The sequence below is a fragment of the Hyperoodon ampullatus genome (assembly GCF_949752795.1).
Source record: "Hyperoodon ampullatus genome assembly, chromosome: 11".
Lineage (NCBI taxonomy): Eukaryota > Metazoa > Chordata > Mammalia > Artiodactyla > Ziphiidae > Hyperoodon > Hyperoodon ampullatus.
The window spans coordinates 40,449,132-40,518,816 of NC_136924.1; the positions used below are offsets into that span (position 1 = coordinate 40,449,132).

General features: G+C 57.3%; 1 protein-coding gene across 2 annotated transcripts; it reads left to right on the forward strand.

Moving 5' to 3' along the window:
- Positions 1-22,878: 22,878 nt before the first annotated feature.
- On the forward strand, positions 22,879-49,608 carry PRR5 (proline rich 5; the record flags this gene model as incomplete). 2 transcript variants are annotated; one of them, XM_079714321.1, is made up of 9 exons in its annotated part: positions 22,879-23,012; positions 31,557-31,637; positions 34,119-34,167; positions 35,283-35,340; positions 40,108-40,199; positions 40,621-40,761; positions 44,280-44,415; positions 45,987-46,506; positions 49,004-49,608. In XM_079714321.1, 8 exons carry the CDS (start codon positions 22,879-22,881, stop codon positions 46,460-46,462), a joined length of 1,167 nt encoding a protein of 388 aa, XP_079570447.1. In that variant the 3' UTR covers positions 46,463-46,506; positions 49,004-49,608. The 2 variants fall into 2 exon arrangements, with proteins under 2 accessions (XP_079570447.1, XP_079570446.1); XM_079714320.1 differs by lacking the exon at positions 49,004-49,608 and having other exon boundaries at positions 45,987-46,967.
- Between the last annotated feature and the right edge of the window lie 20,077 nt (positions 49,609-69,685).

A 69,685-nucleotide genomic window follows, 5' to 3' on the forward strand; every position in this document is an offset into this window, starting at 1 on the left:
CCAGAGTTAGGGTCGGGAGGTATGAATTAGGACCATGGGCTGTGATGAAGGCGTGGGAGAGTGGGACAAGGAGGTGACTTCCTGGTGACAGTATAACCTTTTTTTTTCTTTTAACCACATCCTTCTTTTATGTCTCAAAATCGAACCTCAGTCGGGGAGCACCTAGAGGCACAGGGACTTTGAAACTCTGTGTGAGCAGAGTTCTAGTGGCTCAGGAATCCAGATGTCTCAGGGGCGCAGCCCAGGTGCCGCTGCATAGAGGACTTGGCTCTGACCTCAGACCCTGGACTCTGGGTGGCCTGGAAGGGGAGCCAGCAGGGGCCAGGGAGGGGCCGCAAAGGCTGGAGACCCCAGAGTCAGGTCCACCTGCTGAGCTTCAGTGCTCTCATTTGTATAGAGTGGACTGGAAAACACACTTAGGTGATTAAGACCTGGGTTCTGGAGCCAGGCTATTTGGGTTCGAATCTCAGCCCCACCTCTCACCAGCTGTGTGATGTTGGCAAGTCACCAAACGTCTCTGTGCACCTCGGTTTCTTCATCTATGACGTGGTGATTATCGTAGCACCTACCACATAGGGTGCTTTTGAGGACAACGTGACTTCATGGAAGGTTTCCAGAAGGACAGTGCCCTGCGTTGGTGTGGTAGAGTGGTCGTGCAGTGACGTGTGGTCGTGCAGTGACAGTGGCTTGCGGTCAGGCTGGCCTGGCACCGGCCCTGGAGCTCTTATCAGTATTAGTGTTCATGTTGCTGTTGGAATCTCACTTGTGGGGTCACATGATGACTATGGATGAAGCCATGTACAGGGCCCCTCGGTGCACAAGGAAGCCCTCAGGTGATGCACCCATCTGTACCCTCTAGGGAGAGCAGAGAGGACAGAGGTGACATTTGCTACTGCATTACCACGTACTACACCCAGGAGCAAGTGGGGAGGGGCCAGGGCCAGCTCCTTTCTGAAAAGATTTTCAGGAAAATCTATGTAGTTCATTGCAGCGGGAAGTATTGGTCTCCTCGGTTCTGACTCCAAAGCCTGGGTTTACCCCTGGAAGGAAGCAGGGGACAGCCATTCCCTGAGCACCTACTGTGTGCCAGGCCCTGTGTGAAGTCTTCCCCAGGCACCGTCCCACTTACTTCTCCCAGCAGCCCAGAAGGTGATCATGGCCATGCCCAGTTAACAGATGGGCAAACTGAGGCTTGGAGAGGCCAAGGGCTGCCCAGAGACACAGGGCAGCAAGGAGCAGGGCTGGGGCTCAAACCCCAGGGTCTCTGGCATGAGGTGTGCACGCCCACTTTCCACGATGCTACACACCTTAAGGTGAGGGAATGTCACCAAGATGCCTCACTGTCAGGAGCTGCCACCGTGGGCTCCTCTGACCCCAGCAGAAGTCCTGCTCACTTTCTGGAAGGTTCTTAAGGTTTTGCTTTCTGTGCCATCAGCTGGGCTGGTTAAAGGCCTTCTTTGTGTTGCCAAAGCAGTTTCTCCAGCAAAGACAATCCACTTGGAGTCACTTACACCCCTTTGAGTCTGAGGGGGGTTACTCTCTGTGCTTCAGTTTTCAAATCTGTGAAATAGGAATTTTTATTTCTGTCCCACTCAGCTCCCACAAGTGGGTAGGTAAAGCTGTGAAATAATAACAGTACTGGCCAGGCACCTGGAAGGCATCTTACATATTTGCTCTCAGTTAACCCTCTGAGGCCTTACGAGGTCATTGTATGATCCCATTGTACAGATGAAGAGGGCAAGGCACAGAGAGGTCAGTATCTTGTCCAGTGTCACACAGCTGGTAAGACTTTGGGTCTCATTAAGATGGACTGAAAGACAGTCATTGAGGCCACATCTTGGTGGAGAGACATGATGCTCTTTGCTTGGTTATTCCCATGACAGGGAGCTCACTACCTCATGAGCCCCTGTGATTGCTACTCTAGGACTTGAGTCGGTGGTGGTGGTGATCCCTGGTACAGTTGACTTAACGTGGGAGAACATCCTGAGACTGGCTTTGGCTGTGCTGGGTTTGAGCTGCTGACAGGCCCAACCGTGGAGAGATGGGGAGGGTGGCCCCAAGTTCTTCGTTACTTACAATGGTGTCCATCTCATTCCTTCCACTGACTAAATCTGAGGCTGAGAGAGGAGAAAACTCTCAGCAAGGGAGGGCAGACACTAGGTGCTCAATAAATCCTTGTGGTGGACCAATCCTACTTCTTTTTTTTTTAATTTATTTATTTTTATTTTTGGCTACGTTGTATCTTCCTTGCTGCATGCGGGCTTTCTCTAGTTGCAGCAAGCGGGGGCGACTCTCTGTTGCAGTGCGCGGGCTTCTCCTTGCGGTGGCTTCTCTTGTTGCGGAGCACGGGCTCTAGGTGCACAGGCTTCAGTAGTTGTGGCTCGCAGGCTCTAGAGTGCACAGCAGGCTCTAGCTGTGGCGCCTGGCCTTAGTTGCTCCGCGGCATGTGAGATCTTCCCGGACCAGGGATAGAACCGTGTGCCCTGCATTGGCAGGCAGATTCTTAACCACTGTGCCACCAGGGAAGCCCCCCAATCCTATTTCTAAGGAAAATTTTAAAGTATAAAACCAACATAGCCATGTTGTACAAAGTCTGGAAAATAGGCTCCGATTTTACCTGTAACCTCAGCCTCTGAGCATTATTATTTTGTGTATCATTTCCAGTCTTTTTGGAATCAATACATCTTGATGTAGAACTATTTTCACAGGATGTCGTCACACCACACGCAGTTCCGTATCCTGTTCCTTTTCACTCACTGTAATACTACTAGCATCTCCCCTGTTCCCACAATAGTCCAGTAGCTCCTAAAGAGCGGGGACGATTTTTTACTGGCTGCACCGTATCCTGTGCACCTTCATCATTTGACTTGGACCATCCCCCTCTCAGTGGAGCCCCCACATGGGCAATGATGTGAAAGGCAGGTGTTGACCCCGAGGGCACACCCCAGAGGTCCAGCCGGAGCCCCACCAAGCTGTGTGACCTCAGGCAGGGTCCTGCCCCTCTTTGAGTCTCAGGTTCCTGCCGTGCTGTGAAATGAGGGTGGGAACCTCATATCACAGGGCTGCTGGGAGGAGTAGACAAGGGGATGTGATGCCAATTATCTGGCAGTAGTGGGGGCTTGAAATGTGGTAGCTGTTATTACTGTTGCTGTTATTATTATTATTACTACTATTTTTATTATTTAGGTCCTATCTCCACAGTTAAATTGTGGAGCCCTGCAAGCAGGAGCCGGGCTCTATACATTCCTGTGTCCCACCCCTAGACAGGCCCTATAATATTTATTGATTTGATTCCAAATGTTCAGCTCCCTCCAAAAAGAATGAGTCCATGTGGGCAAGGAGCTGGGAGATCCTTTGTTTATACAGTCTCATGACTGGGGACCACCAGCCCCATTTTAGAAACAGGCTCAGAGAGTGTGATGGGCCTGCCCAAGGTCACACAGTGGGAAGGAAAAAGCCAGGAATACTTCCTGGAGGAGGTGGCAGTGCTCTGGGCCAACAGGAAGGGGTGTCTGACCAGGCCAAGGTGCAGAGTGCTGGTGTTCTGAAGGCAGTGCAAAGGAGCCTGGGAGCTGTCCAGGGCAGAGTGGAGCCCAGCACCCAGCACAGTGCAAGGCAGATTGTGGCTGAGGCTCAGGGGCATTTGCTGGGCTGAGCTGACCTGAAGTGACAGCAGGGCAGGAATGAGCTAGCTGTCTGGGCTCCTGACCCCACCAGCACCCCACCCAGCCACTTCCTTCTGTCCAGGCAGGAAGGGGTGCTCTGTGGGATCAGAGGCTGCAGGCACCTTCCTGGGGCCTGCCTGCTCTGTGAGCAGTGATAAAATATTTATCAGAGATGCCAGCAGCCAGGCTTCCCTGCACAGCGTACAGCTGGGGGCAGCTCCCACCCCAGACCTGCAGCCTCGACTCAGAGTCCCGCTGAGTCACGCGCGAGCCCGGTGAGCCACCTGCCCATGCCCTCCTCAGCCCCTCTGCCCTTTGGCCACGTGGATGCCTCATAATATGCAAGCCATTCACACAGGGCCAGGACATCCAGCTTGGTTAGTGCGGAGGGTTTCAGAGCTCATTTGGCGGCCAAGGTCATAGGCAGAGGAGGCCAGAGGGACGGGATCTCCCCCGCACCCACCCCTGCGGGGTCCCAGCTCCTTAGTCCTCACTGCACCCACCCAGCAGGGTAGGTCCTCAGCACCTCCGTTTAGTGACGGAGACACCGAGGCTCAGAGCAGGGGCGTGACGGGTCCAGTCTCATGCTGTTAGTGGCTGAGCGGAGATTTGGTCCTCAGCTGTCTGACCCCTCCGCTGAGGTGCTGGACTCTGTTCTAGTCCCGGGTCAGGGGCTGGGGGTTCTGCCCACCCCGAAGTGACACAGCTGTGACTTCAGGTTTGTGCTTTTGATTTTCAGAGTGACAGCAACAACAAAAAACAGTAGCAGATGGCTCCTTCCTGCCGCCGGAGGTGTGGGTGGAAGGACAGGGCTATCGGATTCTTTTGTTCACTCATTCATAAAATACATTCTGGGTGCACTGGCCAGGGGCCAGCGTTCCAGGCCCTGGGGACCAATGGGGGACACTTAGGCTGTGGTTGGGGGCGCCCTCGGAGCCAGAGAGGGCTGGCTTCTGCGCCCGAGCCCACTTACTGCTTGCTTCCATGCTCTGTGACCTCTGGTGGGTTGGTCTCCGATTTGTGAATCGGGGGTAGAATCTGCTTTCTCAAGTGAGGATCACACCTGTGTCCTTGTTCTCTGTCACATCTTCACATTGGCCTGACGGACATCGATTGGCCTTTGGGACAGGTCTGGTTTCCAGAGAGATCCCGGCAGGCCTTGAGGTTGGTTCTCCCAGGAAATAACCTGGAACCACTGCCCGAGGGGCCTTGCAGTTCTGATGGTTGAAGGTGGAAGTTTTTGCCAAGCTTGGTTCTGAAGGGAACTGGCCTCTGTAGCCGCATTTGCTGCCCACAGCTGTGAGAGGGAGCCCTGTGGGTGGTCCAGGTCATCTCCCCCCGCACTGCCTGCAGGTCATCTCATATTCCTGCTTGCTGTCCGCCTTTCCCTCCTCTGGACCCTCCTCCTGCCGTTCCTCTGTCTGGAATTCTTTTCTTCCCTTCCTCACTGGGGGCTTTTGTTGGTTCTTCAAGCCCCTGCTGGAAGATACCCTCCTCTTCCAGGAAGCCCTCCTGGCTGCCCTGTGTCCACCCCAGGCAGGGTGGGTAGGCGCCCCTCCCGTGCCCTCCTACCCTGGAATCTTTGCTCATATCTTTGATCCAGCACTGGATCTGCTCCCCAGTCTCCTCCCCTCCAGCCTGGGGCTCCAAGGGCAGAATTCTGCTGGATTCATCTCTGGGTCCCAGGGCTCAGCTCGGCGTTGGCACAGAGTGGAACCCCAAGAATGAGGAATGAGAGAGAATGTCGGACATGAGGGCTGGGCTGGGGTTTTAGGAACGTGTGGAAAGGGGCAGCCACAAACCTGTAAGGTATGCTCCACGTGTGAACTCCCTGTGTTTCTGTGAGGGACCCCTGTTTTCCTGGTCTTCACAGACGATGAACATTCAGCTAGACAGCGGGAAATAAGGACTTCTGGGGCTGAGACTCTTGTGGGGCAGGGGTTGCTGAGCCCTGGGGGTCGGGAGGGCTGGGCCTCTCCTTTTGGAGCTGCATGACCCCAAGCGACTCAGCCCCTCTGTCAGGCCTCACGTCCATTCTGCAAACCCAGCATTTATTCGTGGAAGAGAAGGGGGCAGGCGGCAGGCTTGCGTTCATGGGGTGCTCACGGGGGTGTCCGACAAACACTCACGACCGGCACAGATAAAAGGCTGGAGGCAAATGCACCAAGATGGTAGCAAGAACTTTCTCCGGTGGTTTGTTTCCTCTTCCAACTTTTTTGTGTTTTTCCAATTTTTTCAAGTTCATTCAGTGACTTTGCATGGGTGTTGAGAGCCTTGTGCTGAAGCCTGTGAGGCAACTGAGCCATAAAGACAGAGCCCGTGCTGCTGGAACACTCAGTCTGACAGAGAGGTAGTCCTTCTCCATCAGACTGACCCTACATGGTCTGATGGAGGAGGCTGCTGAGACTCAGACCCATGGTGTGATGGAGCTGTCATGGTGGGAAGCCCAGAGGAGGCCCCTGGCCCAGCCTGAAGGCTTGTGAAGTTGGGACCTTGCTGGGGAGGGGGGGAGGGGTGGGGCGCATGGGGGGGTGGATTGCTAGGGAGGCCGGTGTGCTGGGACTGGGGAGTGGTCTTTGGCTGGAGACCTGGATGACGGTGAGGTGAGGATGGTGAGAGACCCTGCAAGGAGAGGGTCTAGACCAGATCCTGAGGGATGGGGGGAGGGGGTGCTCCTGTTAGAATCACAATGGCTGCATCCCCTGAGGGCCCACCCACCAGCCTTTGGGGGGTGGAGGGAGGCACTGTGCTCTAAGGAACCAGGCGACCCTTACCCCTATAGGGACCCTATGGGACTGGCACTGCTGTGTCCCCACTTTACAGAATGGCAAAACTGAGGCCAAGTACAGTGAGTGACCAAGCTGTGCTTCAGATCCAGGTGTGTTTGTCCCCAGAGCCCAACCGGGACCAGCTGGCCTCTCCTGCAGCCCTTGCTTGTCGCTGAGCCTTGGGTCCTCTGTTTTGTCATCCGTAGAGTGGGGATTAGAACCTGACGTCTTAGACCAAATGAGCACCCTTCTTATAACTAAGTGTCAGGTCCACCCCTTGAAAATTCTCTGAGTTCACGATTTCTGTCATCTATGGTTAGAACATCGCCCATGGTGGCAGGTTAGGGGGACGAGACACAAGCGCAGGAGGCACCTTGGGGACAGGGCTCTGAGGAGAACCCACAGAAATGGGAAATGAGTTTGATTTCACAAGACCAACCGGAAAGAACTTCAAGCAGCCAAAAGGAGGTCAACGTGGATGGCCCCAGGATTGGACCCGAGGGAGTGTGGGCCGCGGGCCCCGGGGATGGCAGAAACAGAGCAGGCCGGTCGGAGAAGGAGCCGATTCAGAAGGCTCTGGGCCGGGCCAGCTGAGGACTCAGAGGCAGGTGGGGAACACAGCTGCCCACCGAGCCACAGAGGGGGCGGCCCCTGTGCAGGTAAGGTGTCCTTTACTTTACCTGAAGGTGCAGAGAAGAACCAGCCAACGAAGGGAAAAGGCCTCCGTGCTAATGGTCAAGGTCACCGGCCATCACCTTGGTCTGTGGGCTGCAGGCCTTGGTGCTGGGCAAGGTGTAGCAGGGATGTCGCTGAGCTCAGATGGGTTTCCTCCCTGCATTTATGCTAATACAGTGGGCTCTGATGGGTACTGTAGGCAGTAGGTGGACGAGAGGGGAGGAGGGGGGAGGGAGAGGCCCGCCCAGGCCCCAGCCAGGCCCCGCCATTCTCTTCCCTTTGCTTCACCAGCAGAGGGTGAGGGGCCCCTGCTCCCTGTGGCTTTCAGCTGGGTGGGCAAAGTGGGCAGAGAAGGCGGTGTGCGGTGGCCCCCCAGGGGCCTGGACGTGTGCCCAGCGTCCCCCGCTGGAAAAATGAGGACAGCCCCCTCCCTCCCCCACATTCTAGCTTGCTCCCAGAGCAGTTATGAGGCCAGACAGACACTGAGGCTGCCACAGGGTAGAAGATTTGGCCAAGGTCAGGTTCAAATCCAGCGCTTAGCTCAGGGCCTGGTACATATTAGATTCGCATGAAATACTTCCTGGAGAAAAAGTGCACATGGCCTTTGGCAAATTGTGTGGCCCTCTCAGTCCCTGTGTCCTCAGGGAAGGGGGCTGCCGAGGCCCACCCCACCCAGGAATGCTGTGCAGACAGGCCTGGTGTGGGGGGAGTACTAAGCTGCTAGCCAGGTTAGGACCACAGGAGCCAGCTAAGGAAAGAGACAGGAGCATGACCTTAATAGTGAGGGATCTCACCCTCTGAGCCTCCTGGGGGAAAGTGCCACTGCAGCAGGTGGCCTGGGCAGTGCTGTCCTCCAAATGCTCGGGTATGTGTGGTCGGGTGGGGCTTGTGGAGAAGGCTTAGGTGGGTGACGTCACCCTGAGCAGGGTTTTTCAGGATGAATAGGAGTTGGCCAAGCAGCCCAGGCTTAGGGAAAGGTTATCCCAGACAGCGGGACAAGGGCAAGCACGTGGACGTGAACTGGGCCAGGCCTCCAAGGGCTGCACCTTCCACCAAGAAGTTGACTTCTGCTTTCATTTGTTTGGGAGGCTTCAGAAAGGCTCTTGGCTCCCTTTCCTCTCCCTTCAGACAACCCGTGAGCTGATGGCCTCCCTGTAAGGGGCTGGGAGCTTGTGACTGACTGCTTACCCTCTGTCTCATCCCTGCAGCAAAGCCCAGGAGACCCCGCTCCTGTCACCTGCCCCCGAGTCTGGGGAAATCCCGTGGGCCCAGCCAGTGCAGGAGGCACCATGCAGCTTTACAGTGGAGATGGCGGCCTCAGCTCCCAGGCAGACTTCTCACCTCGGTCCCCCCTGCATCTGCCACCCACACCAGGAACCACAAAGAAAGCCCAGGCCTCCATGACTCAAAAACAGAAACTGCTGAGACCTGAGCCGCTTGGGGGTCAGGCCAGGGGCTGGGCAGGGCCGCCCTCCCACGCCCAGCACCCCAGAGGGGGGCTCCAGGGAGAATAGGTGCCAGGTCGCTGTGTCCCCGTGCCAGCTCCTGGCCCTGTCCCTGTCAGGCCATTGATCTGCCCAGGCTCTGTCACTTGGGCGACTTATGGGCCCACGGGGAGTCCCTTCCCTGAGCCTGAAGGCACAGTTTCAATACACTCACACGAAAAAAGCAAAGTCACAAGAGTCATTACTTACAGATCCCAGAAATGGGGCTGGGGGAGCATAATGAGTGGGGGGAAGGGGGAAGGGCAGCCCCTGTCCCGGGTCACCAGCAAGAAGGACACGTAGAGAGCAGGGCAGCAGCCTCCGTGACTTAGAAGGCGTCTGGGGCGGAGGCCACTGGCTTTTCTCAGCCTCAACTCTAAGTGCCCTGGGAAAAGCAGAGCCCCTGGAAAAGCAAAGCGGGAACTCGGGGCGGAATCCTAAGCTCAGGCCCTTATCTAACTGTCCAATCTCTGGGCATGAGCCGGGTAGTCACACTGTAAAATCCCTGGGCAGCAACTCGGATTCATCACGGGGTCTTCCTGAAACCTTTCCCTCCAAAGCCCCTCACGCACCCCGAGGCGGCATCGTGGCACCCACTGTCCTCCCAGCCTTTGGGGCCCCCTGCCTGGTGGCCTCACACCCTTCACAGCCCCTGGAGCTCTGGCTCCCGCCTCCCGGGGCTGCATCTCCCGCCTCTGCTCTGTGTGTGCTCTGCCCTCCCTCTGTGATGCCCTTCCCTTCGGCCTGGAGAGAGACCTGGCCCATCTGAGCACCAGCCACGGCCTATCCCCAGACGCCCCCCACCCAGATGCCCCGGGCAGGTCTGGGGCCTGCAGCTGCGGGGGGGTGAGGAGTGCTGAGGAGAGAAGGGGAGGCCAGAGGGCCACCTCCTGACTTTGCCCTGACCGTCCCCTCCAGAGCGCAGAGTCTCTCCCGGGGACCGCTGAGAGCAGGGCCTGTCCTCTATCGATGCCGCGGTCCGTCCAATTCCTGCCGCCAGGTCTGCACCCCACCCCGGCCCTGCTGGGTGAGGTCATCCTTCCAGGCTCGTTTGAAATGTCACTGCCTCTGGAGGCACTTCGGAGCTCCCCAGGGCAGTTGGTGTCCTCGGGGTTCTCATAACCCTCCACCCATTGCCTCCTCTGTTCCTGGTCTCCTGCGACTCCAGGGAAGGGGAAACGTGGCCTCCTCTGGGGACGTGCAGTAGGTGCTCACGATCACTAATGACTTGATGGGGTGAGAGGGGGTCCCCCGGAGTGACAGCGTGTAGTGTGGGTCCTCCAGGTCAGAGCTGGGCTCGACCTCAGCACTTCCACTTACCTGCCGTGCAGCAGGGTAGGTCAGTTCCCTTAGAACCTCAGTTTCCTCCTGAGAAAAATGTGGGTGGAAATTCTGACCTGGCTGCCCCAGGAGGGAGGGAGTGGGGGGCCCAGCACCCAGTAGGACCTCAGTATTTGCTCTTTTCGCCACACATTAGGACAGTCCTGCTCTGTGTGTGACCCTGCCTGTCCCACCCCTGCTCCCGGCCTCCGTCTTTCTGTCTGTAAAATGGACAGCTGAGCTACATGAACTCCGGGGGCCTTTGGACCTGGCCTCCTGTGGGAGAGAGTGGGGTGCAGAGGGCCTGGGAAGCAGCGTCAGAGCCAGGCCACCCAGCACCCTTTCTTGGGAATCCCCTTCTCTTACTTCCCCCTGCGTTTACTGTATTGACCGGCCTTTCTTGTAGGAAAGGAGGGCCAGATGCGTTTTGTTAAATGCTCTTTCTTAGCTGCTTGTGTCAGTTACCAAACTTAAACCACATTCACGGCCAGGAAAGTGTAGGAACTGCAGACTCAGGTGTGTGAGGAGGGGAGAGTAACGGAGGGCTGGAGGGTCTGGACTCCAGGGTCCTGGGTCCCTTCCCTCCAGACACCTCTAGGAGTGGAATCCTCCCAGTCTCCGACTCCCCCCACCACCCCCCGTCCACCCCTGCCCCCAGCCCCTCCCGAGACAGCAGAGCCTGATGGCTGCTGCTACCCTGCTATGCAGGCTGCCAGGGGAAATGCCCTGTCTGAGGCTCCACTGCTCTGATCTCACCCTCCAGGTGCCACGGGAACATCACCACCCCTCCTGCAGCTTCGTTAGCCCTGTCTGCAGAAGCAGGAATGGCAATACCTGTGTGAGAGGGTATTGGGACTGTATGATTGTATGGTACACCCTTCAGGCCTGTGCTTGGCTATTAGAAAATGCTTATAATGTAATAACTCTGGTTGTGTTATTGCTATAATCATTATCAAGATGTTCCTGGATTTTAAAAAACAAAAAAACAAAACATGCTAGGAGATCTAGTACATGTGTGAGATATGGACTGATTTTTTTTACTCTGAGCTTCCTGGCAACAAAAGCAAAGAGGGAAAGAGGATCACTCACTAGATTCATAATGCCCTTAAGATGAAAACACAGCTTTTCCTGGGAATGAAGTCCAAGGGATGATCCTCCTAGGTGCCCTCATAAAGGGGTCCCTGTGTGATGTCGCAAGCAGCATCCTGGCTTGATCGAAGGACCTAGTATCTGGAGCAGGACCCTCAGGCTTTCCTTACTGCAGGGAAGATGGAGAGGGGCATCCTCAGGTGGACTGCAAGGGGGACCCAGTGAGGCCCATAACCTTGAGATGACTGAAGCTTCATGTGTTATCTTCAAAATCCATGAGGATTTCACCTCAGTCTGTAATTAAGGCATCTGTATTAACTCTAAAAATAATGTTTTCCCTCCTCCACTCAAAATCTTTGGGTACCACAGACGTTCCATACAGATGGGCCATGCTCATTCCTTGGCTTTGCCGTAAGGTGGGGTCCCAGCCCTTTTAGAGAAGCCCATGAAAGCCACACTCCTCTCCCCAGCAAAAGGCATTCAGGAGTTATGCAGACAATTTCAGGGTTTCACAGATCGTGAAAAACTCCAGGGCCTCCAGGGCCCTGGCTTGACAGGCTCTGATCTGGGGTGACAGGGGTAAGTGCCTATCTTCTGGATGAAGCTCGTGAGAATTTTTTCTCCCAGATGGGCTTCTGTTAGACATGGAGCAGCAGAAAGCTCCAATTTATCTTGAGGGTGTCTATTCTGTACAGAGCCAGATGTTTTCACTGTGGCCCAAGCAGGAGTAGACCTGGTGCCTCACACCCTCCTGGACACGCCAGGCACTTGAGTCAGTGAGGACTTTTACACCGACTGCAGAACACCAGGGAAGGACAGGGAAATCAACGCTGAGACTGCGTACGATGCTCCCTTGTCCTGGGTCCCATCCCCTTTTACACCTGGGTGGGTGCCCAGTAAGCTGGTCCCTGGCTTTTATAACATCTTGTTCTATTCATGCTTTCTTTTGTCTTTGATTATGTTAAGCAAATTCATTTTACAGTCTCTTTCCAATAGTTTCGTGGCTGAAGTTTTAGGAATTTCATCCTGACATTTGTAGCGTTTGCTCTCCTTCCCGCATAGCGGCTGTTTCTCTGTGTGTCGCATAATTTGAGATCATGAGTTTATTTCCATCCAGGCTTTATCTGTGGAAACCCCAGGAGGCCTGGCGTGTGCGCTTACCCCTCCAGAGAATCTCTGTGGTTGCTCTGCCTGGCAGCCTAGGGCTGTCACAGCCTGGGGCCACGTTTATGTTAATCAGTTTAGGCTCTCTCCACCCTAACCCAGCAGCCTGTGAAGGTAGGCTCTTGGCTACAGATTATCAGGAGACGTGCGTGCTTTTTTCTACCTCGAGTTCAGGTGGTCAGAGACAAGTTTTCTTGTCATCTCTGTCAATGGGGAGATCTTTCTCCCGGCTACCCATTTATTAGGGGTGCAGCCCCTCGAGACCCCTGGCTTTCTGTGAAGAGGTCAGTTGCGTCTCCCATCGTCCTGCTTGCTGGTGTCTTATCTCCCGACTGCTGGTTTTAACCACTCTGTCTCAATATCCCTCTCCCTACCCTACAAGGCACCTTCATTTAACGTCTGGGTTTTTAGTTCACAGTATTTTCCTGTGACTTAAATGTTATGCTAATTAGAGTACAGCTAGTAGAGTGTAATAGTTAAGAATACAGACTCTGGAGCTGGACTGCCTGGGCTTGAATCCCAGCTCCACCAGCATGAGATGTGTTCAGTTTCTTCATCTGTGGAATGGGCATAGCAGTAGTTGGGGTTGCTGCAAGCGCTAGAGGGCGTTGACGGAAAACAGTAAAACACCTGTTATTTTACCAGCAAAAATGGGTTTATTCGGGAAGGGCAAAGAATTGCAATTCAGGATGCACAACCTATGGTGAACCACAGGCGAGTCCAGGGTACCATTCTTTTATAAGAGAGAAGGGGAGTTGGGAGGGGCTGTTATAAACAAAGAGTCCATTGGAGGAAACTGGGAGTTTGAAGTGTAGTGGCTTTTCATTGGCTGAATTGTACCAGTCTCTCATTGGCTGGGCTGTTGCCAGGCGAGGAGAAATTCTTCCTTCCTCCTGCTGGCAAGTAAAGTAGTAACCTTCTTCCTGTTGGAGATGCAAAGCTATGTCTCTTCCTGTTGGGTCTGTGGTTGACCAGGAGTGATGGGGGTGTGAGAGCTCCCCCTTCTGGCCTCCCAAATCCATTTTAAATGAGGTTTCTGTTTATTAATTTTCACAAGGGCTTGATACATTAAGACACTTGAGAACATCGCTCCCTATTGAATTTTGCATATTGCAAGCATTATACTGGCCTTCAGTAAAATTAATATTAAATATGATATAAGTATACTGATAAGTATCCTAATATTATTCTGGCCCCTGGTGATCATCCTCACTTTGTTACAAGCTCAGTTATGCATTGAGATGTTTGTAATTTTTTATCCAGCATTTCTAGGCGGTATGTGGGAAAGAGCTTTCAGGTTGTGTAGTTCTCTAAATTGACCTTTCACTGGTTAATGCACAATAATGATCATACTCTCCAGGTATTACTACTTACCAAGCACTTTCAGAGGCTGTAGATAACTGTCTCTAATTCTCCTAGTAAGTTGCAGGCCACCTTTGGAGTCCGATGGAATCCAGCTCAGCCACATACCTGCCAGCTCTGTGACACATCTTGTGGTCTGTGCAAATCTTCCATCCTTTATCCGACTGACACCCCCAGGGCCAGATGTGACTTTGGAATTCCTACTGTTTTTGAATGATAATGCAGTCTGTTGCTGCCCTGTAGAAGGGATCAGGGAGGCATCCTGGGGAAAGTTTTGCACAGGATCTCCACTAAGTAGGGTAGACAGAGACTCTAAATAACCTCACTTCTGGTCAGGTCAGGTTTTGTGGCCGAATGAGCCCTGAAAAATCTGAGTTTTCAGAGCTCTTTGCATTTCTGAATCACAGATGGAGTCTTGCGGTCGGGGCAGGGGGTTGGATTTGACTCTCACTCCAACAAGGAGAAGTGGTGATTTATAGCCAAGGAGCAGGGCGGGGGTCAGTGGATGGGAAAGTAGGAAGGGGAAACATCTGGGGAAGGAGGATTCTTGCTGACCCACTTAGCTGAATCCTTGCTCAAGGCCAGCCAGGGTGGTGAGACAGCGGGGTGGGGGTGTGGGGGGGTCTGACAGTGGGAGGTGGAGGATTTTCACTAAACTGACTTAGGATTCTTGCTCACAGTGGAGCCTACAAGGACAGAGAGGGAAGCCCAAGGTCAGGCCTCGTCCAGCAGAGGGCTCCAAGGAGACTGATTACAGTTAGGTTAAGAAGAAAGTCTTTGTCCGTGTCCGCTGGGCGTTTGCCTCTCACCTCAGCTTGCAGAAGCCTCGGCCTCCGAGAGCATCTGATGGAGAAGGTAGGCCCGTCCCGAGATCCTAACGCAAGCAAGAGGGAGGACGGCCTGGGGGTTGTTGGCTGAGCTGGGTGGAGAGGAGAAAGTTCTGCATCACTGGGGTGGGGACCCAGCGCCCAGGGGAAGCCAGAGGACTGGGAGTGGAGAGCGGGAGGCCAGCTGGTGATAATGGCTAAGGCTGCTGAGCACCTACTGTGTGCCAGGCCCATCCTAAGCATTGGACGTCTCTGAATACATTTACAGCCTTGGGATCTCCCAGGGAGGAAGGTGTTATTCTGACTCTCATCTTACAGATGAGGAAACCGAGGCACAATTCAACAGAAGTACTCAGCCCCAGGTGGTCAGCTGTCAACTAGTGAAGCCACATTCCAGCCCAGGCCATCTGGGTCCAGAGCCCATGCCCCGAATCACAATTCTTTACTGCCTTTTACTACTAATATAATCACTGAAAAAGAAACTAGTTGGAAGGAAGGGAGGAAGGGCATCCAGGCAGAGGGCAGAGGCTGGGTAAAGGCCCGGAGGTGGGAAGCAGGCAGAAAGGCTGTAGAACAGTGGTTGCTTTGTCTCCTCGGGGGCCGGGGTGGCAGGACGGGGCCTGGAGGGGCTTAGTGGGAGACGCAGCCAAGATGGGAGGATGAGTGCCGCGCCCAGACTGCGGAGGTCTTGGACACCTTGCCGGAAACGTGGAGTTCATCCTGCAGGCTAGAGGCCTCGGCTGAAGCCTCTGAGCAGACGGACAGGTCACACCTGGGTGGCAGAGTGAGTGTGCCAGCAGCAGTGGAGTGCCCGTAGGCTGTGAGGCCAGGAGGCCGTGTCTGGGGCAGGGGAGGTGGTGAAGTCTGGAGCCTTCGAGGTCCAGAGGTGGGCAGGCTGCAGGGACGGGGAAAGGGCCTACGCTAGCTGGCCCTGCAGGGGCTGGGGGACAGCCAGGGGGTGCTTCCTGCCCAGGCTTCGGGTGGGGAGGGTCCCAGTCTCCTCCAGGAGCAGGCCTGGGTTCAGTCCACGGCCCACCATGGAAGAAGCCGGGGACTGGAATAGGGACCCCTGCATCTATGCTGGCCCTGCCCCTCTCAGCCTGTGACCTGGTAGGTGACACAGGATTTGTGGCCTCAACATCCGTCTGCAGTGGAGGAAGAGGCAATCCAGCTGGCAGGGTTACCGTGGGGACCGTGGGCCAGGCTGGCTGGGGCAAGCCCTCAGTAAGGGGTACCTCTCACTTCTAGGAGGAGATGGGCACCCCTCCCCAAACCTTACAGCGAATCTCCGCAACAGTTTCTCCTGCATTAAATGCATCCCTTCGAGGACTGTGAGCTTCGTCCTTGGAGAAGCGGGAGGATGGCGAGTGGAGCGCCGTCCTGGGGGGATGCCCCTCCTCTGGGAGCGAAGCCTTAGACTTGGCAGAGCCCAGCTGACCCCGCATCACCTCCCCTCTGGGCTCTTTGGGCTTTGTTTACAAGGTCAAGAACATAGCCCCCCACCCCCCACTGGAGCTAGTCATTCCTGTCTCACGGGGCTGTTTGGAAGAATACATGAAAAGGCACTTGCAAAGCTCCCACGTCCACCAACCTGGTCCACGATCTCAGGCTCCTCCTCCTGGGGCTTTTCATTATCAGTGTGAGTTCTGATGTCCTGAGCGGTACTTGTTCTTTCCAAGGATTCTTCTAAGAAAAGGCTGCTGGCCAGGAAAGTGCCTAGGGAGGATATAAAGCTGGACATCAAGCCCAGTCCACCCAGCTCTGCCCTGTGTGCCCTCAGTCCACCTATCTGCACAGTGGGGATGGTGGCAGGGCCGCCTTGCAGGGCAGCTGCATTTATCCAGGTCAGGAAAGGCAGATGGGGACCCGGCTCTGTTAGCGTTCAGGGGCCAGACCACGATGCCTTCGCCAGAAGTAACCTGTCACCGCCCGTCTCCTGGAGTTTGTGTGCTCCTGTTAGAGAAATCGGGAGTAGGGAGATGAGGGTGTCTCCAGTTTGCTGAGCTTTGGGGCCTGACCTTTCCACGTTTGGATGTGGGAGTTTTCTGGACATGTCAAAGCCAGAGTCTGGGGGAGTGCAGGCCCTGTCTGGGGAAAGGCAATATACTGGTGTCTTAGGGCTGCTTTCACCAATTGCCACAAACTGGGTGGCTTAAAACAGAAGTTGATTTTCTCACAGTTCTGGAGGCTGGAAGTCTGAAATCAAGGTGTCAGCAGGTCAAGGATCGCTCCTCGTCTCTTCCAGCCTCTGCTGGCAGCTGCCTCCACATCGCTGTCTTCCCTCTGTGCCTGGATCTCTGTGTCTTCAGGTGGCCTTCTCATAAGGACAACAGTCACTGGCTGCAGGGCCCATCCTACTCCGGTATGATCTTACCTCAGCTTGAGCACAGCTGCAGAGACCTACACCCAGATGAGTTCACAGGCACCAGGGGTTAGGACTCCAGCGTGTCTTCTGGGGGCAACAACAACAGGTGAGCAGTCTGGGTACCCCAGGACTCAGCCCAGCAGGCAGATTGCTTCTCCTGTCTTCAAGTTGATCGTGCAGAGCTGGACTGGGCAGGTGGGGTCCTTTTCCGAACAGGAGGCACCTGGGTGGTGATGGCCCCCCTGCGCCAGTGTTGCCTCTTCTTGTGACATCGCTGAAAGGAAGGAAGCAGTGGCTGCTGCTTTTTCGGGACCTGCTCCGCGCTGGGCCCCGGGCAGACATGTGCATCCTCATTAGTGTAGGAGGTCACTGAGCAGACGTCCAGACGCCAAAGCCAGCTGGTTTGAATCCCTGGCCAGGCCGCGTGACCTTGGACCCATCGCTTTTTCCAGGGGCGCCCCTGGCTCACCTGTAAACTGGGTTGATGAGAGCAGCTCCCTCCCGGTGGAACTGCTATGGAAATTGAAGGGTGGGTGCCGAGACACAGCCAGGTCACAGTAAGGACTCCACAAGCATCGGCTGTGACCTCTGCCCTCATTTGATCTTCACGCTCACACTGGGAGGGACTTTCTGCAGAGGAGTCCAAGGCTCAGGGGGCTCAGGAGCTTGCAGGGGAGGTGGCTGGGCAGGGAGCAGACCTGGTTCGGGGGGCCGTGGAGCCTGGAATCTCTGCTGTGCCGTGTGCTTCTGCTCTCCTCCCCTCACTGCACCGCAGGGCACCTATTTATAGACCAGAATCAGGGTTACACAACACCCACCCGGGAGGGGCCTCGAGGACTGATTGTTTGAGACCTCGTTTACAGATGGGAAACTGAGGCTTGGAAACAGTCTCCTGGGGATGCCCTGTGGGATCTAAGAACAGGGACCTCTGCTGATCCGAGCCCCCTGACCCACCCCAGGAGTGGGATCCAGAGTGAAAGGAAGGGGGAGTGTTCTGAGAGCAGAGGACGGAGACCACTAGTGTGGGGAAGGGGCTCCAGGAGGGGTCCTGGTGGCCGTGGGGTGGGAGTCGGGGCTCAGCTGGTAGAGAGAAGACTTGAGGGGACCATGAGCATGTCAGGAGTTGTTGGATGACAGCTAGGATGGGACGGCGAACTCACCCCATGACGGCAGAGACCCTGTCTTTCCTGTCCCCTGCTGTATTCCCGACACCAAGAACAGTGCCAGGCATGTAGTAGGTGCTCAGCGTTTATTAAAGCACTGGGAAGATGGGCTTCGTCCCCCAGCAGCACAGTGTCCCCGCTCCCGCGCTTTCTAGCTGACGGCTTGAGCAGGTAGCTTAACCCCACTCAGCTTCCCTGTCCCCATCTGTGAAATCGGGGTAATAACGGTTGGTACTGGCTCTGAAGCCACTGGAGGGGACTTTTCCTCTGGAGCACCGTGAGGGCAGGACCCACCCACCTTTGGTGTTGGTGCCCCCAACCCAGGCTTGGTACGGGGAGCATCTGTAAGTCACCCCATTCACAAAATGCCACACATGTTGCTTCTGGTGGGCCGACGCCCATCCAGCCTTGGATGAGGACCGGCCGTCCAGCCTCAGGACAGAACCGGCGCGTTGCAAAGCGTTCGGAGATGACCAGGCTGGAGTCACCGAGGGTGATGAGGGCTTAGCCCTGACTCAGGAATCTCTTTCTGCAGTGTGACCGTCACAGCCGGCAGTAAGCAAGCCCTTGGCGTGCACCCCACGACTACGTGAATGGTCTCGTCCCACCTCGGCCCATCGTGGGGCAGGTGTGTCCCCATCCCTGTCCATCCCAGAGAAGGGAGGATGGGCCGAGCATTCCCCCCATGGCTCCCTGTGCCCGGCACATTGGCAAGCCCGTGCCTGGGTGTCCAGGCCCTGGGGGGGGCGGGGTCCCCAACCAGCAGGAGGGACTTTCCCAGGCAGCCGTGGGGAGCACCAGCCTTCGCCACCAGGGGGCGCAAGTGCCCCTCAGAGTGGGCAGGCCTGGGGCCGGCAGGGAGCAGCCGGCTGAAGTCAGCGCCCGAGAGAGGGACAAGAGGGTGACAGAGCTGGCGGCTGTCTCTTCCCCGCTCGTGTGCTCACCCCGGTGGCCTAGAGGTCTGAAGGCCTGGGTTCCAGAGCTGCACGGACTTACTTCAGTCCTGTCCCCAGGCGTCAGGCTGTCCATTCGTGACGTGAGGGGCTGAGCCAGGCTCGGGGGTCTGCAGACCCCAGGGAATCACGCGAGATTCCCTGAGATGCTCCTGAGCAATCCCAGGTCCCGCTCCCAAAGACCCTGACTGGGGTTTTGAACCAGCCCCAGGGGACTTCCTGATGCAAAGTCCCAGCGCCTTGAGCCCACCCTAAAGGTCATTGCCAGTCCTAGCGCAGTGCCCATGAAGACAAAACCTCTGGCCAGCTCCTCAGCACAGTCATACCTCAGGGACCAAAGACACCTAGGTCACCATCTCCTGCCACATCGACGGGGAGCACGTGGCCTCTGAAAGGCTTTATGGGGTCTCATTTCCCCTGTCCCTCAACCCTCAACCCCATGCATCTTACAGATGAGCAGACCGAGGCCCTAGAGGTCATTTGACTTGGTGGCAGGGCCAGTGGACCCCCGTTCTGGCCCCCCGACCGAGGGCTCCCTCTCCCAACAGAAGGAAGAGCCCTGCGGGGGGCGGTCCCCCTTAGTGACAAGGGTCCTGTACCAGCTCCTGACACCCCACTGGTCGGGGAGGGGTTGGAATGAAGTTTGGATCCTGAAGGAGAGGACATGGTTAATGCCGTCGGGCCTGGCACGGTTCTTGGAGCAGGGTTACTCTGGCAGCTTTGGGGGTGCATGATGGGTACCTCCGTTTCCCATTCCCTTGAATGGAGGGCATTTCCCATCCCTGAGTGCCAGACACACATGGGCCCAGCCCAGCATCCCCCCTCCCCCCGTACGGTTGCTCAATCCCCAACCCCTTATCTGGCCTGGAAGGCTCTGTAAGTGAGTGGAGGGCCCGTGCCTGCCTGCCGGGCAGCAGCTCAGCCAGAGCTGTCATGTGGGGCCTCAAGCCCCGGAGGCCCGGTCATCTGATGCTTCCCAGGAAGCCAGAAATCAGGGTTTCTATGTCAATCTCTCCATTGTAAAACCTTGGCTGCATGCAGTTGGGGTTTTTTGTTTTCTTTCCCCACACTGCCGGCTGTGCAGAACATGTTTAAGGGCTGGACTTGGCCATCGGCCACCCAGTTGCCCCCTGCTTTGGGGGGTGGGAGGGTTTGTCTCCTCCTGGCCTCGGCCTCAGATTCTGGCCCTGGGGGCTGGCTGCTCCCCTGGCTGTCCAGCCCCCCTCCCCGCCCTGTGCCCCTCCCTGCCTGTCACCAGCCCAAACACAGGACAGCGGCACCTTTGCCTGGGTCTCCACTACACCCCCAGTACTGGGCTGTTGGGTGTAGACGGATCTTACAGAAGTCTGCGGCTGGCTTCAGGGGGCAGCTAAAGCTAATTCCTTAACACTGACTGTGCATGGCTTTTAAATTCCTCAGCCATCCCCACCTCCGGCATTTCTTGCTGGCCTCTTCTCCCAGCCCCTCCTCTTCTTGCCTCTCCTGCCCTCCCATCGTGGGCTGCCCTTACCACGCACCTCCATTTTTCCCTTGATTCCCCATCCAGAGCAGTCCAGCCTCCCTCCGCACTCAGCTGGCCGCTCTGGCCAGCCAGGCCCTGCCAGTGGCTGAGGGTTTCACACCTGAGGGTGCCAAGCAAACGAAGCCAGCCCCTCCCCCGAGAGTCTGCCTCCAGCTTGGGGAAACCATCCTTCATCCCGTCCACCCAGGGTCTCAGCCAATCCCGGGGGTTCTCTGCTGCATTTACACCAGCGGCAGTTACAGTGGTTCTGTCTCTGTCCAGTGTGGCACCTTTTACAAAGCACTGAATCCCTTCCTGCCTGGGAGACAGATGCTTATCCATCCATTTAACCAAATATTTACTCCGTGTCTACTGCATGCTGGGCTCAGGAATGCAGTGGTGAACCAGTTAGTACAGTCCCAGGCCTCCTGGCTTATGGCATCAGATGGAAAACTCAACAGATGACCAGAGGGCAGCCCCTGAGCCTAACCCAGGGTGAAAGCAGTCAGAAGGCGGAGCCAGGAGAGGCAGGGAAGGCCCTGCAAGCTCTGGCTCTGGACCCCAGGCTCTGGACTTGATCCTCGGGGCAGTGGGAACACGCAGGAGCTCTAAGCACAGGGGCGTATGTGTGTGCGAAAGATCACTGCAGCCACCACCCAGAGGATGGGCTTGTCCGATGACCTGTGTGGCCCCGGGGAGAGAGGTCGGGGAGTGTCTGTTGTCCTGGCCTGGGAAGGGGACAGTGGAAGTGGAAGGAGTAGACGGGGTCCACAGAAGTTTCTAAAAGGGTGAGAAACCACCAGGGGCTTCACTGAGAGTTCAGTCCTTCCTGGTCTGTCACAGCGGGTCACGCAGGTCTCGGCCTTGGGGATTATGGGTTCTGGGGGAGTCAAAGGTCTCTGTTCCCTCGATTTGGAGCTCAGGGTCAGGGGGTTTGCCGGGCGTGACTCTGCCCCCCTAGGATGAGGGTAATGTCTGGCACGCAGTAGGTGCTCGGAAAATGCTGGTTGATTTTCACTGGACGTCTCCTCACCAGGGTCTCATACACCTTATATGAGGTTCTCCGGGTTCCTGGAGCCACGAAAGAGGCTCATTGGCTGCTCGGCCTGGCCTTGGCAACCCACCCTGCCCGGGGCATTCAGCAGAAAGGCCCCCTCCACCACCTCCTCCACACCAAGGAGCAGATCCCTGTCTCTGAGTGGGGACGATAACGTCGACCTATGCTGTGTCAGACTGAATTAGCAAGCCCCGCAAGGCCCGGGGGCAGGTGCTTTGATTCTGCCCTTGCGGGGGAGCATCTCATGCACACATCCTGGCATAGAGGACCCCGGGAACCCAGTGGCCTCTGGGCCTCAGTTTCCTCTTCTCTACAGCATGGGTTGGGGCCTCTGAGCACACTTCCCATGCTGAGGTTCTAGGATGGGCCCCTCCTCTCCCCCTCTGATTCACGCGGGAAGAATTTATAGGAATACATGAGGCGGGTGCTCTGGTGACACAGGCATTGCTTCAGGAAAGAAATGAAGGAAGTAGAGGAGGGCGGCAACACTGTCTTGCTCTGTCTGACGGAGGGGGCAGGGGGCAGGAGAGCCCCGTGGGGATCTCGGAAGCTGGAGGGAGGGGTGTCCTGCCGTGTGCTCAGGAGGCCTGTGTTAGGCCCAGCCTTGCCATTTGCCGATTGCATGACGTTGGGCAAGTTCTTTCACCCTCTGAGCTTCAGTTTCCTCAACTGGAAAGTGGGCTGAAGACCTCGACCCAGTCTTCATGATAACCACGGAGGAGTCTGTGTCCACGTGGCGGGGTCCTGAGGGATCTGTGTGGGCACAGCCTTTGTGGGGAGGGATGGCAAGAAGGGGGAAGATAAACACTGCACTAGGGGTCTGGGAGGGGGCACGAAGCTGAGCACCGTGTGGGTGCACCGTGTGGGTGTGGCCGCAGGAGCCGGCGCTGGGTGGGTGCTTGGGGTTGGATTGTGCGGCCGTCCGTGTTGGTTTCCTGTGGGCACTGGTGGCCCTTGGAAGGACAGAGGGGGCCAGAGTGCGACCCCAGGAGGGCGGACTCGGGTTGCCTGGGGGAGGAGGGGCGAGTGGGATGCGGCGGCTGAGGCCGCGGAGGCCCAGGCCCCGCCCCCAGCTCGTGGCCACGCCCAGCTTGGTCCCGCCTCGGCGCACGCCCTCTTCCTTGAGGCCCCGCCTAGGCTCCGCCCCTCTCCTGCTCCGCCCCCGGGGCCTACCATGCTCCGCCTCCGGCCCTGAACCCCGCCCCCGGGCCCCTTTAGCGCCGAGTCCGCGCTACCGGCAGCGCTCTGGGAGCATCACGCTGCGGCCGCTCCGAGCAATGATTAACCTGGCGGGGCGGCCGGCGCAGGGCCCGGGGCGGAGGCGTGGGGCCGGGGCGGGACCCTGGAGGGCCGCTCGGCTTCCTGCTTTTGCCCAAGTCTCCTCGTAGAGGGCGCCGCAACGGCCGGGGCCCGCGGCGCGGCGCGGCGTGGCGCAGGGCGAGGTGCCGGGCGCGCGTGGGCGCGGAGCCTGTCGCCGGGGTCACCATGAGGACTCTCCGCAGGTTGAAGTTCATGAGTTCGCCCAGCCTCAGTGACCTGGGCAAGAGAGAGCCGGCCGCCGCCGCGGACGAGCGGGGCACGCAGCAGCGCCGGGCCTGCGCCAACGCCACCTGGAACAGGTAAGGCCGCGCCCTCCCGGCCGGCCCGCGGGCCGCTGGCCCCGGGTCCCAGAGCCAGGGGAGGGGGAGCCCTGGAGCAGGTCCGCGGGCGAGGGCCGGCCCCCAGCGAGGAACTGTGCTGGGGGCAGCGCGGCACTTTACAGTTTGTAGAGAACTTGTTCCGCCGGAGTTGTGCGGACGGGAAGGGAAGTTTAGTGCAACGTGTTTCTAGAACGGAGGGACGAGACCGTGGACCCGGGGCTGGTCCCAACGCGCCTAGCTGGTGGGTGGTGGGGTGGGCCTGGATCCCGCGAGCCCGCCTCCCCCGCCCTCCCCCCGGGGTCTTCCCACGTCTTCGCTCCAGTGCTCATGGCAACCTGGGAGGTAAATAGAGCAGGAAGTATTTATCCCATTTCGCAGATGAGCCTCGCGGGCGCAGTCTGTGGGTTGCCGCTGCGCTTCCTGTTCTGCGTTTAGGTCCCTTTGGTCGGCGGTGGGCGGGTGGCTTTCCCTTGAGCGGCCCCCTGCCCTCGCAGCTGTCAGCAGGGGTGCAGCAGCTGCCCGGCATTCTTTAGACGACCCTCCCCCCGCGGGCCCTTCCCAGACAAGCAGGGGCGTGGGAAGTCCCACCACCCCCTCCCACTTTGTTTGAAGAGCAAGGCTGGGGATCTCCGGAAAAGAGACGATTTATTTAGTGGGATTCCCCACCGTGTTTGCTCACGAGCCCTTTTTCAAAATAGCTATTTCCACCGAAAGGAAAATGGGAGGGCAGGAGAAGAGAGTAGGGCAGGCTATCCAGGGGGCTGTGGATGCTGCCCCCATCACCACACACACCTGGCAGTGAAACCCTGCCAGATGCTCCACCGTCTGTGGTCTTGGCCACCAGAAAACCAACTGTCAATGTGGACACTCATTTATTCTGTTCATCAGTCGTTTCATGAGCGTCATGGTGGGCACAGGGCTGCCAGCTTGAGACCCTCCTCTGTGCACTAGGCAGGACGCCGTCGTCCAGTCACGTGCTTTTCTTCCGTCCCCTACCAAGTTGCGAATTGCTTGAGTGCTGGGACGAGCCTGCCTCAGTTTCCCTATCGGTCAGCGGGCATGCACATTCCTTGTTACGGGACTGGTGTGGGAACAGAAGGAAAGACTCTCGTTGGCTAATCTCATCAGCCCAGTGACTGCATGCTGCCTTAAGAGGCGTTTCCTCCTCTCGCAGAATTGCGGAGAGAAGCGGTCTCCCTCCTCGTTTCTCTGCCGTGGCTTAGTGCAAGGAGCCAGACAGACTCAGTTCAAATCCCAGCTCTGCCTCTTCCCTACTTCGTGGCCTTGAGCAAGCTGTTTAGCCTCTCTGGTCCTTAATTTCCTTTTCCGTAAAATGGGCCATTGTAGGGATTAAATGTGCAGATCTGTATTAAAGTCCTCAGCACGTGCCTGGCGCGTGGTAGGGCCTCCGTAACTTATATTTCAAGCTCAAACTCCTGCTGGGGACAAACTCATGTCAGGGAGGGCCTGTAGGGACAGGGTTTGGGGGGGCCCCTCAGGCGTCTGCTGGTTCCTGAGCTTTCACCAACAGCAGCTTTCTCCTGCTGTGGTTGGCCCTGCTGGGGGGTCTCCAGGCAGAGGTGGGGGCACCCTCGGGTAGGCTCGGAGTCTTCTGGAGCTCAGGGAGGTGCCTGTAGGGAGAGGCCACCTGGGTCCCCCCCACTGCTTCTCACTTAAAGGAACTTTCAAACTTCAGTGCCATCTGTACCTTGGCCGGGCAGACTGCAGGGGAGCAGCCCGGCCCACAGCTGGCATCTCTAAGGCTCCGAGCCGCCCAGCCCTTGGACCCACGTCAGCTCCGCTTGCCATGCTGCACTCCTGTGTGCCGGGCCCCTTCATGGCCCTTGGTGTACCTCCTAGCCCAGGGAGGGAGTTATGACTACCACGCCCCATATAGAGGTGGCAGAGGGGGATGCAGAGAGGACCAGGAAGCCTGCCCGTGTGGACGCCGCAGAGCGGAGCCACTGCTCTCCCTGGGCAGAGGGGGCCCTGAGCCAGGGGGGGGCAGTGCCTTCCCCGCCAGCGTTCCGCAGGTACCATGGGGAGGTCGGGGCCTCTTCTGGTTGCTGCCTGCCTGCCCAGCTCCGATCCTTGCAGTGCTCCCTGCCAGGGGCCCCCAGGCCACAGCCTTGGAGGGCGGGACAGTACAGGTCCTGCCTTGCTAGGTTGTAGACTCCTTATTTTGAGTCCAAGATGACCCCTCTTTTTCCATGTGACCACGTTAGTTTCCCAGGGCAACCGTAACAAATTGCCACAAACTTGGTGGCTTAAAACAACAGACATTCATTCTCTCACAGTTCTGGAGGCCAGAAGTCCAAAATCAAGGTGTCGCCAGGGCCTCGCTCCCTCTGGAGGTTCCAGGGAAGGCTCCTTCCTGCCTCTTCCAGCTCCCAGTGGCTCCTTGGCCTGTGGCTGCATCACCCCGTTCTCTGCTTCTCTCTTCATCTGGCCACCTTCTGTGTCCAAATCTCCCTCTCCTTTCTCTTAGAAAGTCATTGGGCCACCTAATGTAGGGCCCACCCTAAATCCAGGATGATTTCGTCTCAAGATTCTTAACTAATTACATCTGCAAAGACCCTGTTTCCACATAAGCTCTGGGGTAGCAGGTGGACATGAATTTCTAGGGGACACTATTCATCCCACTACAGTGGACCCTGGGTCCAGCCCCTAAATTCCTTGTGCCTCTGTTTCCTCATCTGGACATGGGGCAAAATACATAGCTTGCTCCTGTGATAGTGGAATCCATGCACTCACCTAGCCACTCATTCATTCGTTCATTCATTCACTCTCCGGCACTGGTCCGAGCAGGTGGTGTTCATCGCTGGGAAGAGGATAAACCAGGGGAACGCAGGTGCTGACCACACACACATGGGGCCTGGGCTCCCTTCTGCGCGTTCGCAGGGCAGGTTTGAGTGCTGGGTGTCAGGCTGCCGGCCGGCTGGGCCACGCTTACAAACCGGAAACTAGAACAGAACCGTCAGAAGCTGTTTCCTAAGCCCCTGCTGCTGCTTTACGGGGCGGGTTTGTCCCCCATGCCCGGCCCAGTGCTGGCACTGCAGAGGGGAGGGCGCAGGGCTGGCTTAGAAGGCTCACCTGTCACTCCCACCTGGAGCCCCTGATCCCCTCCCTCCCGAAGGGCCCGGGCGTGGCATGTTGTCTCCCTGTCTGTCCCAGTTTTGGCCCCAGTTAGCTCCTCGCTGGGTGTGCACCCCACGCGTGTGCAAGGCCTCCAGCTGCACGAAGGTCATGTTCTTGAGCTCAGGGGCCAGCTGAGGGGCGGGCAGGAGTCCCCTGTACCTGCGTTTGGGCCAGAGGGCGTAGACCATTAGGGAGCCCTACTCCTTGCCAGGCCTGGATCTGCCTGAAGGCCTGAGGCTTGGCGAGCCTGGCGCCCACCCGCCTTCTGGCTGTGAGAGCAGAGGCCCCGCGCAGGTGGAGCGCGCGCCCTCTTGTTCCCATGGGACCACCTCCGAGGCCGGGCTGGTGGTCCTTAGCATCCAGATAGAGAAACTGAGGCCAGAGAAGGAGAGGGACTTGACCGAGAGCCCCTGCTCACGTTCAGTCTGAACCCTGGCCTGACTTGAAGCCGCTGCCCAGGGACACGTGTGAGTTGGTGTCTGCTGGGGCCGGGCGAGGCGGGGGTTGGTGGTGAGAGCCCGAGGTGCAGCCCTCCCTCCTCGTCTGCTCGTCGCTGGTCCTGGACGGGGCCACTGTTGGCCTGAGCCCACAGGGCGTCCTGCACCTAGATCTCCTACGGGGCCGTGATTGCTCTATCCCCGGGACGGCGGTGCCCACCGACCCCAACCTGTGCCGGGCCCTGTCCCAACCCCAGGCGTGGAGGAGCTGCTTTCATCCCTGCAGTGGCCTGCAAGGTGGGACTTGGTACCCCCATCTTGCAGATGAGGATACTGAGGTCCAGAGGTGCGGGGACTGCCCAGGTCTAAGTCCAGAGCTTCTGCCACCACCTCATGGGGTCTCAGGGGCCGGAGGAGGTTGGCTGAAGCCCTCAGGGTGACCGGTTCGTTGGGAGTTGGGGGGGGGTGGAGGCCAGCGGGGGGCCGGTGCTTGGCTTCCCGGCCAACCCTCACGAACAACTTGCTCTGAGTTGGGCCTGGGTCCTGAGCCTCCTGCCGCTCTGAGGCGGTCTAGGTGTGGTCAGCAGAGTCATGGCCCTCAAAGATGTCTGGGAATCTGTGAATACATTCCCTTACACGCAAGAGGGACTTTTCTGATGTTATTAAGTAAATGACCTTCAGATGGGGAGATGGTCCAGGTGGGCCCAGTGTCACCACAAGGGTGCTAATGGGAGGGAGGCCCAGGGGTCAGAGTTCAAGAAGGAGACGTGAGGATGGGAACAGAGAGGTTGAGGACACCGCACTGCTGGCTGTAAGGATGGAGGGAGGAGTCCTGACCAAGCTGGAAAAGGCCAGGAAATGGACTCTGCCCTGGAGCCTCGAAGGAGCCGCACCTTGATTCTAGCCCTGTGACACTGACAGAGCTTCTGGCTTCAGAGCTGTAAAAACCCAACTTTTGGCTGCTTTGCAGCCGCTGTGTGTGGGCTTTGGTTACAGCAGCCAGAGGACACTCATATGCTGGGCTTCCCTCCCTCCGCGCCCTGCGCCCTGGGCCCTCACTTCTCCCACCTAGCAGTCGGGGCTCAGGGCCATCCGCTCTCCACCTCCCGGCCCCCAGCCCAACGTGCAGAAGCTGGCCTCCAGCTGGACGGGTGGGACTGTGCAGCCAGGCAGCCACGGGGGCGGCGTGGGCACCCCGCTGTCCCCCTGCAGCCTGTCGGGACAGGGGGGTCAGCGCAGTCGGGCATCTGCCTCCCTGGGCAGGTGGGGCTCTGGAGAAAAGCTCTGAGTTCTTGCCTGGAGCCCAGGGAGGAGCAGGGGTGGGAACTGGGGGGCATGTAAGCCAGGGCCAGGGCACTGAAAGCAGGGTGAGCGTGATGCCGGTTTGCCGAGGAGCAGGAGAACGGCCCGCAGGCCTGAGAGTGGTGCCCTCAGGTACCCGCATCTGCCAGAGGGTCACCTTGAGGCCCAGCAGGGGGTGGGATTGGTGCCTGCCTCCCCTGTGCCTTCACCTGGGCGTGAAGAGGAGGCCCGTGGATGCTTCCCCCGGGGCGACCGGAGCAGAGCGATGCAGGGCTTCATCTCTCAGGGCTGGCCGTGGCCCCCTGGGATAATGAGGAGGATGTTGGAGGCCCTGGGCCGGAGTTGCACTTCTGTCTGGGGGGATAAGTCACATGAGGGCCTCTCCTCTCCCCACCCCTCCTCCTCTCTCTCCCACGGCTCACAGCAGGGCTTTGTTATTGACCCAACTTGGACTTTGGAAAGAAGGTGGAACCTCGGCTGCAGAGAAACGGGAAGGAGCGGGGCCTTGCCTGTCCACCAACCCCAGGTTGAGCAGCTGTGGGGGGCGGGAGGACTGTGGGCCCCGGGCTCCCTTCTGGCCCTGCCAGGCATCAAGCTGTATGACTCTGGGCCATCCGCTGGCTTCTCTGAGCCTCAGTGTTTCCTTCTGCAGCCTGGGCTGTCACAGTCCCTACCTCATGGTGTGGTTAGAAGGAGATGGAGAAAGCCCGGGACAGATGGTTGAGCCATGGTGGATGCTTCCGGGGGCACATATCCTGCCCCCCTGCCCCCCCGCAGTCACTGCTGATGATGCCATGGCACACGTAACCCCACAGGGGCTGTGATTACAAGTCCCATTGTACAGAGGGGGAAACTGAGGCACTCATGGTCTGGTCTCCAGAGGCCGGCAGCAGGGAAGCCCAGAGCTGGGATTCAACCCCAGGCCCGTACCTGAATAAGCCTCGGGGCTGGAGGTGGGAAGGGCAGGGTCAGGGTCCACCAGGGTGGAGGCTGGCCTGGGTGGGGGTGTGGATAGGAGAACTCAAGGGTGACCCTAGGGCTGGGGGGAGTGGGGCCTAAGTGGTAAACCAAATAGACCTCCCCTCCCCCCAAAGAAGCCGGGATCAAATGCTCTCTGCACACAGGTGTGAAGGGGGAGGGACCTGACCTCTCGGTGAGCCCCAGGGAGACGGAACAGCAAGGATGAAGGCCCTGACGCAGGGGGAGGCCAGTGCTGCTCAGACCCAGGGGACTTGTCCAAAGAGCCCGTCTTCCCATCCAAAACTGTGGGTTAAGGTGCCTCTGGGCTGGGGACCAGAGTGGGCTGCGCTCCCTCCAGAAGGTTTTACTGGAGGAGGAGGGAGGAGGGACTTGGAAAGGCTGGTGAGAAGAGCAGGGCCAGGCCTGGGAGGCTGATGAGGGTCCCCCACGCTGTCCCCTCAGCCTGATGGAGGCCTGGTCCCCAGGGAGGACTTGGCAAGGCCCCTCTGAGCCTCAGGAGGGGCCGGGCCCACGGGACCATGCTCAGGATGCCCCATTTGCCAGCTCCCAGGCTCCTGCAGGTTTGGGAGGGTCTGACCTCTGCCCCCAGCAGCACCCAGGCTGGGCGTGAGTCCCCATCTGTTAGGATTTCAGGGTGGCAGCCATTAGACTTCCCGTCAGACTGTTTTCCTTTTTTTAGTCTGTAAATGGGGAACAGCCTCACTGTGACTGTTCCCCTGAGCCCACCAGGCACTTCTGACAGGCTGAGCAGAGACCTGGCCGTGACCACAAACCAAGGCTCGGCGCTGGCCGGGCTTTCATCCTGACAGCAACCTGGGGGCGGGCACATTCGCGGCCTCCATTTCACAGGCAGGAAACAGAAGTTAGAGGGCGTGTGTGCCTGGACATGCGAATAAGCAACATTTCAACACCAGGTGCCTGGGTAGTCAGGCGTCGTCGTCGGGTCAGGTGACAAGGCCTCTGGCCTGGCCGGGTCGGGACCAGCTGTGGACCCCTGGGGCACGTCCCTGCACTGCTCAGAGCTGCCTTCACCCACCTGGGATGCGGGGCCCTCACCCTGCCCTGCCCCTTCCAGGGTGCAGAGCTGGAAGGCCTGCCCACACCTGGCTCCTGGGGAGAGGGGGCAGCTGTTGGGTGAGCTCTGTGGCCTCCCAGAGCTTGGTCCCTCTGAGCCTCAGTTTCCTCATCTGCAAAGTGGGCGGCCAGTCCATATTGCTGGGAAGGGTGGAACTGGTGAGAGCAGACAGAGGCAGCAGGAGCTTGGTGGCCCCCGCCTATTCCATGATGTGAACGGCAGCATGTGTCCAGCTGTCCCTGTACACCAAGAATCACACAGCTCTTCTGCAGTGGTGAGTTTAGAGCAGCAACCCAGTCCTGAGTGGAGGGTGGTGGAGCCACCCAGACCTGGTTCTCACCCTTGGGAGCTTATGGCTGGTGGTGAGGGCTAACATGAAAGTAAATCGGCAGAGTGCCAGGACCTGAGTCTGCACGGGGAAGGGAGGCAGTCAGGAGGGCTTCTGGAGGCAGCGGCCTCTGAGCCAGAGCTCCAGTATGAATAGCTACTTGCCTAGTAGATAGCATAAGGCCCCCCACCCAGGTAGGAAGGGCAGTGGGTACAAAGACCCTGAGGTGTGGCTCCCCTGGCAGCTCCAGTACTCTGTGAGCATTGGGTGCCCAAGAATGCGGGGATGGACCATTCCAGACGAGCCTTGAATGCCACATTCAGGCCTTGGGCTGTACCTGCAAGACCCAGGGCAGGGGCCAGTGAGTGCAGTGAGGAGGTACCTGTGCGATCAGAGGTCAGGCGAGCGTGGAGGAGAGAGAAGGGTGCAGCAGAGATCTAGGGGGTAGAGATTGGTGGGGCTTCAGGATCTGTTGGCTCTGGAGGGCCAGGGAGAGTCAGGATGAATTTCACCAGATAACTACCAGGCTGCCCCTTTGAGCCAGGTGAGAGCACACAGTCATAAACGGCACAGGGCCCTGTGCGCGGAGGTTTATAGATAGCCGTGGGAACCAATCAATCAAACGAATCACGGATAAACGTAGGTGCACACTGACAAGTGTTGTAAACGCTGTGACCTCCTGTGACCTGAAGGAAGGATCCACGTAGACGGGAGTGGGGGGTGAGGGTGGGGACCAAGCAGAAGAGAGGACATGTGCAAAGGCCCTGTGGTGAGGGCAGCTTCCCCAGCGGGGCCAGGTGCAGATAACACAGGTACCCAGTTCAGTGAGGCAGGCGCTGGCTCACGGGCACCTGGAAGCACAGGGTGAAAAAGCCAGTTGGACTTGGTTATGTTTGGGTGTGCGAGAGACCATCAGAGGCTGACCCCTAGTTTCCGGCCTGGGGGCAGAGGGTTCAAGAACATGGGAAGGGAGGCAGAGTGTGTGGAAGGTAACCCAGGACAGCCTGGAGAGGTGACCGGTGACAGGCCTGGCGCTCCAGGGAGGCTGGGGCTGGGAGCCCAGCATCTGGCGCTCAAGGTGGGAATTGAGGCTCTGGGGCAGATGGGGTCCGATGGGGCGGCCGGTCCCTGTACTCCAGGCCTGCCTTCGAAGCGAAAGGACTGGCGCCCTGCTGACCGGGAGGGGCTCCGTGGGAGAGGGAAGGAGGGGAGGGGTCTTGGGGCCTCTGGACAGCAGCGCTCTTCTTCCCTCCCCCACGCAGCATTCACAACGGGGTGATTGCCGTCTTCCAGCGCAAGGGGCTGCCCGACCAGGAGCTTTTCAGCCTTAACGAGGGCGTCCGGTGAGTGGTCATTTGTCCCATCCAGGCCTGGGTCTATAAGTGGTGGGAGGGCTGTGCCAGGTGGAAGGCCCGCTCCCCCCACCTCGTGGGTCCACCAGCCTCAGGTTCCGCCTTTAGAGCCCAGGTGGGTGGTGACCACCACGTGGACCTTGACCCCAGGCCCTGTCCTGTGGCCTTCACCCCTACCCTCCTGAAGACTCCTTTTCAGGGGAAACAGAGAAGGACTGGGACAGTGGCTCAAGATAACACCCACATGCCCCGCTGGTGTTAAGCATCACAAAGCGTATTTGTTCTGTTAAAAGAGGAAGGACTGGAACTTCCCTGGTGGCGCAGTGGTTAAGAATCCGCCTGCCAATGCAGGAGACACGGGTTCGAGCCCTCGTCCAGGAAGATCCCACTTGCCACAGAGCAACTAAGGCTGTGCGCCACAACTACTGAGCCTGCGCTCTAGAGCCCGCGAGCCACACCTACTGAGCCTGCGCGCCTAGAGCCCGTGCTCCTCAACAAGAGAAGCCACCGCAATGAGTAGCCAGCACACCACAACGAAGAGTAGCCCCCGCTCGCCGCAACTAGAGAAAGCCTGCGCGCAGCAACGAAGACCCAATGCAGCCAAAAATAAATAAATAAAGTTAAAAAAACAACAACAACAGAGGAAGGACCCACCTGCCTAATGATGGGCCTGTTGTTCCCAGAAAAGCAGTCACAGCCCCGCCGAGTACCCCTCATTTCCTGTGAATAGCTGAGAATTGAGCGCTTGTGAAGGGGCCCAGGATGGACCAGCTTTGAGGGAATCTGCGAAGCCAAGGCATTAGTCCTGCATTTTAGTGGAGGAGGCTGAAGCTCAGAGAGGTCGAGAGACTTGCCCGGGGTCACAGCTGCTGCAAGGGGGCATTTCCTACCTCTGCGCCCTTTCCCTCACGCCCTGGCCTGTGCCACCCTGTCCCTACAGCAAAAGAATATCTGGGAAAAATAGGCAGCAAACCTCCTCATCAGCTTGGGGCAGGAGTAAAAGGGTAATTGGGGCAGGGTCCCCCCACTCCAACCCTAAATGGCTAAAATGGCCCTTACAGACATAAACTGAGGCCCAGGGAGGGAAAGGGGCTGCCTGAGGTCACAGCAGGGGCTTGTTGCTTCTCCCAGGCCTGATGTGTGTGACCGTTCCAGGGGGGTCCTGCTTTTTTTGGGCTCATGTGGCCACTCAGGGGTGGGGCCCCAGGAGCCCCATTTTCCTAATACGCCTCTGCATCCCTTGGCTTTGCCCAGCCACGAGCAGGGCAGGGGATGCTGCAGAGTCACAGGACTGATGTCTGGCCGTCATTCTTGTTTTCTGCCATTTTATATACGTGTGTGTGTGTGTGTGTGTGTGTGTTGTTTCGTGTATTCACAAAGTTGTGCAGCTGTCTTTAATTCCAGGGCTTTTTCATCACCCCAAAAGGACACCCCATATTTATAGACAGGTAGTCCCCATTCCTCTCTCCCCCCAGCCCCAGGCCACCACCAAATAGATATAGATATAGACATAGATTTTTTTTTAAGATGGTTTATCCTTTTACAACATACACTTCAGTGGTATTTAGTACGTTCACAAGCTTGTAGAACTACCACTATTTAATTCCAGAACACTTTCATCACCCACCCCCCAAAAAAGCCTATACCCCTTAACGGTCACTCCCTGTGACCCATCCTCCCCCAGCAGCCTCTGGCCGATACCAGTCAACTTTGTCTCCAGGGATTTGCCTGTTCTGGACATTTCATATAAATGGAGTCGTACTACGCGCGTGTGGCCTTTTACATCTGGCTTCTTTCACTCAGCGTAATGGTCCTCCGTACTCGGGGGTCATCCCGGCTGGGGCAGGTTTCAGCGCTTCATTTGTTTTTATGGCCAGATAATATCCCATTGTGTGAAAAACACCACTGTGTTTCTCCAGTCATCTGTTGACGGACATTTGGGTTGTTTCTACCTTTTGGCTGTTATGAACAGTGCCGCTGGGAGAATCTGTGCAGGAGACCTTGTGTGGATCTGCGGGTTTCACTGCTCTCAGGTCTGCGCCTAGGGGCGGAATTACTGGGTCATATGGCTCTACCTTTAATTTGAGGAACCGCCCAGCTGTTGTGCACAGAGACTGCACCATTTTACATTCCCACTAGCAGTGTATGAGGGTTCAATTTCCCCACCTTCTCACCAACACTTGTTACTGCCCGGCTTTTGTTTTTTCTGCCTGGGGTTTTGATTCTAACAGCACTAGTGGAGGTGAAGTGCCATCTCGGGGTTTGGGTTTGTGTTCCCCTGGTTACTCATGATGGTGCATCTTCCCACGTGCTTATTGGCCATTTGTGTATCTTTGGAGAAATATCTAGTCACGTCCTCACATCACTGGGCTAAGGGGGTGGGCCTCCCGCTGCAGGTGGCCCCCCAGCCCTCGCTGGCACCGTGGGGTCTCTGACTCCTGCCCTCCCTCTGCTCTGCCCTCCCGCCCACAGGCAGCTGCTGAAGACAGAGCTGGGGTCCTTCTTCACGGAGTACCTACAGGTGGGTGCTCTTTGCTCTCCTGCGGGGTTGCTTCCTGAGCTGGCCAGAAAGGGCGGGGGTAGGGGCCACTGGCTCCCGGTGGGTACGTGGAGCTCTGGGTTCAAGGTCTCCGCCTGGCCATGACTCAGTTTCCCCCGTCTAGCCAGTGTGGGTTGTTGGGTAGGTTATACGATGAGACGCAGGTGAGGACTCACCGCTCTGCCTGGCACGTGGCGCGGCTCGAGGTCAGTTTTGTGATGAGTTGTCCACCTCCTCCTGGAGCATCAGTGTGGGTCCCCAGAGCCCACGGATGGGTCATCGACAAACGCCAGGGCGCTGAGCCGCGTGATGATGCTGTCAGTGTGGCACCAGTGTTGCCGAGGCTGAGCTGTCCCAGGCGCTGCAGCCACAGGATTGCAAAGTGGATGGACACGTGGAACCCTGGGGCTCGGGGAGGAGAGAGGACCCCTGAGGTCGCACAGGCAGGAAGGCCGAGGTGCTGCAGGCAGGGGCATCCTCACGCAGGCTCGGAGTGCCCACTCTGCTGGGAGAGGGTGAGGTGAGGACCAGCCTGCGGCTCCTCCCATCCTGTGGGTTTAGGGTTGTTTTTTTTTTTTTAATTTAACAGCTTTATTGAGGTGTAATTCACCTACCATACTGCACACCCACTGGAAGTGTGCAATTCAGTGGTATTTAGTATATTCACAGAGTTGGGCAACCGTCCCTGCTAATTCCAGGGCTTTTTCATCACCCCTGAAAGGAAACCGCATGTTTATAGATAGGTAAGCCCCATTCCCCTGTCCCCCAGCCCTAGGTCACCACAGGTCTGTTTTCTGTCTCTCTGGATTTACCTGTGTGGACATTTCACGTCAGTGGGGTCTGAAGCAGGAGGCCCAGGCCTGGCCTGTCTCTTGGGGGCGATGAGGGTGGGGTCCCTGCACCACCTCCCATCTGGGACAACCTGGTTGGGTCAGTTGCCCGCGTGCGCCCGGGGAGCTGAGGTTCCAGCTCTGCAACAACTGGACTGGGATGTGGGTGAGTCCTTCCCCCTCTGGGCCTCGGCTGACTGTTGGTGGAGCCGTGGGGGCCCTGGGCACCCCTGGGGTGGTGACAGCATCTCCACGTGTGCCTTGCAGAACCAGCTGCTGACAAAAGGCATGGTGATACTGCGAGACAAGATCCGCTTCTACGAAGGTGAGTCTGGTGGCCCACGGCCGGGACTGGGTGCCAGGCCACGCTGCTTGCAGGTGTGGCCGCTGAGAACCATGGCCTTACCTGGGCTCCACCTGGGGCTCTGGGTGGGTGGTGTGGCCCTTCTGGTCGAGAGAGTCCAGAGGGGCAGAAGCAATGCCTAGAGGGCAGCAGGGCTGAGATCTGACCCCGGGAGGGGACCCTGCTGGGAAGAGCATCTGCCTCCCATCTTGCTGGGGCCCAGGAGGGCTGAGGGATGTCTGGGAGAAGGCCCCTGCTTCACCTCACTGCCCATGAGGCCTTCTGGCCCCCGTGAACCCTGTCCCAGCAGCCTGGGAGAACCCCCATCAGGATCTTTGAGGACCAGAGGGGAACTGGTCTAGACCCGGGGGAAGAGGTAGAGCTGGAAGCTGCCGCCTGGAAGACCAGCTGATGTGGGCTCCCTGCCAGGGTTTGGGGCCCAGGCTTGGTGCGGGGCCTTCTGGGCAAGTTTTCTCTTTTAATGCGCATACCCACCCTGTGAGGCCTTTGGGTCACTGTACCCATTTCACTGCTGGGGGACAACGCAGCGATGGCCCTCAACTTGTCCATAGCCACAGTGCACGTAAGGGGTGGAGGTGGGATTCGAACACAGGGCATCCCGACTCCAGAGCACACCCCCTTTGCCCTTCTAGGGGCAGGTCCACAAGTCACAGCTGGCCTCGCTGCCCAGCTCGGGCCTCAGCAAGGAGAGGGAGGGTCCTGGCTGGCCGCTGTCTCCTTCTGCCAGGCCCAGAGCCCTGGCAGGATGTGCCCAGTCCCGGAACCCTTGGGCTCCCTGTGTCCATGGGCTGGCGGTGACAAGTACTGCGTATACACCTCCCGGCAGGAGTGAGTTGATGTAGAGAGAAATCAAATTATGGGGGAACGCAGCTCAAACCGACACATCTTGCTACGGGCCCGCTGTGTGTCAGGCCCTGTGCAGGTCACAACCCTCCCTCTGTGTGCCAGGCACCGGCCCCCGCACGTCCTCACCCTGTGCTGGGCTTGTCCCGACAGTTTCCATTGCCTGACTCCTAGATCACCCCACAACCCTGTGAAGAAGGTTCCATTGTTGTAGCCACTGAACACTTGGGGATGCCGAGGCACAGAGGGGCTGAGTAACTCGCCTGAGCCACACAGCCCTACCTGGCAGCCTGGCTCCCGAGCCTGCACTCCTCTCCCTGCTGCTCCAGATTCCTCCTCGAGTTCTCAGTGACCCCGGAAAGCACGTGTCTTAGCCCATTTCACAGAGGCAGAGACCGAGGCCTGGGGTGCTCAGCATAACTCAAGAGCCATGTGTCCTGTGTTCCTCCTGCACCGCCTCTGCGTGTGTCGGGGGGAAGCAGCCAAGGCAGGAGCCTGAGAAGGGCTGTGAGAACCACAGACGTGGGGGCAGGAGGCACAGGCCGTTGGGGGTCTGAGTGGGCTTCCTGGAGGGGGCAGCACCAAGCCAGCAGGAGGATTTGCTGGCGGAGGTTCCCTCGCACGCCCCCCTCTTGACTCAGCACATTCCGGCAGTGCCTGCCCTCCCACCAGCTCCGGCCCAGGGGAGCTGGGACCTTAGGAGAAGAGGCGCTTTGTGTGGCTTGGTGGAGTCCTGCCCGCAGTGGCCGTGTCCGCCAGGCCACCCAGGAGGGAGCACCGACCCCATCCAACCGCCCTTGGCCTCAGGGACAGGCACAGAGCCCCAGGCTGGGGGCCAGAGGGCCCGGCCTCCAGTTCCCATCCAGCCACAGACTGTCATTTCCCTCTGTCCCCACCTTAGCACAGGGGGTTAGACAGGTTCCACCCATGTGCTCACTACAGGTCAGGCCCCAGGTAGCCTTTGGGGACTTAGAGCTGGACCTAGGCCCTGCCTGGCAGGGGCTCACAGCCCAGCTGGGGACACAGACATGGACCAGACAGTGAGAGTCCACTGTGATGAATGTCAAAGTGAAGGGAAGCCCTGGGGAAGGAAGGGCTAGTTCCACCTTGGCAGTCAAGGAGGGCTGCGTGGAAGCGGCGGCCTTTGAGTCAGGCGTAGAAACATCTCTTCGAGAGGACATCTGCCCCCCTTCAGCCAATGCAGTGGGGACAGTGGCTGACATCACACCCAGCGGGGCTGCCTTGGGAGCTTCCCTTTTCTGCCTCCTACCGGGTCCCAGGGAGAGCTCTTCCTTAAGACTACTCCCTGCGTCCAGCCACGTCCTCAGCCCGTGCCTCTGCTGGAGGTGGTGGGTAGCCCCACGAGGGGCAGCCCAGGACATTGCCACCTGCCCCCCTCCAGTCTCCAGCAAGGCCTTGAACCCGAGCGCAGTGATTCCTGGAAGTGGGAGGCCTGGAGGGGCCTTGAGGTGGAGGCCTCCCTCCCTGGGGCCACATTCAAGGTGGTGGTTCAGTGGGCTCAGCTGCAGCAGGGGTAGCTTCTCAGCAGCCAGATGCTCTGGGACTCTGAGGGGGAACCCGGGGTTTCTGCAGGCTCCGGGCCCTGGGCTCTGCCTGTCCTGCAGGAATCCCAGCCTGTTAAGGTCAGGCCACCAAACTGCACTGCGACGGCCCTCACATGCTCGCCTCCGAGCCTGGCCACCCTCCTCCAAGCCCATGCTGTGGCCTTTCCAACTGCCCTGTGTTCACCACTGAGATCTGAGCTGAGATCAGCCTGGTGCATTCCCGTCACCAGGGCCTGCACAGTTGGACTGAAGAAAGGAAGACAGGCTGACCCACACCCCATCCTGGGAGAACCAGCTCAAGGGCACGCCCGCTGGGTGGTGTGGGTCCTCCTGAGCGTCAGTGCGGCCTCAGACCATGCGGGCCTGCTAGTCAGCGCCAGGCTAACAGCTGAGCACTTGCTACAGGGGCAGCTTTTGGCCTTTTGAGTGTGGACATGTTGATCACGCCCATTTTACAGAGGACCACACTGAGGCTCGGGCTGAGGGACTCCCTGGGGCCCCAGGGTGGGGCTTTGACTCCATGTGCTTGACTCACCCCTGCCGACCTTGGTGTCCCCAGACCACAGTTCCCAGGCAGCAGAGAGCCCAGCCACGGGACGGAGCCGAGCTTCCTGGCCCCTTGGTCAGCATGTGGCTCTGGCGGGGCGTGGACTGTACGACATCCCCTTTCCGCCCCACGGGCTGGAGAGCAGCCTGTGCTCCGCAGACGCCGCCTGGCCCACGCCCAGAGCCGCCCCACGGCCGCCCGGGGAACTGAGCTGCCTTTCTTCTCGCCAGTGATGGCGGGGACCTCAAGGGACCTTTGTATGCAGGCAGAGCTCCTCAGGTGGCGGACACCCACTGTCCTGGGTTCCATAGAGCCCGGTGTGGGGTGTGGACCCCCGGTCGGACGAGGAGCTGGCCGCCAGGCAGGGTGCTCCAGTGCCAGCAGACGGATGCATGGAAAGGTGGACCCGCCTTCTCCACGGTCGCCCCCACCAGGCTCCCCTCCCAGAGCCCGGCACCTACACAGACCCGGGGGCTTTATGGGGGGAGGGGCGTGGGGGGCTTAGAGCCCAGGAAAAGGGAGCACAAGAGGCAAAGGCCCTTGACCGGCCTCCTGGTTCCCATGGAAACCTTGAGGAGTTGGGCACGGGCGGTGCGCTCCGGGAGGCTGGCCAGCCCGTGGCCCTGGCCCCTCCACTCCTTGAGATGCCCACCACCACGGCCGTGTTTCTCCAGCCAACTGCTAGTCTGGCTTCCAGGTGGGGTCCCGCCAAGCAGCAGAGGCCTCGGCGACATGTCCCGGAGGCCTGCTTATCCTGACCCAGCAGCCTTTCATCCCAGCTCTCCGCTCCTTCCAGGCAGAGGGGCTGAGGGTTCAGCACTTGGCGTTTCCTGGGGGAGCCCAGAGCTGGCTGGGGGGGCACCTCAGCTGTCCCCACCCCCAGGGTCTGTCCACCTTGTGACTGGGGCTGCTGCTTCCCCAGAGCCGGCAGAAAGGCCTACAGAGCTTGTCCAGATGACTGCTTTCCACACGTGTACTTCCATGGTTCATGTGCCAAGGGTGTCAGTCCACCAAGCAAAACGGTCCTCCTGAATTAGCTTGGATATCACCTCCTCCAGGAAGCTCTCCCTGCGTGACCCCCTCGTACCTGGGACAATTGCTGCTGTTGGATGCGGTTTCCCTGGCTCCCCAGATCCCACTCCAGGCAGCCTGGGTGGTGGGAACCCAGACCCTTGAGGGAGAGACCCGCACCTCTCTGAGGCTCAGGCACTTCATCTGCCCGGTGGGGGTCACTCCTCCCTCGCCAGGGTGGCTGTGCACTGTCCTGCTGCCCTGTCACGTGGTGGGACTGGGGTAGTTTTGGGCTCAGCTGGGTCCCTAGTGCCAGGCCTGGCACAGCGTAGCTGCTGCGTGAATGTCTGTCAGGTGGACAGAGGGACAGACCAGTGGGTGGGCGGAAGGACGGGGAGGGCGGATGAGACAAGGGTGTGAGTGGAGCGCCTGTCTGGCTGTGCCTATAGGGCTGGTGTGCAGAGGAAACGGACCCACCGGCACCTCTCTGCCCCAGGCCCTGCTTCATCCCCTTTCCTCCTGTCAGCTCTGAGGGGTTCGCCCTGCTACAGCCCCATTTTATTAGTGGGGCAGCTGAGGCTCGGTGGGGGTGAAGCTGGGCATCCGGGCCCATCGCCCTGGCAGGTGGGGGGCGCCCTCCAGGGCCCGGCCCTCAGATCCCACGTCCTCCTGCTGCCAGGAGAGGTGACTCGCGACCTGGGAAGGCGGGAAGCATCTGCCAGCGCCCGTTGGGGGTCATGGTGACAGTCCCTGTGCCCACAGGACAGAAGCTGCTGGACTCGCTGGCAGAGACCTGGGACTTCTTCTTCAGCGATGTGCTGCCCACGCTGCAGGCCGTCTTCTACCCGGTGCAGGTGAGCGGCTCCTGGGCCACAGGGACAGCCCATCCCAGCCTGGGGGTGGGCACACCTCTGCCCTTGTTGCCACGTGTGGGCCATCTGCGCCTGCGCTCGCCCCCAGACCTCCCAGAACCTGCTCCCCACCCCCGAGATGGGCATAAGGACAGCTCCATGCTCAGAGCCTTGGGAAGCCCTTAGCAGCACCCAGTAGGCCGTGCCCGGCACGCAGTAGGGGCTCTGTGCGTGACAGTCACCCTTCCCCTGCCTGAGGGAGCCGCGTGGGGCCCTCTCTCCGCACAACGAGGGTCATCTGGGGAGGAGGACGGGGTGGAAGGGGGCCTGGGGGTCAGTGGTCCGCCCCTGTATCTGGCCCCGGAACTGGTGGGGGCAGGGGAGCAAGGGTCTCCCGTGATAGCGGCGGCCCCCACGTCCGCAGGGCAAGGAGCCGTCGGTGCGCCAGCTGGCTCTGCTGCACTTCCGGAACATCCTCACCCTCAGTGTGAAGCTGGAGGACGCGCTGGGCCGGGCCCACGCCCGCGTGCCCCCCGCCGTCGTGCAGATGCTGCTGGTGCTGCAGGTGGGCGGGGCCGGGGCCCGTGGGGGCTGCGCTCAGCCCGGTGACGGGCACAGGCAGCGCGTCTCAGGCCAGGCTCCCCGGAGACAAGAGCCTGCGATGTGGATGTGGGGCCACGTGACTTCTCAACGGTGGGCGAGGGCGGGGGGAGGGACTCCCAGGAGAAACCTGGGAGCGAGAAGGAAGCAGCGGGGGCTGAGAAGGAGCTGGACGAAGGTGTGGGTTCGTTCACAAGAAGGCCAGCCCGGGAGCCCACAGGGAGCCCAAGAGTGTGGACGGAGTGTCCCTCCAGGGCAGCGGGGCCAGGCCTTTACTCCCCCATCGGTCAGTCACTGGGGTTGGGGGCCACCGCCTCCCACTCCCCACAGCAGTTCCAGACATTTCTGAAGGACCTTTCTGCAAACTGCTGCACCCTAAGCCCTGTGGCGGGCACAGCACCCTACAGTTTGCCAGCCTATCTCACTGTCACAGCACCAGGATGAGCACCATCAACCACCCCATTTTACAGGTGGGGAAATAGAGTCCTCGCTTGCCTGGAGCTATGATGGCCAGGAGCCTGGCCTTCCCTGAGGCTGACAGGCTCCAAACCCTGTTCATTGTCCTGAACCCACCCATGCACGCGCAAGTCCTTCTAAATTTATGTCTGTGAGGTTGGTCCTGGGGCCCAGGGCAGCTGGTTGAAGATTCCAGAGCAAAGAAGGGGCGGATGAATGTGGACGTTAGAAAGGTCGAGGGGCTACACTCGGTGGGAGCCGGTGGTCATCCTGGCGGCCACACAAGGCAGCGACGGGCGGGACATTGCATCCCTCCGCCTATTTCCTCCTCTGTGTGATGGAGTAAGACCACCTACCTGGCAGGGCAGGTCCAAGGATAATGAGGAGAAATCGACACAAAGTCCTCCATGGTGCAGGGGGCATCCTCTTGGGGGCAGGAAGTGATGAGGCTGGGATTTCAAGCCAAGGAATAAGGTCTCATCTTGATCCCTGGGTGGCGGCCAGGCCCGGGTGGTGCTGCCCCCTGGTGGTCGCTGTGCCTCATGCAGCTTCTGGACTTGGCCCCATTTTCCCCCAGTGTCCTTCAACCCCTCCTGGATGCGACCCCTACCCCCAACCTCAACCCTTTGTTCTCGCCTTGGCCTCCACTTTGAATGGCCTTGTCCCAGCCCTGCGGTGAACTTTTCCCCACTGTTTTCAAGTCCCAGATGGATCTGAGGTCACACCTTACTGGTCAGCATATCTTTTGAGGGCCTACTATGTGCCCCATGCTTCACCTGCCAAATCAATGTTCCTTCTCACGGGGGTCCCAGAAGCTGAGCAGCAGGCCTGCATCTGAACGTACACAAATAATGCAGCCCCAGGGCCCCCATTTCCTCACTGTGCAATGGGGAGCAGAGACCAGACATCAGAAACAAATTCTGGGAATGAAGGGACATAAAGTTTGTGAAACGCCCAGCACAACTCAGCAGTAACGTCGTCCTCGGCACTGTTGCTGGGGGCGGGGACGGCTCCTTCAGGTTCATCTGGATGACTGCCAGGGGCACCCCCTCCTTGTCCAGACACAGCTGGATCCATGGAGTCTGTAGTGATGTCCCCTCTTTCGTTTCTCATATTAGTCATTTGGGTCTTCTCTCTCTCGTTCTTAGTTGGTCTGGCTAGAGGCTTGTGGATTTTATTCATCTTTTCAAAGCTTTTGGTTTTGTTGATTTTCTCCATCCATTTTTCTGTTTTCAATTCCGTTGATTTCTGCTGATTCTTATTTTTTTCCTTCTGCTTCATTTGGACTTAATTTGCTCTTTGTCTCGTTTCCTAAGGTGGAAGCTTACATGACTGACTGTAAACTTTTTATATTCTAATGTATCCATTCAGTGCTGTAAATTTCCCTCTAAGCACTGCTTCAATGCATCCTGATAATTTGGACGTTGCGTTTTCATTTTCATTTAATTCAAAATATTTAAAAATTCTTCTTTGACCCCTGTGTCATTTAGAAGTGAGTTGTTTAATTTCCATGTGTTTGGGGGTTTTCAGTTATTGTGTTATGGATTCCTGGTTTAGTTTCTTCGTGGTCTGAGAGCAGACATTGTACGATTTCTGTTCTTTTAAATGTGTTGAGGTGTGTTTTATGGCCCAGAATGTGGTCTGTCTTGGAGAATGTCCGACGTGAGCTTGAGAGGAATATGGATTCTGCCATTGGACAAGTTGTTGATAGATGTCAAGTATATCCAGTTGATGGATGGTGTTGTTGAGTTCATCTGTGTCCTTCCTGATTTTCTGCCTGCTGGATCTATTTCTGAGAGGGGGTTTGAAGTCTCCAGCTAGGAGAATGGATTTCTCTGTCTCTCCTCGCAGCCCCATCACTTTTTGCCTCCGTAGTTTCCTGCTCTGTGTTAGGTGCGTACACATTAGGGATTGTTATGTCACCTCGGAGGAGTGACCTCTTTATCATTAGGTAATGACCTTCCTTATCCCTGATAAATTTCTTTGGTCTGAAGTCTGTCCTGTCTGAAATTGACAGGGCTACTCCTGCTGTGGTCTGTGTTAACGTGATCTGTGATCCATGATCCGTGTTATCACATATAATCCTGCACTCCCTTACTTCTCGTCTGTGTGTGTCTTTAATAGTTTAAATGGGTTTCTTGTAGGCAGCACAGTGTGGGGTTCTCGCTGTCTTGAATCGTCATTTAACATTAACCTGGGTGTATCTTGTTTCTTAACTGCTGGCAGCCCCTTGAGGATGATTCATTCGTTCAGAGACATCATTCATTCAGCAAGCACTCACTAAAAACCTGCTGTGTGCCCCGCCCTCTGCCGGGGGTGCTGGGAACCCAGAGCTTGCCTCCTGGTCAGCTCACAACTGAGTGGACGAGACCACGGCTGTCCCGTGGGCAGCCTCATTTCCAGGCTTTGGCTCCAGTGAAATGGGAGGGGTGGAAAACCCTTCAAAGCTCTGAATGAGGGGAGGTGTTGGGAGGAGCTGGACGGTGCCTGGCAGGGGAAGCAGTGTGGGAGGGGGAGGGGCGGCTCTATCAAATGGATGGGCCTTGACCGCTCAGCTTGCATACAGACCTGGACCTGGGCCTGGCCCAGGGGGCAGCCTTTCCTGCCTACAGTGCTCCTTGGGGCGAGGGAGTGAGGGTGCGGGTCCAGGTGAATGAGCTTGGCCCCCCAGGACTGCCCAGAGCTTCTGGGAAGCCAGCTCACAGAAGGGGACACACAACTGTCCCGAGGGGGAGGTGCAGGGTGCCCAGCCTAATTTGGCCACAGACCCCTTTCCCGCAGGCGTCTTGGTCTCCCAGCCACACCGGCTCCTGTGTGCAGCAGGCAGCCACGAGGGCGTTAAAGCAGGAGGGTGGCTCAGAGGCCCCAACCCGAGAGACAGCTGGGAAGGGAGAGTGTGGGGCCAGGACCCCGGGGGAGGGGGAGGGGGAGGACGCTCTTCGTGGTGGCCTTTGAGCTAAGCACGGCTGGGCTAGGGAGGCAGGGAACAGGCCGACCGGCGGACCCCCGCACCCCTCCCTCTTGCAGGGGGTGCACGAGTCCCGGGGAGTGACCAAAGACTACCTGCGCCTGGAGACGCTGATCCAGAAGGTGGTGTCGCCCTACCTGGGCACCTACGGCCTCTACTCCAGCGAGGGTGCCTTCACACACTCCTGCATCCTGGGTAGGGGTCGCCTGGGCGTGGGTGGGAGCAGGGTGACCCCTGGCCCCATCCACCTCTGCCCGGGCTGGGGCCCAGGCCTCCCAGGGGAGTCATGCAGAACCAGATGTGCAGCCACGGCAAACCTGTCCTGAGCATCCACCGGCAGTGATGTGTGCGGGGCACTGGGCAAAGGGTGGGTCACGTGGGGTCCCTCCTTGAAGGGCTGACGTCACAGTGGTGCTGCAGTGACTCCCCTGAGAGCCCGGCAGAGGCCCCCGCATCCCCCATGGAGGTCACATCCGAGCTCAGTCCTGAAAGTCAGGAGTTGACGAGGGAGAGGACCCAGCACGTGCAAAGGCCCAGAGCCCAAGAATTCCTGGCTTACTTGGGGACTCACGGGGAGTGTGGAGGGGTTGTGAGGTGGGCATGGCTGGGCGTCCTGGGGCTGCCTGGCCCCGTCGGTTCGTTCAGCACTGTAAACTGAACACCTACTCTGCGCCAGCCCCTGTTCTTGGTCCTGAGGGTTCAGCAGAGACCAAGCCTCACCCTCATGAGCTCTTCTTGTCCACCAGAGGAGGCAGACCAATGAGTAAACCATCCCCAGATGAGTGCCCAAGGGGACCAGTGCCCAGGTGACATGAGGGCCATGGGCGGGGAGCTCAGGGAAGGCCAGACTGGGAGCTGAAGGGCAGGGAGGATCCAGGCCTGGGAAGAAATGCATGAAGAGAACCAAGGGGACAGCGGTACGAGAGCTCATCAGGAGTGTCCCCTCGTCCAGAGGGCCCACCCACCTGCAGGTATAAAACCTGCCCAGCTAGCATGTCCCAGCTCAGGCAGGGCTCCAGCAACTGGAGGAACTTTGAGGTCTGTGTGGCCCTGGACACCGAGACCCCTGCCAGGCAAAGAGGGAGCCTGTCTGCTGTGGTCCAGGACGGCCCCTGGTTCATCCCGCTCAGCCCTGCCACCTGGTGGTCAACTCTCTGGAACTGCAGGGTCCTGAGTGGGAGCCTGAGACCTGCCCCTATATCCGTCCTCTCCCACCCCCGGGGTCACCCCCCACACTCGGAATAAACCCCAGCCCTGACCTCACGTGCTGCCCCATCCGGGCACTTGCCACTGCCCGACCTGTGGCCCACCCAGAGGGGTTTCTAGTCCCCCACACACACAGTAGGACTCCAGCTCTGAGGACAGGGGCTGTGTCTGCCTAAGAAAGTGCTGGCATGCAACAAGTGCTTGGGTTTGTTGACTTTCCGCAGGTGAGGAAACTGAGGCACGTGCACAGGTCACTGGCAAGGTGCATGTTTGAACCCAGGCGGTTGACTTGAGGCCCCCCGCCCCCATTCCAGGCTGAGAGGCCGGACCGAGGAGAGAAGGAGGTCACATAGGGGTGGACCTAGTATCAGCTGGGGTGGAAACCCTGACTCCCCTCCAGGCTGCCCCAGCAGGATCTACACCGGTCGGGCTTTTCCCTGTAGTGGTCCCTTCATGCAGAGCTGGGCGCAAAGTAGGTGCTTGCAGTGGGTGTTCCCTAGCATCTGGCCAGCCCCACCCTGGCCCCATGCCTGATGTCCTGTCTGTCTGTCTGTCTGCAGAGAAGCACTTCCTGCGCCGCTCCCGATCGGGGGACATCCTGGCCAAGAACCCGGTGGTGCGGTCCAAGAGCTACAACACGCCGCTGCTGAACCCCGTGGCGGAGCACGAGGCCGAGGGCGCGGTGGCCGGCGGCACGGGCATCCGCAGGCACTCGGTCTCCGAGATGACGTCCTGCCCTGAGCCCCAGGGCTTTGCTGACACACCCGGCCAGGACCCTGCTGGGACCTTCAGACCCTCCCCGGCACCCCCGTCGGGGCCCTGCCCCAGCAGACTGTACCCCCTGGCGCAGCCCCCTGAGCCTGGCCCAGGCCCGGCCTGCAGCTCCCCAGCCTCATCCAGCCCCGAGAACCTGGTGGACCAGATCCTGGAGTCGGTTGACTCGGATTCGGAAGGGATCTTCATTGACTTTGGCCGGGGCGGTGGCTGTGGCACGTCTGAGTCTGAGGGGGCAGGGAGCCGGCAGAGCGTCGTGTGACCCAGGCCTTGTGTTTTTACTGACCCCGCGTGTACGCCTGTGCGGTGCGTGAGTGCGAGAGTTTTCTACTCTGTCCCGTCCAGTCCCGTCGGCCTCAGCCACTGTGGCATTCCTGAGTCTTTGTCGAAAAGACCGTCGCCGCCTGAGACCCCGAGACCCCGACACCTTTGTTCTGGGGCGTCAGGGGCTCAGCAGGTGCAGGGCAGCCTCCTGTGCGTGGAGCAGGCCTGGCTGTTCCCTGCGCCCCAGCCTGCTCAGCCCTCCAGTGTCCACACCATGGAGACTGTGAACCCCTCAGCTCGGCCAGGCCCCCAGAGAGACCCCCAGGGTCAGTGGCAGAACTGCCTCCCCGCCCCCCGCTCGCCTCGGGCCACAGCGTGACCTCCTGTGTGCACCTCTGTCCCAGACCCTCCACGCAGCCTGTCCTCGCTCGGCCTGGGGTGGCCGTGGGCGGGAAGCGGGTGGAATAAAACTTGTCTGCCCGGCTCTCGAGCTGTGTCTGCAATGCCAGGCCCCGAGGACGTTCTTCCAGGGTCCTCACCCTCGGGCTGCACCCGGCCTCACCGGGGTCTCCCCTTCCCACTCCCAGAGGGCACAGGTTCCCAGGGCCGGCTCTGGGCCTCTGGAGGGGGCCTTCCAGGCTGGGTGGGAGACCCCTGACCCCATTCCCAGGGCTCCCCTCTTGTGGAGTTAACCTTTGGTTGGAGGTGGGGAGTGGGTGCCCTACAAGCAGATAACAGGACAGACCCAGGACGCGTGAGCCGGCGATTGGGGGTTGCTGGGAGGCGGGTGATCGGGGAGGGGAGGTGGGCGCCTGGTGAGAAGCGTCAGCCCACGAGGGTCTGCAGGGGGAGCCACCTGGGGGGACAAGTTTCTCCTGTCTAGTGGGAAAAGCGAGCCAGGAGCCCCTGCTCCAGCCCAGGGTGGGGTGCACAGGGGACGGCAGGGTAGGAGCGAAGCTTTGTGGTCTGATCTGGGGATGCACTGACTGCACGGGGCCTCGTGGCTCCTCAGCACTGGGAAGGTGCCAGGGGCGGTGGCCGAGAGAGCAGAAGTGAGCCAGCCTCAGAGGAACCAGGTGTGGGGCATGGGGCCGGAAGCCTGTCCCTGGTCTGAGGACCAACAAGAATGTGGCCACTCAGCTCCGCTGATGGGGCTGAGATCCCTGAACTGCCCTGCTTGGCTCCCAGCTCCCTTATGGAACCCAGGATAGGCCTGGGACCGGCTGAGCCTGGGATGGGGTGGGGAGCATTATGGGCAGGGTCCCCTCGAGACGGAAGGATGAGGCAAAGGGCGGAGGCTGTAGCAGGGGGCTGTCTGCCTGGGCTCTGTCCCCCCCAGCCCCCTGCGGCACTGGGCCCTGTCCTGCCCTCACCTCCCGAGTGTCAGGGGCTCTATCGTGGAGGTCTGAGCGCTGCCACCTCATGGGCTGCCGGGCCTGCTCTGATCCCTGGGGACTCTGCTGGCACCTGCTGGCACACGGCCCCACGCCCAGGCATGACCTTTGTCTGTGGGGGGCCCTGAGCTCTTTGACCAATCCCTCCACCCCGGGCGGAAGGGGAGCCCCAGACACCGGCCAGCCGTGCCTTCCCAGCAGTGGGAAGACAGAAACCGGGGGGGGTGGTGCTGAGCCTGGGTCCCGCAGCAGCTCCAGACACCCAGGCGGGGCCTCCGGCTGGGGCTGCCCCCGCTCCCCCCATAAAGGGGTGTCCCATCAAGGTGGGCTTTGAGTGTGTCGATGGGTTGCACCCACTCTTGTTGGAAAAATGTTTGAGGTACTCTACATCAAAACATCTTGCTATAAACTGGTAAATTATAAATGAAAAATCAGGACCAGGGAACACATAAATTCGGATAGAAAATCAGCTATTGCTGGTCCCCCAAATCTACAGAACCTTCACGTACAGACGTGTGGGCCTTGGTTTAAGATGAAACCCAGGTGTTCCATCCAAGAACCAAACCTTACAATGAAGGTCACATCACCGACCGTGTCTCACTTTGGCCACCAGGGAGCTCAGGCCAAGCCCCAAGCTAGCTGTGGCTAAGGCCGGCCTATGGCCCTGTGTCCACCCCACCGGCCTACCCCCCTCCCATCCCCGAGTTCTCTCTCCACCTCCTGTTTGCTGGGTGGAAACAGGGACTGTGCGGTCAGAAGCTTATGCAGTGCGGTTTTCTTTCAGGCCAGAGCAGAAAGAGACAGTGGATAAACTACATCTGCCTTGGAGGGACCAGAACCCGAGAGAGGCTCGGAGGTTTTAGCTCATGGGAGACCCCTCTGGAAGAAATGAATTTGTTATTAGCTCTTCTCCCCACTGGAAGGCAGCCCCATGTGGCCAGGAGTCCCCCCTGCCCTGTTCCCACTGAGCCCTCAGCCCCAGGTCAGTGCCCAGCACACGCTGGTTGCTCAGTTAACTGAAGGCTGATCCGGCCTCAGCATCAGCAGGGGAGCCGCCTTCAGAGGATGGTCCGTCTGCATCTCTAGGGGTGGGGTGCAAGAGACCAGCTCACTGTTTTTGTCTTTTTCTGGTTTATTTGTTGTAGGTCTTCCAGGAGACCCTGATGACTACGCTCGCCTTTGCCTCTCAGATGCAGAATCTCAGGCCAGTCCACGCATGCTGACGCTGGATCTGCATTTCAGCCAGATGCTGGGGGTCTGCGTGCTGTGAGCTGTGCTGGCTGTGCTCGGGTTCTGAGGCGGCTGTTCCGAAGGCATCTGAAATGGAAGGTCCCACTAAATAATCAAAGTCAACAGCACTTCAGGCGAAACAGCCAAAAAGCAGATTGCGGAACATCCCTTGTAGTCAGAGTAGGATGTCTGTCCCGTCCGTCCAGCAACCTGCAGCAGGGGTGCTCGCTGTGGAGAGGATGTGCTCACGGTGAAGGGGGTACAAGGGGCCACAGAGAGCTGCACGTCCAGGAGATCTGGGGGAAGTGAAAAAGATTTTATTAAAAAAGTACACCTGGGGACTCCCCGTCAGCACTGAGTGGGGGCCATCCTCCACCTCAGGCGGTCTTGACCTGCCCTGTGTATCTCCTTCGGGCGTCCTGGGAAGCCCAGGAACACAGTCTTAGAATAGTGTTTTCACAATAAAATGCATAGGATGACGAGGAAACCAGCTATGCTGGCGTACAACCTTGAAGGTCTCTTTAAACTGTGTGACTGGTGATACCTTATTAACTCATCAGTAAACAGATCTCCTGCAGGTCACCTGCTGACCGGGGTCGGGGTGGTGATGAGTGGAACCAGCAACCGCTGGGTGTAACGTCAGCACAGTCCCCACTTCTGCTGGTGACAAGCCGATTTGTCGCAGAGAGGCTGACCGCCACTCCGAGGTCAGTTAACGAGCACAAAGCTGTCGCTTTTGCCAAGTTTTTTCCCCAGGCAGCAGGGAGTCTGAGCGCTGCACTCCAGACCCTGCCGCCCACCTATGGGCAGGAGGGACTCCACACTCCCCTCCGCTGGGGCCTTGTAAGCCCTTCAGTGTCTGCTGGCCTCCTCTCCCCACCAGAGGAGCTGGACTCAGCCCTTCAGGGAGTAAAGGGCACACAGGATACAGGCTCCCTGCCCACCACCCTAGAGGCCCACAGTCTCAAGGGGATAGCTGGTTCCAGGAACATTGCTGGTAGAGTCCGGAACTCCTGCCGGGTTGTGGGGGGAGGGAGGAAGGGAAATTGGCTGTTGGGGTGTGTGTGTGTGTGTATGTGTCCCCAGGACCTATATTCTTGGTAACACAGTCCTTGATGTGATGGGACAGCAATGAAAACTATGTATAGCTGCAGGAGGGGAGGGTGTCCCTCAGTGGATGATGGATAAACAAAATGTGGTCCATCCGTTCAATGAAATACGACTCAGCCTTTAAAAAGGAAGGAAATTCTGACATGGGCTACACCGGGGAGGAATCTTTCTAAGTGAAACAAGCCAGTCACAAAAGGACAAATATTGTAGGATTCCACTTACGTGAGACACCTAGAGGGGTCAAGTTCATCAAGACAGAAAGTAGATGGTGGGGGCCAGGGACAGGGGGAGGGGGAGTCAGTGTTTATGGGGACAGAGTTTCAGTTTTCTTGTTTTAAAACTGTTTTTGGCGGGGGGTGGGGGGGCACACCACACGGCATGTGGGATCCTGGTTCCCTGACCAGGGATCGAACCCGCATCCCCTGCATTGGAAGCGCGGAGCCTCAACCACTGGTCAGCCAGGGAAGTCCCGAGTTTCCGTTTTGCAATGTCGGTGTGCTTAGCAACACTCACTGTAGACTTAGATGTGTTATGACAATAAATGTTATGTTACGTGTATTTTACCACATTAAAACACGCACGCTTGCACACACACAAGAACGAAGGGAAGAAAGGGAGGGAGGGGGAATGGAGAATTCCCTTTCTCCTTGCAGTTCTGCAGCGCTTGCCTTGGGGAGTGTGGACGGCCTGTGTGGGCCCCTCTGCAAGGGCCCGAGTGGAGGGCAGCAGCATTCCAGCAGGGAATCGTGTTCCCAAAGCTCAGGCGTGTCCAGCAGTGAAGTGGGCAGTACTCTTGGGGATGCTGGGAGAAGTGGGGGGGAGGCTGCTGGGCAGAGGAGCATGTGCCAGGGATGCAATGGGCACAGACTCAAGTCCCTAAAATCACAATGGTCTTCCGCTCCCTGCTTCCCGAGCACACAGAAGGCCCACACTTCCTGGTCCCCCTGGGGCTGGCTGGGGTGCTGTGACCAGCTCTGGCCAGCGACTTCTGAGCAGAGGGCCCCTTTGGCGCTGGATCTTTTCATTGCCAGGCAGAGACCCTCCAGAGCTCTCCTTTTCTCTGTGTGGTGATTGGCATTATCCAGATGGGGCTGCTCCAGCAGGCCGGGTCCCAGGGGGCTGTGGACAGGCAGCGTGCATGAGAAGTAGACCTAATTTGGTGTAAGCCCATGAGACTGGGGATATTTGTTGCTACAGCATAACCTGGCATGACTAACTGATACACTCCTCTTTCCCAAACACTCTAGAGGAAGGTCATCTGTGGATGGGGAGAAGGCTGATACTGGGATGTGGCATTTTATTTATTTATGTGTGCTGCATACCCCTCGTGGGCAGAGCCAGGACCCGGGGTTCTGATCCTGAATTGGTCACTACCTTGCTGTGTAATATTGGGCCAGTCACTCATTCTCAGATTCCTCATCCATAGTGAGGATCTTTCCAGATGTAATATTCTGTGACCGGTGATATTTCTCTGCTTGTCTGTACGCCATGGACACACGCAGAGCAGGGGCTGTAAGATCACAAACCCCGAGATACCAAGCATCCTTGATTAAGAAGCTCTGTGCAGATGACAATATATGGGGCCCGACAAGCACTTAATGGATTTTGACCTGAAGGTGATAATGACTTAATAAACTGATGGTTTCACCCAAGAACCCTTCTCCTCATTGACAGACGTGTTTGCAGAAAACTCAGAACTGCTTTAACAGACTGTAGAAAGCTATAAAAATGTAAAGCATCATCGACATCATCACAAGAAGAATTTCTCATGGTGGCATTTCTCTTTTCACTATGGGGATTTATGTCAGCCTGTGTTTGTAGCGTGAAATAGGAGGATGCAGGATAAGGCAGGGCTCTTATTTGCAAGCAATGGCAGCAGATTCTGGCTGATTACCCAGAGAAGGAGTTTATTAAAGGATGTTGGGAGTTCCTAGAGTTGTCAGGAGGTGGGAGAGCCAAGCTCGAGGCTTACCTTCCAGGAACAATGCCTCAAACCATCGCATATGACAGGCCTGGTGGGGAAACTGCCACTACTGCGCCACTGCACAGGGATACTCACACCCCACAGAGATACTCCCATTGCCCGGAGAGGCTACTATGGCACAGAGATGCTCCCACCACTCAGAGATGCTTCTACCACACAGGGATGCTCCAGTTGTCCTGGACCAAACCCACAACTGTCACCAGCATCAATAGCAATCACGTCCCAGGTATTTAAACTTGTACCCACTGCAGTGTCCCGCCCCGCCCCCCAGCTGAACATCCGAGGCTGTCCCTTCCCATAATAAATTGCAGGGCCACCTCTTCTCTTATGGTGTAGGTCGCAACGGTGGAGCCTAGTCAATGTCTGGGTCCTCGCTGCAAAGGACTCTGGGTAAACCCGTGGTCTGGCCGCCTCGGGTGGAGAGACTGGTAAGACAGGGAATCCCAATACAGCAAGGGCATTTGAAAGGTGCACGGTGTCAGAGGACACAACCAGCGTTCCAGCCTGATGTCAAAAAGGCATCAAGAATGTCACCTGCTCAGTTTCAAATCAAAAGAGTTTCAACAATTAGGTCCAAGCAATCACAGAAGACATCGTGGAGTGTGCATATGGGTTGTACTCAGTTTGCAGTCAATGCTAACAACCAAATGCATTTGCTCTAAAACTTGGACCAGGGCACATGATAGGAGGGCAGGGAGTCGGGAAACCTGGCTGGGGTTCCTGGCTTGGCTACACAGCAGCAGAGAAAAACCCTTACCTCGCTGGTCTGCGCCCTTAAGGGGGAGGGTTGGAACACGATCTCCCAGATGCCTTTTGGCTCAACCTATTTTGGTTTCATGGTTTTAATAAGGTTCAAAGCAGACCACGTCTTGGCTCAAGCAGCTGGCAGGGAGAGTTAATTTGGAAAAAAACAAATGAGAAGCCCAAGACCAGGGACCAGGGGTCTTTCTTTCCTCCTTCCTTCAGGCTCCCATCCCCCACTGCTTATTGATGTGGAATTTGCTGCTTGGGGGAGAAGCAGCTCTCCGACTTCATAAACATTTGTACCGAGAGCAAATTTAATAAAGCTGAGAATAATACCATTCAGATGTAATTCCTTCATTTTGCATTATTATTCTTTCTTTTCTATCGCAAAGCATTTGAAATGCAAGGAGTTATTGTTATAGCTACAAAAGGAAATGACTAACTGGTGGGTTATTGATTAGACGTGCTTGGGGAAAAACAGAAGAACCAAAAAGAGAGCTGGCCTGGGTCTCACAGTTTCTTTCTACTTTTTCCTTTTATTATGAAAGGCAGGATACACCTGCATTCTTTTCCTGACAATCATTCTGTATGATTGCTTTATTGTATATATTTAAATATCACTAAGCTATGGTAGTGGAATTTGTATGAGATTTTCACAAAACACAGATGCGAGGAGGGCGGCATTCCCCCTGACATGTCTTAATACCATGAAATTACACTGCCCGCCGTAGACCAGCTGGGGGTTGTTTTCTCTTACTTCTGTTCAAAGTCTCTTTTTGAACCAGAAAACCTGCAAATTGTCCCGCTTTCATGAGACCGATCTGACATTGATAATAAAAGGCGTTTACATTCCACAAAAGGAAAAGAGAAACCAGGGCAAAGCACTAGACGAAACCCATCAAGTGTGAGTCCCTGGCATTAGGATTAGGAAATCCTCTCGATTTCCTTGTCAAGTTTTGAGAGGTAAGGAGGGTTTCGACCCAGAAATAGGCCCCCTTCCTGATCCATCCAGGGGCCCTGGTATGCATGAGACTTAGAGGTCAGGAAGCACCATAGATGCTTCTGCTTTCTCGCCACCAAAGCCCTTTGGGAGCAAGGAACGTACAAATAATAACATGCAAATGTGCTGTGTGAGGTGAACAGGCCCATGTGCTAGGATAGTTACAAATTCTTTGCACAGAAACAGGCAGCTGCTTGAGTGACAGTAGAGAGAAACAGTGGTCATTCATTCATTCATACTGATGGGGGATAGTGGCTACCATGTGCCAGACGCGGGGCTAGACACTGGAGATACTGCAGTGAGAAAACGGCCTCATGGTTCATGGCTACCATTAGCACAACTGGCTTGAAGCTGACTGTCTTGACTTTGGGGAGGATAAAGTTTCGGTCTGTCTAACTCCCTTCCTATCCCTGGAACGGTCATGTGTCTTGGGCTCAGCCATCCAGGGCTTCCCTGGGTTTTTTTTTTTTTCTGCTAATCCTGTCAGGAGAGAAACTCTTTGCAATTTGGCTAAAAGGTATAAAGATATTTTATCAGAGGGCATTTTGGTTGTAAGAAATAGAAAATTCAAACTAGTTCAAACAATAAGAGAATTTATTGGTGTATTTAATGAGAAAGTCTGGAGGAAGTGTGGGCCCCAGGGTGGGTTTGATCCAGGGGCTCTGCAAGGTCACCAAGGACCCAGTTCCTTGCCATCTCTGTTTTATCCTAAGCCTAGATCCCTTTGTGGTCACAGGATGGCTTCTTGCTATTCCCAGTGCACTAAGCTTTGCATCTAAGTTGGGGGAGAGGAAAGGACAGAGCAGGATTTGTTCTTCCCCAAACTTCCAGGCAAAGTCCAGCTCCTCCCACCAACTGGAGCGTCCTGAACTGCTCACTGTGGCCCAACGAAGGCCTGCGTCATTGGCTTAGGCCCAGTGACTTCTGGAACCGGAACCAGTCACTGTAGCAGCGTGTGCTATTATGCCAGCTGGCCGCTGCAGTCAGATCCCCCCTCTAGAAATGGGGAGGGGTCAACACACCTGATTGTCTTGGCTGCTGTACACAGGCCACTGGGGACCACAGGGCCCACCACACGTGACCCCAGAGCTGCCAGCAGCCATGCCACCTTCCATGCAAGGCAGCCTGGGATTGTGCAGCTGCTAGCGCCAGCCCCCTCCCCCAAGAGCAGGACGGGGAGGGACACGAGCAGGGGCAGGGCAGGATCTCATGAAAGGCTCCCCCTGGCTGCTGTGTTAACACAGATGGAAAGGGGCAAGGGCAGAAGCCAGGAGATGCATTAGGAGGCTGCTGCACTGAGCCACGTGAGAGATGCTGGTGGCCTGGACCACCTGGGCCAGTGCGGGTGGACAGAAGTGGTGGCACTGTGACATGTTTTGAAGGAAAAGCTATCGGGGCTCATCCAGGGACCACGCATGGGGTGTGAGGGAATGAGAGGAGCCAGGGATGCCCCGACGGGTTTGGAAGGGGCTGGTGGAGAACCGGATGGGAAGCCCAGGAGAGGAGCCCACGTGGACGTGTGGGGATGTCAGGTGGTCAGTCAGAGGCAGGAGGCTGGAGTCGGGAGACATCAGTTGGGGATCATCTGGTATAGGCTGTATTGAAAGCAGGAGGCTGGGGAGTAAATGAAAGCAGGTGCAGACCCAGTCCCGGGGCGCCGACCTTCAGAAACCAGGGAGACGGGGAGGAGGCAGCGGAGACAGAGCTGCAGCCAGAAGGGGGCGCCAGACACCGGGCCTGATAGAAATCCACCCTTAGAACGCCACCTCTTGAGCGGCTCTCCGAGTGGGAATGCGATCCTATCGGAGGACCAGTCATCTTCTTGCCTGGGGCCCCGGAACGTCAGTGGCACCTCTGGGGTATCTGGGCCCCAGCCTGGTCTTTCCTGAGTACATGACCCCCGCCTCAGGGCTGGAACAGTGACTTTGCCCATGCGCAGAAATGCAGGCATAGCCCGCAATGACTGGGCCACTCAGGTCCTGTGCTCCAGGGAAACAGCGCTGGCGGGGTAGCGCGCGGGGCGGGGCGAGGGGCGGGGCCTGCATGGAAGCCACGTCCGGGGCGGGGCCAGGTGAGTCGCAAGCTGAGCCGAGCCCAGGTGAGGCACCGGCGGAGCTGTAGTCAGGTAAGGCCCATTGTCCGCGGGAAGGAACCCGCCTGGGCCCAGGTGGGGACGCAGCGCGGGTTCTGGGGCTGGGCCCATTGCTCAGGCGGGCAAGCCGAGGCGGGGAGGGGGGCGGGGCCACATGACGTGGCGCGGAGACGGGCGGGGACCCCGGTGCCTCCCACACCCCAACCCCTACCTTACCCCACCCCCGTTTTGCACGAGCGCGCGCTCCTCTCCCACTCCTCCAGTCCTGCTCCCCCGCACCCTCCCTGAACCCCGGTCCCCTCCTTCCCTTCTCCCTCGCTTCTCCCGCGGCTGGGCCGTCTCAGCCCAAACTTTCACCGTTCCCCCATTTTCCTCCCCAAATTCAGGGTCTCCGATCCGGCCGGGTCCACATGAGTTCCCTCAGCTCCAACTTGGGAGGCAGGAAGCGTCGCTTCGCTTCACAGATGACAAAACTGAGGCTGAGCATTTGTTGCGCTGATTCAGACTCAGAGGCTCCGGCTGGGGGTGCCGGGCCCGCTCATCACAGGGGATGGACCCCCAAGACTTAATATGCCCAAAACTTAAATCAGCCTCCCAAATCGCCAGTTAGGGGAGAGGCCCTGGACGCTTTCACTTTTCCCAAACCTTGGCCCGGCGCCACTCGCCACTGTCAACAGCACTGGCTTGGGGGTTCCCCAGGGCCTGGCAGGTGTGTGAAGAGTGGAGGCTAAGGCACCAGGAGAAGGAAGCAGGGTGGGAGGGGAGGAGTTCCTCAGTCCTTGTCGGCGGGGTGGGGACCTGGCCTTGGCCGTCTGGAGGCCACAGACTTTGAGGTTTTGTGAGGAGGCTGTGTGGATTCCAGAGCACGCAGTGCTTATTGATGGTGAAACACAGTGTTGACATTTGTCCTGGTGAGAACTCAAAATCTAAGACTCAACAGTAAATATCCTTTGGTCAGTCTCTGTTGGTGGTTTTAGGGTATTGTTTGTGAGTTTCTCCTTTAATGCAGTGACGTTAAACCATTTCTCAAACCAACAGCAGGGCAGGGGCCGAGGGGTGAAGGCAGACAGAGTTCATTGGCCTGAGCCAGGCTAGTCCTTGTGGACAGCCACCTCCCCAGTCCCCTGTCCACGGAGGACTCCAAGTCTAGCCTCTGTGTGACAGAGGGAAGCCAGGGGCTTGTGGGAGGTCAGGGGCTTGTGGGAGGTCAGGGAGGGCTTCCTGGAGGAAGTGACCGTTGAGTTGGAAGATGGGTGAGAGATAGGCAGGGAAGGGTGTGGCACACTGAGGTTACACAGAGGCTGGGGGACTGTAGTTGGCTGGGGATAAGTCACATGTGAGGTGGGGGTAGAAATACCTGTGGAGTACCTGACAGGTGGTCAGGTGGAGCCGGTAGGAATTTACTTGGTTGATGTCATTGAGTCGCTGAAGTGCAACCTTAGTGAGATGTTTTGTTTGTTTGTTTGTTGTATTCATTTGTTTAATTTTTAGATTGCACATATAAGTGAAAAAGTATTTGTCTTTCTCTGACTTACTTCACAAAGCATAATACCTTCCAGGTCCATCTGTATTTTTGCAAATGGCAATATTTGATGCTTTTTTATGGCTGAGTAATATTCCATTATGTATATATGCTACATCTTTATCCACTCATTTGTTGATGGGTGCTGCAGCGAGATGTTTTAAGGTCTGGAAACTTGACTAAACATCCCATGGATCTTGGCATCTCCCTAACAAGCCAGTTCCAGCTGAGTCGGTTGTGGGCACGCCATGGATGGTGGCTTCCAGCAAGAGCTCAGCCACCTTGGAAGTGCCTGGCGTGCATACCCATTCCCTGATTTTACCCTCTTTTACTGATGGGGAAACCAAGGCACAGAGGCAGCAGGAGGGGGAGAATGAACCACAGAGGGAGTCAGAGACCTAGTTTTGGAGCAGGTCACTTTCCCTCTTGGGGACTCAGCCTCCTGACCTGTAAAGTGGCCGCCCTTGGCCATCCTTCCCCAAAAGCATCACGGGTACCTTTGCTATTGGCTCTCAGGCCCTAATTGTCCACTTGATTGCCTCATTCCTCACTCACACCAGCGTCATGAGGCAGGGGTTGTTACTGTCCCCTTTTACAGATGAGGAGACTGAGGCAGGGATGTTTAGATGACTTTCTGAGGTCACATGGCCAGTGAATGGAGAGCCAGGCCTGCTGTGCTGTGGCTGCAGCATCCACGCCCTCCCCACCCGGCCAGCCGCCTCCCAGGGCCCTGAGGTCTGTCTCCTGGGTGGAGACGTTCCAAGCCTGCCAGTGACTGCCCTTCAAATCTATGTGAGAATAGCTTTGGGATATGAAAATGATGCTTTCAGTTTCTTTTCAGATAAGTTACTTAACTTTTCCCTCAATCCTTTGATTAAAATTGATGCTCAAGGAAGATATGCCACATGTATCCAGAGGCTTCCCGGGCCGCCCAGGGTACATCTGAGGGTCCCCTTCCGGGCTCGGCACTGAGGGAGGGGGATGACCTCAGAGATGTCCGTGTGGGGCTCAGCTGCAGGGTCCCGTCCCAGCCATCTGCCTGGAGGCTCCCAGAGCTGCTGGCAGCTGGATCTGGCCACTGTCCTGGTTTCTGGGTCCCTGGAAGGCAGGAGACCAGGCTGAGTTGGGTCCTCATTTTCTCATCTCTCAAATGGGCATCAAGCGGCAGGGTGTCCTGAAGCTCAGTGGGAATAGCATGGGTGCTCAGTGCCGGCAGAGAGTGAGTACACTGGTTAACAGCTGGTGCTGGAGCCTGGTGCCCCAACCCCCATCCCGGCCATGTGACCGTGAGTAGCTAACCAGAGGAGCTGGGCACTCCGTGCCTTGGCTTCCCCATCTGTAAAATATGGGCAGTGTTATCACCTCCTCCTAGGGTTCCCGGGAGAAAGAAACAAATGAGTTAATGTGTGCAAAGTGCCTAAAACAGGGCAGGGCACCTTTATAGGTGTTTACACTTTGCAGTATTCGTTGTCCCGCCGCCCGCCCCCACCCCCGACCCCTGCGCCCAAGCAGGGAAGACCTGTGGGGACCAAGCTTGTGTGGAATCTCTTCCTGCCCCCGGGCGGGTCGGTGGGGTGGCAAAGGATTCTTTCTTCAGTGACCTTGGACAGAGGAGGGCATGAGAAGTTTGTTTCAGTCAGAGCCTGTGACTGTTCCATTGAAGGAACTGATTTGGCAGGTCAGGAGTCCAGAAGCTTCTGGGGAGCTGCCCCTTCCCTCCCCCTACCTGGTCATAAAATTAAAACAAGCAAAGGAAACCGGTGGCCAGGAGGCTGTCTGGGCTGGGGCATTTGTCATACACAGAAAAATGGCCTGTGGTTGGGATGTGGGCCAGCAGGGCATGTGTGGGACTTCTGGAAAGCACCTCCTCTCTGGGCCACGATCTCCATCGAGTTCTAGAGGCCTCTGAGGCCCCTGCAGCTGTGAGGGTCTCTGCTCCCACCCATGTCCCTAAAGCTCCCAGGTCTGTGCTGTTATAACACCTTGCATATTAGGTAGGAGGGCTGATGGATTTATTTAAGTTTTTCCCGTGATGGAGAATTTCAGATGTTCAAAAGGAAGCAGACACCCTAGCATCAGCCGCTACCACGCTGCAGCCAACCTGGCTTCTGCTCAGCCCCACCTGCTCTCCCCTCCCCCGCCCCCCCCTGCTCACACCCCTCCCCCCTTACACCCTGCTCCCGTGTTATTTTAATACTTGTGCTCCATAAATACTGCAGGGTGCCTCCACTTTTATAACATGACCGCAATATTATTATCACACTTAAAACAATGAACAATAGTTCCTAATATCCAATACCCAGTTAGTATTCAGAATCCCAATTGCCTCAAATATAAACATTTCTTTTATTTTTTATCAGGATCCAAATAAGGTTAATCTGTCTTCTGACCATTGCCTGGCCTCTTTAGGAGCGGTCTGTACGTGGCTTCCATAGCCCTGGTGACCGTTACCATGCATTTGCCTCCAGGGTGCCCGACCTTTCAGCGTGATGTCACACCTGCCCTTTATTTGATCCTCATGTGGCACTGGTGGGGCAGGGCCTGTGCCCATTTCACAGATGGGGGAGTGGGGTGTGAGAAGAGCGGACCAGCCTCACTGAAGACACACTTTGAGTAAGGGGGTACATGGGCTGGAACCCATTCCTCTGACTCTTCATCTGTGCTGCATGCTCACAGCGCTGGCGCAGGGGCTGGGGGCCAACGCTGCCGAGGTACAGAGGGGTCTGTGGATCGGGTACAGAGGGGATCAGAACGAGATCCCTGGCTCTGCAAAGTACAAGTGGCCTGACCTTCCCCGGGAACTTGGGGTGTTTTTCTCTCTGGCTTCACCGGGGGCAAGTCTTTATTTGACCCTGCTAAACTGTAACCAGATCTTTCTATACAGAAGCATCTGAAGGTGGAGTGTTGGTTTATGGGGGCCCTGTGGATACCACTTCGCTTTCCAAGGAGGCCAGTGAGGAGGTAGATTTGGATTCAGACTGAATTATTGAATTGGACTTGAGCCAATGGTAGTAATAGAAACCATAGGGATCACTTACTCACTGCAGGAGCTGTGTGTTCCAGCTAGAGGGGACCGCATGTGCAAAGGCCCTGAGGCAGGAACAGCTTGGCATGTTTGAGGAGCAACCCTGAGGCTTTTGTGGCTGGAGCAGGGACAATGAGGGTGGCGTGAAGTGGTATAAGATGAGTTCCTGAGGGCGGCGGGACCAGGCCACAAGAGTCTTTCAGGTGTTTGTAGGGGGTTGAATTTTATTCCAAGAACTACAGGATGCTGTTGGCACTCAGAGGGTGTCCTGGGAGGTGTGGAGTAAGTAGTTGGGATATTCGAGTTGAGAGTTGGGGGAGAGGTCTGGGCCTGAAATCTGGGTTTGGGGATGGAGAGCCTGGGCTTTAATATCCCTTAGGGAGGAGAGGAGAGGACCCAGGGTCCCCCCACCTGACAGGTCTGAGTATGGATGATGGAGATTATGGCAGCGTCCCCAGCTGTGTCCTCTTCTGGGACAGAGCAGCCTGGGATGGCAGACGGTGGAGCGAGCAAGGTGGGCAGTGGGAGTGACCTGGGGCGGTGGGGGGGTGTTGGTGAGATGGGCCAGGAAGGCTTTGAATGCTGGGCTCTGCTGTGAACACTTTGCCTGCTTTTTGTTCAACAGACACCCCAAGTTCCTTTCATGTCCTGGGCTGGATGAGTGCTGGGGCTCAAGCATGAGTCAGAAATGGCCCCGGCTGTCAGGGAACACACGGTGATGGGTCAAGAAGGACACATGGACACCTGGTGTAGGCTGATGAGGGCTGCCAGAGTTTGGAGGAAGCCCCTCTCCCAGCCTGTGGTAGGTGTGGGGTCTGGGGGCATCCTAACACTTTTGACTGTAACAGACAGAAAACCCAGCTCTGAACCAGCCCAAAAGTCCAAGCGGCCATATTGGCCCATGTAGCTGAAATGGTCTGGGGATGCTATGGAGATCAGGTATGGCTTGATCAAGGCTGAGCAATTTCCTGCCCTTCTTGTGGGCTGCTGGATCTTCAGGGTGGCAGCACATTGGCTCCAGCCATTCCAGGCCTCATCTTTATACACAGCTGTGTGGAGAGAATCTCCTCCAGTGGCCCTCTCAGGACAGCAAGTGATCTTCTTTCCCAGAAGCACCTGGAAAGCTTTTCCTGATACCTCACAGGCCTGAATGAACCTATATCTGTGACTAGGAAAGTTGCCGTGTGCTGATTGGCTCAACTTGGCTTCCTCAACAAACCTTTGAGAGGGGAGATAGGCTTCCTCTTAGGTAATCAGGCAGGCTGGGAGGTGGGGTGGGTCAGCTCTTTGCAGCTGGAGGGCTGCAGGTGAGGGGTGCACACCTGAGCGAGCACCTGGGTACCGTGGGCAGGGCCACAGGGATGCTGGGGAGGGGAACGGCCCCAAGTCTCGAGGTTGGTGTCTGCAAGAGCCACAGGTCTCTCTGCAGACCCCCCGTTGTCTTTTCAGAGTGCCCACTGTCCCTGGGACTTGCGGGCAGGCCTCTGACAAAGTCCTGTAGCAGGTCACAGCTCATTTGGACCTTGCTGCTGCCACCTTTGGGTGTCACGCCCAGGTTCCAGTGGCTTCTGGCCCCGCTACCTGCACAAATGATCTACATCTGCCTTCTCACCAGTGTCGGGGACCCAATGGTGTTTGTGATAAAGAGTGGGTAGTGGGGTCTGTATAAATACATTTGTGACATAGCTGAGACAAAAGGGTGAAAATTACTCTTCATGGGGTGCAACCCGGAGACTCTGGAATCCCAACTCAGGCGGCCCCCTTCTCAACCCCTGCCCCTCATGCCTTGACTTTGCCTCCCCTGCCCAGGTGGGACCCTGTGCCAGCCCCCTTCTCTCTGGGTCTCCGTGACCTCCCTGTAAATACAGGGTTAGGCCTGGATGGCCCTGAGCACGCCTCTCTTCCCCGCAGAGCCCTTTATCAGATGCCCTATCCTGAGCCTAAAGCCGAGAACCAGGTCCTACAGATACGGCCGAGGGCTCTTGCTCTGTGCGCCCCGCACATCGTCCACGCCACTCAAGTTAAATTTGGTGCTAATTTTCCCGAGGTAAGTAGGTGATAATTTGTAGCTACAACATTAAGATAATTGCTGTGAGGGTCTATTTGTGTAATGTGCAAATATATTTTCATAGCAACAAACCATTTTGCTATGAATTATACACAGAACTGTCAGGCGATTTGAAGCCTCTTTTGCGTGCTGGCTGTGTTGCGCCTGCCCCGGTCCATGGCTCTAGCCAGCGCGGCCTCGTGATGCTGGTGGCTCCTCGGTGCCCACGTCCCCCATCCTCGGGCCACGGAGCCTGGCTCAGAGGGAAAGGGCTTGGCAGCGAGAGGTTCAGGAAGGAGCTGAGGTGTGTGTGGACTCAGGTGGAGGGCAAGGCAGGTCAGGTGTGATGGAACTGCTGCCCTGAAGCCCACTGCCGATGAAGAAGGGTCCATTTGTAATGTCTGGTTTATTCTCATTTGATTTCAGCATTTACGGAGGGCCCGTATATGCCGGGCCTGGTGCTCAGGGATCCCGTTCAATAGAGTCCAGACCCCACCTCGGGGGGGTGGTGAGGGAGCACCCCCGTCATGTTAACTAAAGGATCACAGAACCATGTATCCACTCGTACCTGGTGGAGAGGTGTGAATGATGGGTACCAGAGGTGCGAATGATGGGTACCAGAGGGGTGAATGATGGGTACCAGAGGGGTGAATGATGGGTACCAGAGGGGTGAATGATGGGTACCAGAGGGGTTAACGATGGGTACCAGAGGTGCGAATGATGGGTACCAGAGCTGTGAATCATGGGTACCAGAAGGGTGAATGATGGGTACCAGAGCTGTGAATGATGGGTACCAGAGGAGTGAATGATGGGTCCAGGTGCTGGGAGCGTGTGGGGGAGGGGCCTGACACACTCTGGTTGGAAAGGGAGGTCAAAAGGATGAACAGGAGTTGCCCTGAAGGTGGGGACTACTGTATAATATGAATATATATTTCATCCTTGTCCCCAGTTCTTGACACCGAGCTCCTAAAACCCGGCAATTTCCTGCATGATAGGAGTGAATTTTATTCATAATGAGCCCTTTTTGACTTTGCCTGAGGCCATACTAATGAGGTGACTCAAGGTGGGGCCCCTAGATAACATCAGGATGGGGGCTGGTCGGCCAGAGGACCCACCCTCCTGATGAGAGGGTTAGAACCGTCAGCACCCCCTTCAATCTCCAGGGAGCGGGGAGGGGCTGGAGACTGAGTTTAATCAATGGCAGTGGTCTAATCAATTATGCCGGTGTAATGAAACTTGGGTGAAAACTCTGGAACCAGGAGACTTCCGGGTTGGTGAACACATCCCTTTGCTGGGGGGTGGCACACCCAGCCAGGGCCTGGGAGCTCCGTGCACAGCCCCGCCCCCATACCTTGCCCCATGCATCTCTTCTGTTTGGCGGTTCCTGAGTTGTAGCCTTTAAAATAAACTGGTAATCATAAGTAAAGCACTTTCTTGAGCTCTGTGAGTCATTCTAGCAAATTACTGAACCAGAGGGGGGGTCATGGGAGCCCCCAGATTTGTAACCAAGTCAATCAACCATGGCTGGTGCCGGGTGGTGGGATGTGCCCACGGTTACTTTCCTCCTTGCATTAAAAATATATATATATTTGACATTTCCTACCATAATTTGGAGTCATTTTGGCTCTTGGCTGGAGTCAAGAGACCTGGTTTCAAGATCCAGTGCCATGGGCTTGCTGTGTGGCTTTGGGCAAGCCCCTTCCCCTCTCTGGGCCTCAGTTTTCCTGCTGTACAATGACCAAGTTGACAGCACAAGATGTTCACTGTGATCCTTCTTGGTGCCAGTGTTTTGTGATTCTGACAGTTAGTGGGAAGGAGGAAGTTGACTGTGTAAGAGGCCTGTATCAGTCAGGCTCTCCAGAGAAGCGGAAACAAAAAATAGGAGGTATTTATACAGAGAGATTTGTTTTAAGGCATCGGTTCATGCAGTTGTCGGGACCAGCGAGTCTGAAATCTGCAGGGCAGGGCAGCAGGCTGGAAGCTTAGGCAGGAACTCTGTGTTGTAGTGTTGAGGCAGAATTCTTTCTCGAAAAACCCCGGTGTTTGCTCTTAGGTCTTCAACTGATTAGACGAAGCCCACCCACACCATCGAGGGTAATCTGCTTTATTCAAAGTTAATTTTTTTTAAGTTAATTAATTAATTTTATTTTTGGCTGCTTTGGGTCTTCATTGCATGCAGGCTTTCTCTAGTTACGGCGAGCGGGGACTACTCTTCCTTGTGGTGCGCGGACTTCTCATTGTTGTGGCTTCTCGTTGCAGAGCACAGGCTCTAGGCATGTGGGCTTCATTAGTTGTGGCACGTGGGCTCAGTAGTTGTGCCTCGCGGGCTCCAGAGTGCAGGCTCAGTAGTCGTAGCGCATGGGCCCAGTTGCTCCGCGGCATGTGGGATCCTCCCGGACCAGGGCTCGAGCCTGTGTCCCCTGCATTAGCAGGCAGATTCTTAACCACTGTGCCACCAGGGAAGTCCCTATTCAAAGTTAATTGATTGTAAATGTTAATCATATCCACAAACACCTTCACAGCAACATCTAGACTGGTGTTTGACCAAACAACTGGGCACCGTAGCCCAGCCAAGGTGACACATAAAGTCAACCATCACAAGGCCAGTGGGACCAGCCTGACCAGGTGCAGGAGCCCTCCGCTCCATGGGGGCCTCCCAGCCAGTAAGAGCCACTTGGGGCTCCTGGGCCTGGGGAGGACAGACCAGCTATGTGGTGCCTGGTGGCAGCAGGACACTGGCCTCCTGAAGATCACCTGGGCAGCACGGGGGTGGCTTCCTTCCCTTCCCCTGGCCATGTGCCCGTCCTGCATGGGGTGGGGTCCTGCTGGCCATATGCAGCAGGGGGCCAGGGGAGGCCACCAGGCTCTGATCCAAGCCCAGGGGAGCAACCCACGATGGGAGGAGAGCCTGATTTTACTCTTGACTCTGGGCCTGCGGGGTTGGGGGCTCACAGGGCTCCGCTGACAGTTACCCCCCAGCTAGCCCTTCATCGCCACAACAAAGCACAGATTATGTATGACACGCTCAGGCCCAAGCACACAAGCTTCAAAGCAAATAGTGCTGCCTATGCTGTTTTCGGCTAGGCGGTCGGGGAAAGCTTCTGAGCTTGCAGAGGGAAAAAAAAGGAGTGAAAAGCATTCTGGTTACAGCAGAGTCTGGAGGAAAAACAAAGCCTTCTTGGCTTCAGAGGCTCTGGGGCCTCAGGCTGTGCTGCTGGGTTCAGTGCAGCTGGAGTCCCCCCCATTCCCCGGGGGCTGAGGAGGAGGCCTGGGGCCCCTCGGTGGTTCACCCCGGTGGTCATGTTCCTGCCCCTGGGTGGGCGGGTCCCCCAGGAGGTGCCCCTGCCTTTTCAATCAGGGGCCCCTGGTGCCCTCGGAAGGTTGCTTTCAAGCTGTTTGTTAACAGGCTGGTAACAGGCTTTTTCCAGGCTGGCCCACCAAAGGGGGACATGCAGGACTGGAAGATGGGGGACTGGGGGGAGGGGCTGAGGGTGGAGCGGGGACAGGGTGGCCTCCCCCCATCTTCAGACTTCGGGACCCCCTCTCACCTGTCGTGAGGTGTCAGTGGAATGACAGGGCGGCCGCGAGTCCCCCACAGGACCGGGTGCCCCCCGAGGGTGGCAACAGCCCCCGGGCCCCTGTGCCTGGCAGCCAGGCTCGTTGGTGACCAGGGACAGATGACCGACGTGCGCCAGGTCTACAGCTCACAGGGCTCCTGGCCAGTGCTCCTCTCAGACCGACTGCCCGGGCGGGTCCAGAGCTGTGGGTGTAGACAATCGAGTTTCTTTTCTCACTTTCACTGCAGCTAGAGGGTGGCTGCCTGCCAGGTCTGGGTACAGGCTCCCAGGCCTGGGATCACCTCCGCTGCCCTCCCAGGTCCCCAGCTTGGGGAAGGCAGCATTTGGAAGGTGGACCTCTGTTCCCGACGTGGAGAAGATGGGTGGCGGGCCGGGCTGGGGCAGCGCAGGGCCTCCCCTGCCTGGTGCTCCGTGCCCTGCATCCTGCCAGGAGCAAACCCGATCCTGTGTGTGCACTGGGCCCCGCCCAGCCCAACCTGCCCCTGCCCCCGGCCCTTGGGAGCTGTGGTCTCTGAAGAACACCGGGGATGCAGGCCCCGGGCCGGGGCGGGCGTGGGGGTTTACAGGCAGGGGCGGTGGCAGGTCCAGTCTCCGGCATGAAGTGTGGGCAGTTGGGGGGCTGATCTGGAATCATCGTCTGCTGGACTAGGAAATGGTGTCACAGCGAGGGGCTTGCTGGACGTGACGGCCCAGAACTGCAGGCACGGGGGAGCCAGGATGTGTGCGTGTCGGGGGGCGGTGTAGAAGGTTGTGCCAGTGACCCCTGAGACCTCGCCTGCCTGTTCCTGGGCTCTCTGCCCCCCTTTCGCTTCCCTCCCCCTGTCCTGCCCTCCCCCCTTGAGCCCTGCCCAGGGTCTCCCACCAGCAGCCAGCAGGGCTCTTGCTCCTCCTCAGCCCAGAGAGGGCACAAGCCTTGGCAAGGCCACACAGCCATCTGTGGCAGCAGAGTCCCCCTGAGGGAGCAGGTGGCCTGGGGTGGGAAGAGTGCTTGGGGGTGCGGAGCACAGCAGGGGGTGGAGGGAGGAGGCTGATTGAAACTGGACACGAGCCAGGCAACGGTCACTGGCGACATGGCCCCTGGACAGCGGAGAGCTATCAGAAGGGAAACACCAAAACCCCAGGCTTGGGCTTCCCTGGTGGCGCAGTGGTTAAGAATCCGCCTGCCAATGCAGGGGACACAGGTTCGAGACCTGGTCCGGGAAGATCCCACATGCCACGGAGCAACTAAGCCGGAGCGCCACAACTACTGAGCCCGCATTCCACAACTACTCAGCCCGCATGCCACAACTACTGAAGCCCGTGTGCCACAACTACTGAAGCCCACGCGCCTAGAGCCCATGCTCTGCAGCAAGAGAAGCCACTGCAATGAGAAGCCTGCGCACTGCAACGAAGGTGGCCCCCGCTCGCCGCAACTAGAGAAAGCCTGCATGCAGCAACGAACACCCAACAGAGACAAAAATAAATAAATAAAATAAATAAGTTAAAAAAAAAAAAACCCAGGCTTACCTGTGCCAAGAGAAGCCATAGAGGCAAAAGTCCTAGGGGGCATCCTGGGGCTGACTCGCCGTGTGGCCTTGAGCCACTATAGGCCCCTCTGGCCTTGGTTTTGTTCTCTGATAAGTGGGGTGATGGAAGCACGCCAGGGCCGCTCCTTCCTTCCCTCCATCTGTCTCCAACTGTTTTTAAGAAAATTGTTCAGAGTACAGAAACATGTAAGAAAACACATTTTTTTACCATGATTTGGAAATTGGTACCATTCGTTATGGGTTTTCTCTGTCTCTGTCTTTCTCCCTCTCTTAGCTGAACTCCTGGAAGGTGAGTGGCAGACCTCCTGCCATTCCCTGCTGACTATTTTAGCATCTGAGTGTAAAGACATTCTCTTGTGTAATCCGATACCATTCTCACATCTAAGAAAATTAACCATAATTCCTTTAATGTCATCAACCATTCAGGCCACATTCAAATTGTGCCAGTTGCCCCAGGAATGTTTTCACTGCTCTATTTATTTATTTACTTACTTACTTACTTATTTATTTACTTATTTGCTGCATTGGGTCTTTGTTGCTCGCGTGGGCTTTCTCTAGTTGTGTCGAGCGGGGGCTACTCTTCCCTATGGTGTGCGGGCTTCTCATTGTGGTGGCTTCTCTTGTTGCGGAACATGGGCTCTAGGCACGTGGGCTTCAGTAGCGTGGCACGTGGGCTTCAGTAGTTGTGGCTCGCGGGCTCTAGAGTGCAGGCTCAGTAGTTGTGGTGCACGGGCTTAGTTGCTCCGCGGCATATGGGATCTTCCGGGACCAGGGCTTGAACCCATGTCCCCTGCATTGGCAGGTGGATTCTTAACCACTGCGCCACCAGGGAAGTCCCAGTTCAGTGGTTTTTAGTGTAGTCACAGATGTAAGCAACCATCACCCCAGTCAATTTTAGGACATTTTCTTCACCTCCAAAAGAACCCATGCAGGGAATTCCCTGGCTGGCCAGTGGTTAGGACTCTGTGCTTTCACTGTTGAGGGCGTGGGTTTGACCCCTGGTGGGGGAACTAAGATCCCACAAGCCATGCAGTGCAGCCAAAAAAAAAAAAAAAGAACCCATGCTACTTTGCTCTCACCTCCCTACTCCCCGCTTTCCCCTCCACCCTCTGGCAGCCAATAATCTGCTTTCTGTCTCTATGGATTTGCCTATTCTGGATATTATCAATGGAATCATGTTATCTTCTGTGGCTGGCTTCTTTCACTTAGCATGACATTTTCAAGGTTCATCCATGTTGTAGCAGGTGTCAGTACTTTATTCCTTTTTATGGACAAATAATATTCCATTGTTTGGGTACTAACAGTTTTGTAAAGATTTGCACAGGTTTTGAAGCAGCATCCCAGGCACAGAATAACCAGGTGGTAACTCTTAGCTATAGTTGTGATTACTAGCTATGCGGGCATGAGCAGCTCTAAGTGACCTTTGCTGGCCTCGGGTACCCGCTCTGTAAAGTGGGTACAGGAGTGAGTGTGCGTATCTCTGAAGCGGTGGTGAAGCAGGAACGATGCTGTCCTCGAAGTGCGTTGGCCCTGGAAGTGCTGTTCTCACTCCACATGTCCCCCCCATCCCACTGCCCTTTGTGCTCCCCCGGGACATGGGACCGTTGAGGAGCGGAGCCCCGTCTAGGTGCACCCATCAGGGGGCAGAGCCTGCGGAGGAGGAGATCAGATATAGGGGCCCAAACGTGGGGTGGATGCCACCGTCCAGGGGTCTGGCTCCTGGGACCTCGAGTTGTTCATTGAGAGGCAATTCTCCCACGTGGTGGGGCCGGGCAGGCTGAGCTCCAAACGCCAAAGTGATCTGAGGTCTGGGTGAATCAGATGTGGCTGCTTTTTTTCCTGTCAAGAAGGGGAATTAAACAGCCAGCGGGCCACGTGAAGGGCATTCCTTCATTCCTCAAGCCCGGTGCACTTGCGTTAAACGTCCCCTGGGTTCCGTGTGCTTCTCCCTCAGGGCGTTGGAAGGACC